This window comes from Melanostigma gelatinosum, assembly GCF_949748355.1.
Source record: "Melanostigma gelatinosum genome assembly, chromosome: 17".
Lineage (NCBI taxonomy): Eukaryota > Metazoa > Chordata > Actinopteri > Perciformes > Zoarcidae > Melanostigma > Melanostigma gelatinosum.
This window is the reverse complement of record NC_136650.1, coordinates 8,123,974-8,196,062: the sequence shown is the minus strand read 5'-3', so window position 1 is coordinate 8,196,062 and position 72,089 is coordinate 8,123,974. Positions and strand designations below refer to the sequence as shown.

General features: G+C 44.1%; 2 protein-coding genes across 2 annotated transcripts in view; both read left to right on the top strand.

The window, feature by feature from the left end:
- ppp1r36 (protein phosphatase 1 regulatory subunit 36) overlaps nt 1-11,590 on the top strand; it is a gene marked incomplete at both ends in the record, with an annotated part of 53,845 nt that extends 42,255 nt beyond the window's left edge. The window contains 8 exon segments of the mRNA XM_079287758.1: nt 3,948-4,046; nt 5,663-5,752; nt 5,754-5,848; nt 7,173-7,258; nt 7,881-7,907; nt 7,909-8,102; nt 10,493-10,681; nt 11,326-11,590. Of these exon segments, the coding sequence (XP_079143884.1) occupies nt 3,948-4,046; nt 5,663-5,752; nt 5,754-5,848; nt 7,173-7,258; nt 7,881-7,907; nt 7,909-8,102; nt 10,493-10,681; nt 11,326-11,590 (1,045 nt within the window).
- A 3,480-nt stretch (nt 11,591-15,070) lies between these two features.
- On the top strand, nt 15,071-56,266 carry sdc2 (syndecan 2). Its single transcript, XM_079288610.1, has 5 exons — nt 15,071-15,514; nt 48,432-48,546; nt 49,236-49,408; nt 51,677-51,806; nt 53,818-56,266. The coding sequence occupies exons 1-5, from the start codon at nt 15,455-15,457 to the stop codon at nt 53,979-53,981; spliced, it is 642 nt and encodes a 213-aa protein (XP_079144736.1). The 5' UTR covers nt 15,071-15,454; the 3' UTR covers nt 53,982-56,266.
- Nucleotides 56,267-72,089: the final 15,823 nt, after the last annotated feature.

Here is a 72,089-nt window from a genome sequence, read left to right as displayed (position 1 = left end):
TGAAAGCGCTTTGAGTGGTCGTGAAGACTAGAAAAACGCTTTACAGTACAGTCCATTTACCATTTACCTCGATGGGGCAGGAGTTGAGCTCTGCCCCACAGAGGTCAACAGTGTGACAGCTAGAAGGCTTGAGCCTTTGTGAGTCTGAGGGACTTCTACTGTGATGGTAGTTAAGGGTTTTCTCCGGTGTGCTCCGGTTCCCCCAGTTTACATGTCAAAATGATTTCAATAACATCGGAAAAAAACAAAAAATGTAATTCTGATGATTAATTTCTATAAAATACAATAAGAAGTACTAAAAAAACTCCGTTGCCGGTCAACAGCACCGAGGACGACGTACCTTCAGCAACTCCTGGCTCAGTATGTGAGGAAGCACCTGCCAAACCTGCGCCAGGTGCAACAGCACAGGATGAAATAAAGAAAACATCAGTTAAGATATTCTTAGAGGCGCTGGTCTCGCAGATATGCAGGAAAGCCAAAATGAACTGGACCACTGCAGACTACAAGGCCATCATTATGCGTCTGTTTGAAAGAACGTGGATCGAAGTCCAGGGTGTCGATTTTGATCCAACCTCAAAAACGTTCAAAGAACTTGACAAAGCCATTATCCAGGACCTGTGTAAGAAGTGGGGCAGTGTAGAAATGGTGTTGGTGTCCATGCTTTCAGAGGAACCAGAACTTGGGAACTGCATTGCCTCCTCTGTCAAAGATCACCTGATGACACCACCCAAAAAGCGCAGCACCATTTGCAAGTTATTCTCGTCTGTGGGAAAAGCCATCTCCAACATCTGCAGGCGTAGAAATAGGGTTGGTGTTATATAGGTGAAGGTAAGGTGAGGTTTACCCTACATTTAGTGAATATCAACTTCATTCACCAAATCAAAACAACAAACATCTCTTTAATGCGGTATTCATCTTGAGGGGGAAAAAAATGCTTGAGTTTTTTTTTCTTCTTCAAAATGAAAGCAGTCTCCTGCTGTGTCCTCTGTCCTTCATCATAGAGGGACCAAGACCAGCGGAGCAGCAGGTCACCTGTGGCGACTGTGGCTTAGTAGAGAGCAGGATCGGTGCTTTGATCCCCGGCTCCGCTAGTCGCATGTCGATGTGTCCTTGGGCAAGACACTGGACCCCAAAATTGCTCCCGTAGCTGTGCGTACGGTGTGTGAATGTTAGTTAGGCCTGATGGTGGGCATGGCCTCTACCGTCAGCGTATGAATGGGTGTGAATGGGTGAATGATGACAAGTGTGAAAGCGCTTTGAGTGGTCGTGAAGACTAGAAAAGCGCTTTACAGTACAGTCCATTTACCATTTACCTCGATGGGGCAGGAGTTGAGCTCTGCCCCACAGAGGTCAACAGTGTGACAGCTAGAAGGCTTGAGCCTTTGTGAGTCTGAGGGACTTCTACTGTGATGGTAGTTAAGGGTTTTCTCCGGTGTGCTCCGGTTCCCCCAGTTTACATGTCAAAATGATTTCAATAACATCGAAAAAAAACAAAAAATGTAATTCTGATGATTAATTTCTATAAAATACAATAAGAAGTACTAAAAAAACTTTGTCATGACTAAATTCATTTCTACAAAATAACCAAAAATAACTTTCTAGAAGAACAATAACATCAAATCAAAAATCATGATCAATGTCTCAAAGTTTCAACATATAAAACCTACATTCACAGATTCATATCATCTCTGTACATTGCACATATTCTCCGTGATGTGAACTTTAGCACATTCCCTGATAAATTGTTTTGCAACGAGGCATTATCTTGATAAATATGTGCTATTTGGCAGAACACAAATCTGAATCCGGGTTAAAAATTCTGGTTTCATTTTACTGACATCTCAAGACATATGTCAACAACACAGACGTATTGAGTCAAAGGCAGGTGCTGCCGTTGCGTTCGTTGTTGATCATATTCTATAATCAGCTAAAGATGTGAGACAAATGTAGTGAAGTAGAAAGCACGATATTACTCCCTGAAATGTAGTCAGTAATGGAAAGTAACAAAGTAGTTTTACTGTAGTACTGTATTTCTGCACACTCAAAACAGATGGGTTTAAAAATATCACATTGTGTGTTCATTTTTAACACACCTGCCTGTCTAGTTAAGGACAACACATTTTGTGTTGCTTTCAACACAGTCAGTGTGTTAGCACATTTAACACATGCTGTGTGTTACATATTTCAACATAAAGACGTGTTTAAATAACACAAAGACGATATCAACAGGTTGTGGCTCCTATGGTGTGTTTGTTGGTCTGGATAAAGGAGCTGATTATTAGCGGGGATGGGAAGGGAGGAGATAAAGGCGGGACAATTAATGAAGTAATCACTATGTGGGAAATGTACATACACAAATAATTGGATTTTCTTGATTAAAGACCCCCATGCTGCCTGGAGACCCCGGTATTGGAAGCTGTAGTCATCTGATCCTCTTTTTGTAATGAAGGATTTGTAGCAGAACCCTATGTGACAATGTGACATTGTTATCTCTGGAGATCTCTAAGAGCGTTGCCTGACTGTTTGATGGAGGAAAGAGACCAAATCAAGTGACTCAACACAAAGTTCTCATCTCATCAAAATATCTGTTCTCATCTCATCTAGACCTGATCAGATCTGATGTGCTATTGTACTTGGGGGAAGCAATCACGATTGATGAGACAATTTCTACCACTCTGTTCTTCAGTCTTTCTCTTTCCACCCTGAACTTCCTCCACTCTATCAGCACATGTTCAACAGTTTCTTTCCAGTTGCATATCTCACATTTATCCCACTCTGTCTTTTTCATGTGTATAATGTTTCATTGAGTCCTGTATGTCCAAACCTTAATCTGCAAGTAACATCTTACAAAACATCCAGAAAAAAAGGTGAACAGATAAAAGTCCATTCAGACAGGTTCTACGAGGAACATCCGGTTCCGCTGCAACTTGGTGGGTAACAAAAGCCCTTAAACGAATAAAATAGTATATCATTACTCCTATCTTCAGTTACCTTCCATCTGGTCCATATGTAACAGTTGTGGGTCGTGGAACGAGACGACTCAAGTGATTGTTTTCCAACATTTATGTATTGAAGACAAAATATCAGCAATGAATTGCCTTCTGATCGTTTTCTGCCCCCTCAGCAACGTGTGATTTAATTCATTTTCTTCAAATACACACTGACCAATCAGAGCTCGTACGTGGACCGTCAATGAATATTACATAATCACAGTTTAAACAAATGCAAAAAAAGACAGCTGGCAATAAATCTCAGACTGTGTGAATTTGTAAATGAACAGATTCATGACATCACTGCTTCATTTAGAGCACGATAGATCTGACAATAAGTACATGTGTGTATTACGGTAAATGAATGTGTTGCAGATGTGTTCTTATGGTGTGTATGGCAATATTTTAGCCTTATGCTTTCAGCTGTAGCCTTAGTGGTGCGAAACAGACTTGGGAGTAAATAGAAAAGAAATGTGTAAATATTCTCTCATCACACATTCACTGACGCGTGTCGGCTTCTTGAGTCGTGTCTTACAGTCTCCGGCTACTTTAATGTTTGGTGTGGGTGATTTTAAGTTGTGGAAGGAAACTTCCTTACTGCTTAGAACTATATTTATATATATTTTTATTGATTTGCCAAAAAGTCCGTTTCACATCGCTGGTCTCAGCTGAAAGAATAAGAATACATCAAAGTAAAACATTAACGTGAATACACGTGTTATCAAATCTATCGCGTTATAGATGAAGCAGTGATATTATAAATCGGTTAATTTACAGAATGACTCAGTTTGTGATTTCTTGCCAGCTGTCCTTCCTGCATTTGTCAGTTTAAACCGCGTTACTTTCAGCCTGAATTATACAAAGACATGATTTGTATACATGCACACAGTTCCAATTGTTGTGCATTGTATGAGAAGATGAGACATAAGCTGATACTAATTACCTGTCGGTGTCCAGGAGTAAAGAGCTGGACGTAGTCTTGACCGCCCTCCTCCTTTACCTGTGTTGTTTTTTTGACCACAAGTCTCTGGAGAACACACCCAAGTCTTTCATGACGTAAGTATGCAAAGAATGGAAGAGTGTAGTCTATCGTCGTATGTATTGCCATCATAATGTTGTAGTATTAATGTTGTCAGTTACTATATGTGTTTTCTTCCCCTTTCTTTATCCACCAATGCTTGTGTCCTCTTTTACTTTCTTTATTTTTTTCTTACAATCCTCTTCTTTTCCTCTGTCCTCTATTTCTACACCCTCACCCCCGTCCTAACTAAATTAGTTCGTTAAAATAATGCAAAACGGTGAAAAAACTACCAACAAGTATTCCACTGACAGGAACACTCTGATGACTGCAAGCAGTTTTAATCCAAGACCACTGAAAGAAAGTCTTCCATCAAGACAACTACAGATTGTGAATAATTGCAAGAGACTTTGATATAAAATCAGTGGATCTTAAAAATAAAAACAAGTTCCAAACAAACGAGTTTCCTCCTCGACAGACTGATTGTTCTTACAACAAGACCAGCGAAAGATTCAGAATCTTTACTGAAACCAGCCAGAAAAAAGGTGACAAGTTAATGCAGGTGATACATGTGATGCCTTGATGAACAGTAATGAGGTTATCCCATAGGACGCCTTGTTATAAGGCTTTATAGGTACATTATGATGTGCTTATAAAGCATTGAAGACATGACTTTCATAAGACATGATGATGATGAAAGACATGATGATTTATTCTTTTTCAGTGATAAACATATATGTATCAGTACTATAGAAAACTATAGTTTTATGTTCCCTTTTTATAACCCTTAAAAAGAGTTTTATGAAGCCTCATGAATTTCAAACAAAGAAACAACTCAACCTCATCAAACGTGTGCTGCTGCTGGAACTCTTGTCTGTCTGAAGGAGGAGGACAGCACACACACCTGTTCACTTCATCAATCTCTATTTATTTCAACAATATTGTGCTGAATCAAAAGCCCAACATTTCCCCATGCGTCTTCTTCAGGGGCCGAGCAAGAAGCCTAAGTTACAAACAACTTTTTATACATTTCCAAAAACATGTTGACAACAAGGCATCCTATAATAGAATCACATCACTGGTGATCAAACCATAGCATGTATCACCTGCATTAACTCGTCACCTGTGTGTGTGCTCTAAATATAATGGCACCATCTTGTGGTTGAAATAAGAAATACACAAAGTTGTATCCAAACTGTAACAGTTGAACTGAACATAAGGATTCATCTCAAGTCTCAAATCTTTGTGGACTCACACATGAAGAAGCTGGTGAACGCTTTGCCCTCCTACATACAAGACACACTGACATGCTACTGAAGAGCAGAGCTCTCATTGTTGATGAGAAGGATTTACTAGTCACCACACATGTGAATTCATTCTGCTCCTCATGAGGACGATGTGAATGCTTTGAGATACTTTCTGTCCATTGATGTGAACCAAATGGTGTCGGTAGATTTTGTGGTCAAGAGAGCTGAGATGATTTTCACCGAGAGTTACTTTCATTTTGATGAGTCCTTTTTTCAAATGGATTGTATTTAACACAACGACCACTGTGGTCAGTACATCACAGCTTGGGGCTGATCTGTAATGATATTTGTCTTGAGTTCAGTGGTGAGTTGGAAAAGCTGGAAGAATTTAAAATGTATTTGAACAGTTTGACTCCAACTCTCCCTTTTGACACAAATTTCAAATCAATGACAACTGCTCCGCTCTGTGACATCATCACAGAGCAGAAGATGACGGCAGGCTTTGGCCAAAAAGGAGATAGCACAAAAGAAGCTGTCTGTCTGCGACTTCAGCCTGATCATGGACCTAGAGGTAGAACAGCATCATGTCACAAGTGAGTATTTGTGGATGAAGAGCACATTTATGCGGGAAGTCACATATAAGATGAGGATTTATATTAATTGTATTAAGTTTATTTGGGTAATTCGGGGAAATCTTTGTGACAGAAATGCTGTGAAGGGTCGTGATCATCTGAATGGCATCAGAAGCACCCAGCTGTCATTCTAGCCAACTAAGATCTGCAAGGGATTATCTCATACTCTACATTTAACCTTAATAACTGAACAAATAGTTCATCTTTGCTCTCTGCTATGCAAAGTTGTGTGGACTCTCTTATCAACAAGAAAGGATCAACATCCGATATTCATATAATAAGCCGCCATACATTTAGTTTAATAAACTTAGTTCAGGAACCAAGAGGGTATCTTACAAAGGAACCGTCTTTTTAGGACCAAATTTCTGCTTTGTGCTTCCCTGGAAAGGGTTTTCTTTCATTAATACACTTAAGGGACAGTAAGAAAAACAAAAAGAGACCTTAAAGGTGCGAAAATGCGAAATTGAGAGCATATCTTTTGCCTCTCAACAGCTCTCAGCATGGTGACGGCTGAGACAGCGGCTCGCAGCTAACGTTGCTAACAGTGCAAACAAAGGTAACAGTGCTGAAAGAACTCAGTGTTTACCTGAGAGGGAGCTGGACTGAGGGCGCTACGCTTACGCGATAGCACCCTCGGTCAGGACGGCGTTATCAGCTGTGAGAGCTGTGACAGCCGTACAAGCGCTGTGCAGAGCCCAGGCCATGAGCTAACCTGTGGGACACGCTAACTTGCACTAAAAGGCCCGGCTATGTCAACAAAGCAGAAGCTCAGATTATAACACACGCACACACAGAGGGAGAGTGACTTCATTCTCTGCTCCGGTAGACATTACTCCACTATACCGTTACATAACAAATAGTTGTTTGCCGTTATGTTAATGCTCTGAATATCATATGGAGAACCATTAACCGTTGATACCCATTTGTAAGCACTATCGGACACGATGCAGCTTATAAAATGAACAGCAAACAAGGTCTCACGCTAGATTCTTTCATTAGTTTAGAGCTTTATTATTATTATATGTTTTTAAGACTTGCAATTCTTATGTTTTTTTGTAATTTGCGTGCTCATATTTGAAGCGTGGGCATGGTTTCTTCTACTATGGCTGCGCAGTTGTGTCTCAGGTCTGACTTTAAGTGTGTTTTGTGCTCAGGTCTCATAAAAACCTTTTGCTTTCAATAAAGTTCCGTCCTGTTGAAATGTATAAATACAGTCAAGCATCGAACAGCTTCTGAACATAAATGTTGGACCCAGTGCTAAAATGATCCCGTCGTCCACAAATAGAAGTCAACCAATCACAGTTTGCCACAACATGCCGAGCTCTGCTGTGCCGGACGTCGTCAAACAGCACAGAGTGGCTGCTGCACGCGGGAGATGCGATGAGAACCCTACAATGTGCTACAAATGTACTCATCTCTTTAAATGCAAAAAGGGGCTGCTTCAATGAATCCTCTGACCAATCCTCTCGTTTTTTTAATAACTTGATACATTTGAAATGTCTTCCCTGTATGGCCTCATCTGCACAGAAAAACAAAAGGTGAAGCCTTCAGCTGGTCAGAGTGAACACCGGTTCACATCTGTGAATACAGACGGCAGTGAGCGGAACAGAACGACATTGAGTGCTGGTTATGCCTGGTGGCCTGAATGAATTACTTAGTGGGAGGAGATGTTGACTCAACACACGTGCTTTGCTTTGACAGGCTCTCTCCAGTATTTAGCCAGGTGGGTGGAGAGGGAGAGAAATATCAGGCCAACAACAGCAGCAGGTCATTGCCTGCTCTGTATGTGACCTTTTTGACGACAGAGATAGCTGTTGTGACCTTCTACAAACACGGAAGAATAAGTAGCTGTGAGAAAGAAAGCATGTTGAACCTTCATTCAATGGATCCTTAAACAAAAAGGATGAATTATGGAATTATGGAAATAAGAGATTTGAGTACACAGAGAACCCCCAGGTGACGCTCTTCTCTCCCCCTCGCCCTGTGTTTCTAGTGCTTGTACAGCTTCTTCTGTTCCGTGGACCTGGGTGACGCTTGGCAGGAAAGACCTGAAGGACATCCAAGAGGAGGTTTTGTACTCCGACACCTTCAACACAGCCGTGAGGGAAAGGAGCGACGGGGACTCAGGAATGACCTTTGCTGCCGTTAACGGTTCAGTGAAGACGGGTGCAGCTGACCCCAAGGAAGCGCGATGTGAAAGCACATTGAAGCGCAGGTTTGTCAAAGAGAAGTAACGGTTGTGTTGAGGATAGGGAGCACACAGTGGGGTTTTAGAGCTGTTTTTTGTTGTTGCTGAAAACAGCTGCCTGCTGCTGCCCAAAACATTTCTGATTAGAGTGAAGAACAAATGGTAAAGTTGCAGGCCTGGAAAAACAAAACAATAAGCTGAACGAAGCTTTATAGCTTCGTTCAGCTTATTGTTGGAGAGCTTATTGTTGGAGAGCTGAGGGTAGCTGCAGGGTCAGGTAATAATTCTCCGTAGGTGCATCACTGCCAGCAACAACTCTCAAATACACTGAAGAAAAATATAAAACGCAACACTCTTGTCTTCACGAGTTGAAATATAAGCTCTAGGACTTTTTCTATCCACACAAAAGGCTGATTTCTCTTATTGTTTTCACAAACATTGTTCCACAAATCCGTGTTAGTGAGCAGTTCTCCTTCACCAAGATGATCCATCCGCCTGAGAGGTGTTGCATTTCAAGACGCTGATTAAATCAGCATGATTGTAGCACAGCTGGGCCTTGGTCTGGTCCCGATAACGGGCCACTCTGAAATGTGCACATGAACACACAACACAGATGTCTGCAGTTGTGAGGGAGCTAGCCATCGGAATGCTCACTGCAGGAATGTCCACCAGAGCTGTGAATAGGCCCTTTTCACAGCTCTTATTTTGACGTGTCGTTACAGGTGTAATTAATCACGCTAACTATGGCCCTGCTCCATTTAGGTGAGCCAGGGGCCTGGCATTTGTGCATGCTGGCAGAATTGGGCAGTACATCCAACCGGCCCCATAACCGTAGATCACATGTTACCCCGTCGGGCCAAGGACCTCCACATCCGGCTTCTTCACCCGCAAGATCATCTGAGAACAGCCACCTGGACAGCTGATGCAGCAGGTGGTTTGCGCAACCAAATCCTTTCCGCACAGACTGTCAGAAACCATCTCAGCGAACCCCGTGTCCTAGTCCTCCTCAACAGGGTCTTGATCTGACAGTTGTAGGCAAATGCTCAACTTCGATGGCGTCTGGCATTTTGGAGAAGTGTTCTCCTCACCGATTAATCTCATGTCACCAAGAAAATGCAGATCTGTGGCCCTAGTCATGTGAAATGCACAGTTCAGTGGCCTGTTATTGGGACCAGCGATAACCATTGTTTAGTCAACATCTTGATATGCAACACCTGTCAGGTGGATGGATTATCATGATGACGGAGAAACGCTCAACAACAGAGATTTTAACAAATTTGTCAACACAATTTAAGAGGAATCAGCCTTTTGTCTGCATAGATAAACTCAACTTTTTATTTCAACTCGTGGAAAATGCGAGCGAGAACAAAAGGTTCTATTTTTCTTCAGTGTATCTGGGAGCTGTCGCTGGCAGTGATGAACCCACAGAGAAATATTACCCGACTCTGCAGCTACCCTCGGCTCTCCGGAGCTTTTATGGCTTTGTTCAGATTCTTGTTTTGTTTTTCAGACCTGCAACTTTACTGTTTTGGTTCTTCACTCTCATCAGAAATGTTTGGGCAGTGATCATGGGATCCATAGTTCATATAGAAATATTGATCAGCTTTAACTAATATTATAATACATCAATATTGTCTATGTTCAACCACTCTGACCCTGATTCGCCGTTTTACATTGTAGAGAAGTCAACAGGTCTGGCCGTATAGTTGTCTGTGTTTTGACGGATGTCATATCACACCTCTAACTGGTCATATGATGATGGATGTAGACAGATTCATAGCTTTTTGTCCGAAAGCTTTTTCTGTGTCTGACACGAGATTGGCAGTTGTGTGAGTCTGTCGGAGGCCCAGTGCTTGTTTCCTGCTGTCAGGTTGAGACCAAACGATCAAAAGCCAGACTGGAAACGTGCTCTCCTCCTGAGGCGTGGATGCACACACAACGTGATTTTGAAATAGCCTCCAGCTGTCTTGCAGACATTGAAAAGATGATACGAAAACAGCATTGCACTCTATATTTATTTTGTATTTGCACCTGGATATTGAGAATTTGGCTACCAGAGCAGCTTTTCCTGATGAATTAGTTCTGGATATTTAACTTTCCGCCATGAGGACGTTGGGTATGTATGACAGTATGGAATATGTGACAGATGCTTTCTTTTGCTTATACAGCTGGTTGTCGATGCGTGAATGAACTACTGTAGAAACAGATCTTTAGTGTGACATTTTTGGGTTCAAGTAACGGTTTAAAAGATGCACAATGAACATCCATAAGGTTATTCAGGCTCTTATTTTATACGAGTAGCGAACAATGTGTTTCCTACAGTACATCTTTGCATGTTTCCCTTGGGTGTCTACATACAGTAAATTAATTTAAATCTTTTGGCCCCTGCTCCTCCATCTGACTTTGTTCCCCCCCAGAACGTCCCAGAGGCGTCCAGCCCTCAGCAGTGTAGTTAATCAGCGATCCCCACTGATGGTATCTCTGCTGCCATCGCCCCATCTGTTCCCCGGCAGCCGGGCCAGGAGGCGGAGTCCGCCGCTGCAGTCCGAGCGCTGCGACACCGAGGCACTGACGGAGGAGCTCAACCAGCAGCTGGCCAGTGTCAGGTGGTGTGAAACATCGCAGAATATGTCACGTCTAACACTGGATGTGATGTCGTTTTGATCAAGCGTGTGAAGTATTTGCTTCACCACTCCCATACCCAAAATACCAGTTACTGCTCTGTGTACAATGGTGTCAGAGACATAAAGTGACTTGTGACCCAGAAATATTCCAAAATAAACCTCACAGAAACACACCACTGATAAACTATAGGCTTCTCAAGTGGGTTTTCACATTACTAGGTGCTCGACTTCTTCACCAGCCACTTGATGCCGAGAAGTTGATTGCTGGAAAGGGCTGCCTGTGATTTTATTATATATTAAGTATGGAGGTGATGAAAGCCATAATAATCTGCCGGAAAAAAATATAGTGAAGCTTATAATATGTATTTGAATGATGCTAATAAATACCTGTGATTTCATTTGTGGGTTTTTTTTTCCTGCTTGTTTTGTTTCAACTCCTTAGAAATTGGTAACTAATATGAGAAACGGAACACTATTGTGATTATGCAGTAACACTCACTCTATTCGCACTGTTAGCAGTGTTCCTCTGGGGTCATATTGGGTTAAAGAACGCTCTGTCTGGTTTTCGCCACATAATCTCAGATTTCACAATCTTTATTGCCATCTAACCACATCAACTGAACGAGTAAAATGATTTCCACATCTGTGATTGTTTTTATTTCACGTGTGTTTTTGTGTCTTTCTTGTTTTGAAATCCGCTTTGGGATTCTGGGTCAGCCATTGAGACAGTTCAGCCGCAGTACCCCGATACCCTACGGAGAAGAAGAGAAGCACAACAGCGTTGAGGATGACGACCATGAACGCCACAGTGACGTTAACGACGGTGAGGACCGTCCCGGCATCCACGTCCGAGGTGGCGGGTCCTCCGTGGGACCCCGAGTCGAGATATGACAGCACCACCTGCACATGAACACCACAAACTGCAGCTTCCAGCGAGGCAGCGACCTCAGATACTGAATGATGGTACGAGGGAAAGGTGCAGAATTTGTTGTGTGTGTGTGTGCATTTTCATTGGCATAGCACAGACATTGCATGTGCTCAGTCTTACAAATGCATTCCCCCAACTCAGCCCAGGGTCAGAAGCCGAGAGAAAGACTCGGGTATATAGGAGCTAGAGCTTTGCTCATGTGTGGCTCATTTTCAGAGGCACCTCCCTGGACACACACACACACACGCACACACACACACACACACACACACACACACACACACACACACACACACACACACACACACACACACACACACACACACATACACACACACACACACACACACACACACACACACACCATATTTGTTGTGATTTGCTTCTGAATTTCAATCACTTTATTATTTGCCAGCTGGTGGTGCTGTTGAATAAAATATAATGAAAACCATAACAACTTTGAAGGTCTGCACTTTCTATAGAGTCTACAATATACAATTCACAGAAGAAAATGAAGGAAGTCCAGCACATGGCATGAATACTTCACATTGGATGGCATGTATTTGGGAAATCGAATTATTATTCACGCAGTTTATCACCCCAATCAGTGGTCACCTTTCTTTTTTTTCTTCTAAATTTAGATTGTTGAAGGTCTCCCTTTGGACGGAGTCATTCTGTGTCCTTGAGCTGCTTCGCAACAGGCTGATAGTAACATCTCACACACACACACACACACACACACACACACACACACACACACACACACACACACACACACACACACACACACACACACACACACACACACACACACACACACCACCCTCTGGCGGGGCTTGGCAGCAGAAGGGGCTTTGCCTTCGCCCTAATTGGCTGCGTAATCTGGGACACCAGGAGTAGAGTTAAGCCTTCTGAGGCGGAGAAGGAGGAGGCCTGGGAATCTTGTGCAGCAGAGTGGGGGATGGGTCACAAGATATATACTCTAAATTGGTTTATAAAAATTCAAAGTGCTCTTGGTTTGATCTTGCTCTGTTTCGCACCCCAAACTGTAAGCTCTCCCGTTTTGTCCGAGTCTTTCTGGTATCAGTAACTTACTACCTCAAGGAAACATGCTCATTTGTTTTCCTTGCAGAGAGCGAGGTTAAGAAAGCTGATGCACTCATAAGTTTGTGTGGTAAATATGTATGTTTGTTAGCTTAGGTTAGCATAAAGACTGGAAAGATCTAGCTTGGCTCTGTCCAACGGTATCAAAATCTGCATATCAGCACTTCTAAAGCTCAATACTTATCACATTATACCTCATTAGCTTAATTCATACAAAAACGGAAGTGTAAATACGACAATCTGCAGTTTTTGGGGGGCCTTTGTGTCAGACCATGGACATGGACCACTTGGAAGGCAACCAGCGGGGACTCCAAAGAAGAGGTCCTGCAAGCGGTCCCTCGTGAATCGTGAATCGGTGCTTTTTCATTGACAGTTTTTGTACAGATTTAATTACCAAAGAAGATATAACGCTTAAATGATGCTGGTCAGTGGATTTAGTGAGCTTTGGACAGACCGAGACTAGCTCTCTCACCCTCTTTATTCAAGTTTCCCAGAAAGTCAAACCATATCTTTTTAACTAAATTGTTGCCTTTTGGATAGCTCTGTATTTAAAAAGACTTCTAGTTGGATTGTCAATCATCCGTGGTGTAGATCTCTTAAAAGGAAAATGTACCACTCTTCTCTTCATCAGCAAATACAGATTTAATTCCAGTAAACTCTCAATAGACCATTCCAGAAGCTGCACAGCGGTGAGTCGCTGCATGCATAATATTCCAGTTAATCAGTCGCAAAGATTGAAGTGTTCCAGCAGTGACAGTCATTAGTAAAGCTGTGATTCACACCTCTTTCCACCTGAGTGGCAAAGGTTAATGAGTTAAACCAAGTCAAGGATGAGGTGCCGTGTGGTTGAACTCAGCAGTTCAGCTGAGCGTGACGTTGGTCGAGCACCAAGGCACACAGAGCACATACCAAACTCTCGTGGACACGTGTGAGATTATGTCTCCTACATTCTGTGTTCCACACGTAGAGCTCTCTGGCCCGTGCGTTTGAAGGAAGTCACCTTGCGTCTGCTGAACTGACTTGCAGAATGTGTGGCCAAGGAATTTAGTCTGGCAGTACTTGTGATCAGGGGAGTTGTAGGGTTCACTGTGCACAAAGGCCAGACTGTTATTGAGTGGGATTAGCAGTTCTGGGGGGGAAAACGCTGTTTGCACTGTTCTGAATGGATTTTAGTGATGTGGAAATTCACTGCGAGGCGGAAGATACATTTGGGCCAGCGGGATAGTTGTTAGTAGAGCATTTAAAGGCTGATGCGTGGGGGGGAAAATTAATTGAATAATTACTAAATTCCCTCTCGAATCAGGCACTAGTTGCACATGCTTTAAACTGTGAAGCATCATGCGAGTGCACGCTTACAGACTTTGGAGACAGAGCTTCATACAGCAAACAGGATTCTTCAGAGAGAGGACATTTAACTTCTGACCTGTCGGTTCCTTTGAAGCGATTCAGTGAGACTGCTAGTGAAAGGTTTTATAGAACCAGTTAATCATTTACTGAAAAAAACCCTTCAACATCAAGCCCATGATTCTGTACAGTCATCAGGGTAAAAACTAATCCTGCATGCTCACAGTATGCTCAGAGTATGAAGCTTGAAGCAAGTTTGCAGAAACAAATAGATTTTTTTTGCAATAAAATGAAAACACATGTGATATTTTGTAGATTATTGGGTGGGGAAGGTATTGATCTACACCAGCAGGGGGAGACTTTGTCCACAAATAGCTGAACTCAGTGGGACTAGTCATAAAACTGATGTAACTCTTTTCAGTGTTAAACTCCATCTCGCTCGTGTAGTGTATCGTTAACAGGATGTCGTATGCTTTTTTTTTTTTTTTTTTTAATTCATCGCACGCATAAAGACCGGCGCATTGATTTCACGACGTGCCGCGATACAGCAGCAATGCACGACTATTCAGATGCGTTCACAACACCGTCGCTGCATAATAAACACGTGATTGATTGTAATTTAGTGCGCTGACTTTGTGGAAGTGTGGAGTCCTCATTAGAAGGGGTGCAATTAATGATCGTTATCTAAACGTGGAGATAAACGTCCCAATTAGTCTGTTATCCGACCTCTCCCAGTAGCAACTAAATACAATAATTAATATCTATGAGGACTTACACGCAACATAATTGGTTGTTTGTGATTCCTGTTTAATTATTGACTTCCTTTTTTGGGGGGGGGGCTACTTTGTCGCAAGTTCTCTCTCTGTCTCGCGGTGACATGGCCGAAAAGAGCGCACGCACGCACTCGCCAGAGCGTCAGTCGTGCTCGTGCGTTATAGCGCTTTGTCCTCGTTATTTCAAAGTGAGCGCAGAGGGAGAGAGAGCTAGAGGAGAGCGAGCTAGGTGTCTCGTGCGGGTTTTCGCTGACACAATAAGGTGCGCGCGGGTGGGGGAACCGTGCTTTATTTGTATACAATTTTTTTGTGTGTCAGATTTACACAGGAAAAAAAGAAGTGCCTGGAGAGAGAGAGCGCGAGAGAGAGAGAGAGAGAGAGAGAGAGAGAGAGAGACAGAGAGAGAGAGAGAGAGAGAAGGGGGGAGGAATAACTAGAACGCAACACGTATCCGGTGGGATCCCACTCCTGAGAGAGAGAGAAGGGGCAGGAGTTGGAGCGAAGGGTGCAAGGAAAGCGAGAGAGGGAGAGAGAAGCAGACGAAGAGGAGGGGGAACGTTAACCTTTTGCTCGCAACAACGCGTCTTTAACTAACAAAGAGGAATAATGAGGAACATTTGGATAATTTTGACCCTCGGGGTGACCGTCTTCCTCTCCAGGGAAAGGGTAAGTTTTTTGGAAAGCGAACTTATAAAACGGGGGTAAATAGCTGTGTGTGTGTGTGTGTGTGTGTGTGTGTGTGTGTGTGTGTGTGTGTGTGTGTGTGGTGTTGGGGGGTGGAAGGCAACCTAGGTCCCCGTACGGACCACTCGCTGCTTTTTTGTTTGTTGTTGTTTTGTTTAAGTAAAAAACAACTCTGAGCATTTGCCGTGTCCCCCCCCCCCCCCACCCCTCCGTGTTGTTCGGAACACAATATGATGTGATAAATAAATGAGAAACGTTGCGCTTTTTAGTGAGCCGAGAAGTCGGGCGGTTTGCCCGGTGAGTCTGCTCAGGCGAGCTAGCAGACTTATTGCTGCCACTTTGCACGAGACGTATAGCCACTTTTCTGGAAATCACGTTAGATACTCACGAGCTGGAGTGGAGCGCGTGGAGGTCAACGTGCTCTCTCTCTCACGGCTCGGCTGTCGGTGTTGAGCATGGAAGCAACGCTTTAAAGGGACCGTTTGTGGGTGAAGTTTATTCAACGAGCTAGTTAAACATGTCTTTCGAAGCAGTGACGTAGCCAGTAAAGACACATTTGAGGACATAATGGAAATATTTTAAATTTAAAGAATCTATGACATCCGGCATGAAAGTTAATCATCAGGAAACACGGGGCGCCTCTATATGAGCATTACAGCTGTAATGCAGTGATTTGTTGTTATGATTCCTATGACAGCTGTGAACAGGGTCCATGCTCACTGAAATACATGCATCGTTGAGGAGATGTCAACAATATTGAATCCATCCAGCTTAAAACTTTAGGTTTCTTCTTTTGTGACATTTAAAATGAACATGGCAATCCCTCAACTTTTATTCTCAATTTTCCTTTCCCCCCTTTTTATCCTTAGCCTAGGTTTAAACAAACATATTGATGGTTTTTTCCTTGATTCAGTTTCAAGTCCTTGTCAGCGGTGTGCCTCCTAGCCGTGTGTGCATCACCCTGCAAAATTGGCCCGGGGCTGTTGGAATGACAGATTTTGGCACTTCGGTGCTTTGGCCCCTGTCATTATTGTCCCCTCCTGTTGGCTCTCTGTGGGCTGTGACTTGTCAGCTTGGCGCGGTGCCTCCTCCTCCTCTCCCCTGATTAGCTGATTCAGACACTGTTGTTTGTTAATGACTCATTGTTTTGCACGAGGTCACCATCATGTTGTCTGTGATCTTTTTTTTTTTTTTTTCACACCAGGGGCTGTGATTGCATGCGCAACAATTCAGTTCTTCATTGAACTGTCGCCTAATTGTGTGCATGCAGTGGCCCGAGGATACAGGGTGACTGTAAAATGGGATGGGTACATTACTTCTTACGTCACAGTATCAACAAGTGAAAGAGGTAGCAGTTATTGCAATACATTGGATTGCAGCACAATGTACAGGGTGATGTTTTCCTGGTCACACAGAGTTCAATATCCCACAGAATTCTGGCAAAATATGAGATAATCCATGACAAGAATATGGCATGATTGACCATCATCATCTAGATTCTAGATGATTTACACACACACACACACTTTAACCTGATCAATATCTACCTCTCCTTGTTATCGGTGTCCCCTGAAGGCCTCACTGGAACCTGACGCGGCACATTGATTATCAATATTGGCACTGGTGTTGACAAGTGGTTGATAACCTGCTTCAGGCACATGTGTCTGTGTTGTTAATTACGCCGTCCATATCACAGGGGTATAGAACAACCCTCGGATAAAGACCCCGCTGCTGCTGGCTTTGGAGAACTAATAATTCATTATCGAGATAGCGATTATTTTTTTTATGTCACCTAACCCCATATGGTCGTATGAAACAGTTGTGCTTTTGTCTGGAAACCGTCTGGAAACCGTCTGGAAACCGCGAAAAGAAATCGCTTCAAGTGGAGGACTTGGTTGTTTGGGAAAGTGTGGCGGAAGAGGGGAGGGGGGGGATGGAGGAGAAACAGACTCCAAATTACACGAAAGCTCAAGGGATTCTGGAGGCAACAGCCAACGAAAGATTTCACACGTCTGTTTATTTCTTTTCCTCCTGGCCGTCTGTTATGGACCGACCCCATCCGTGAGGATGATGCGGGGCGAAAGCTGTCTCCGTCTTTTCTCAAAAGGGCGAGTGAGGTCGGACCGCTCTGATAAACCAACCTCAAATGGACAAAAAGGAACGGACACGCCAAGCCTGAGAAAATCGCGTATAATGTTTCAAGGGTGAAAAGGCCACGGCAGCAACAAGACTTCAACTTGAAGCCTTTTGAGGGAGGGGAGTGGGGGGGGGGGGGGTGCACGAGGCCTTGTGTTGTGAAAGATGCATTATCTCGGTCCCACGGCAGTATTCCAGGTTCATTTTCTGGCTTGAATGGTAGTTTTCTGCTGGTTTGGTGGTAATGAAATGAACAGCACAGGCTGACCTTCCTCTCAACTTCAGGCTCATTCGAGTACATCTACACCCGTCATTCACTCCGACATTCAACAAGAACAAATAACTCGCACTGCTATTTCATTTTGCATTGATTGATGATCTGAAGGCTATATGAATCCTAAAAGCATGTTTTTTTTTTTCCCTCTTACAAAACAAATGCTCCTGGGCCTCTTTAAGGCTACCGAGCTGAATGCAACCCCTCACTGTTTGTTTCACAGCACAAGGCTCTTGAATGAGGTGTTCATTGCAAATGTCCTCTTCATTCCACCGGCGATAAAGGCTCACTTCATCGCCGATGTACTTCACGATGAATAAGTAAAAAATGTCTGTCCGCAGTGGGCGGACAAAAAAAATATTTACCCTCTTCACCGCCGTTCTGTGTTTGAGAGGAGGAAATATGCAAGGGAGACGTGTGGCGAGGAATAACACGCAAGGATACCAACGACCGAATAGAGAAAGTAATGCAAGTCGAGGGTGACGACGGAGCGGAGGAACGAGAGGACGCGAGGCCACACGGAGGAGGCCAGATGCCGTGCCGCGACTGCTGCTTCGCCTGCTGTATTTTTAATGACGCTCTTTGCTTTTGCATTAACCTAGAATTCCTCAAACCGGAGACGGACTGTTTTTTGTCCGGCTGCGAGTGAAAAAGCTTTCTTTTTTTATTTTTCGCACATACACAGGAACCCTGAGCAACCTATGCCTCCTTGCTGGTGTCCGACCCTTCGGGTGGGGGGTGCATTCACCCGATCCCTGGCTGCCAAGCATTATGTAATCGCTAATGGACTCTACAGAAGGCAGAGAGGCTGCTGGACCGCTGAAAGCACAACAGCAACCACCACCAACCCTCCTCCCTGAATCCATCTGTGTCCACTCATTAACTCCTGTTTTGTGTCACCGTGCACACACACACACACACACAATTGGATAAACACTCTCCCGTGTTGTCCTTCCTCTGCTCCTCTCTGCCAGCGTTGTCATGATGCCGGCCTGTCATTACCACAGTGTCTTGGATCTGACTGAGAACAGTTGCATTATATTTCCCTCTCAGGCATCTGGAATAAATGAAGGGGAAAAAGTATATTTTTCTTCTTTTTTTTTTCCACCCGCACAAGATACACCCCCCCCTTTTTTTTACCCTTTCCCCTCCGTTAGGATGTGCATCGGATGCGTCTGTTTTCTTCCTTTCTTCCTCTCTCTTTTTTTTAATGGCCTGGGGGGGGGGGGGATGTGTGAACCTGGCCTCCCATATGGTGTTCAGACAGGACCTGTCTGGAGCTTTGCTGCGTGAGGTGTGAGAAGTGTCTAACTTGGCAGCGAGATGAAATGAAACAAGCCCATGTGGTAAAAAGAGTGCCAGTGGCATGTGACTGCGAGTCTGCTTCGGCAACAGTGTGTAACAGTTATTGGAGTCTGCCTAATTTGATTTAGAAAGAAAAGAAGCTGGGATATTTTGGATTTCTTGTTTTAGCCTGACCAAAGTTTGAGACGCAAATGTTTCACTTTTAGAAAACCTGGTCTGACCGTCTGCTCAGCGAAAGTCCTGGTTCTGGTTCTCCCCGTGCCCCCCCCCTCCCTCCAACGGGCCCAGTAATGTGGCCTGGGCCTCCAGCAGCGTGGTGTCAGCGTGTTGACCCCCAGTGGGGACCGGTGGTAGCGACGACAAGCATTAAGAATAACGATGAACGGCCAGCATTCTCGCTCATGGTCTGGTTTTACTTATGGAGGTCATATTGAGGCATCGGTATTATAATTGAGACTGTTTCATAACCAGAGTTTCCTCTCTAACTTTCACCGTACAGCTGGAATTCTGACATGACACAGCTTGCCCTTTTGCTCCAATTGAGAAAAGTCTATTAAAGCTATCGTTAGCATGAGTTGTCTCAGGTTTTGTTCGTCAAAGAAGTGAGGTGAAATTTAAAAGCTGCATGTGGAACTTTTTCTGGGTTGACTTTGTTCTGCTGAGAAGACATCGATCTTGAGACCAAATGTGTTCCATCTGTATGCCGTCGCCCCAAACAAACGGCAGACATTTGAAGCCATGGCGTCTTCGTTTTTTTCCCCCATCCGACTCCCAAGATTGCTGTGGAAAAAAAAAAAACCCGGCACGGCACATTTAACACATCTGCGCTCTCAACCCCCGTATTTACGAGCGCACTTTATCGTCTCTAAAAAGGCGCCAAATTGATATCTGCACTGGCGAATGTACTTCTGACGTCTGGTGTTTCCATTATTTCACTCCCCCATCTCCAATCAAAAAACGGCGCCAAATGAGCTTTGAGCGTGTAAATCATGCTCTCTGTGCGGGGTGTATCGCCAACCCGCAAATTACACTGCGTGCACTCACTTAATCCAGAGCTGTTTTCATGGGGAAACTCTGGGACTCCAGAGGGTATTTGGGGAAGCTGATGAGCTGGAGAGGAGAATTCATTAGTGAGCTCCCCACACTTAGGGAAAAGCAGCGCCTTTAAAGGCTACAACGGAGCGCTCATGAATATTCATTATCGCGATGTGTTCGTCATTGTAATGCATCACAAAAGAAGAGGAGGTAGATGTGTTTCCGTCCCTGTCTCCACGTGGGTAGTCTCGGGAGACTTCCAGCTTTTAATCATTTCCTTTTGAGCAGCACATAACCATTAAGTCATAAGTCATTTTCATAACAAGCCGGTTCATCCAATGCTTAGGAAAAAAAATGTGCATCCGTCTCCAACACTCTTTGGCAAAAACAAACATTTGAGTTAGGGCTGGGCGATAAATCGATTTAATCGATTAATTCGAATGTGTGCTTTAAGGCGATGTGTTTTATTGAAAATCGAGAAAATCGCCCCCACCCCTCCCCCCCGTTGCGTTCCCGTAGTAGAGTGCGCGCGCATTGTTTACAAACTAAAACAATGGCGGCCAGCAGCTTCACTGCTGGCCGCCGCCGCCGCCACCTCACAACAACAACCCAGCATTTTGGAGACATTCACCAACTGTACTCCGCATGAGAAGAAGAGTGCCCGGTGGAAAGCCATCACGGATGCAGTCGCGATGTATATCGCAAAAGATATGGTGCCCATATACACCGTGGAAAAGCCGGGGTTTATTCACCGTCTCAAAGCTTTGGACCCCAGGTACGTGCTACCAAGCCGTAAACATTTTTCTGACGTTGCCTTGCCTCGGCTGTACAATAGTACACGCCAAAGGATCTCTGCGGAGCTGGAGGGGATGTCATTCTACTCCGCAACAACTGACCTGTGGTCCAGCAGGTTGACCCAGACACCGATCCACTTGACTGGTGGAAGCGTCACCAACTTAACTTTCCAAGGCTAAGTACTTTAGCAAAGAAATACCTCTCTGTGCCAGCTACAAGTGCCCCCTCTGAGAGGCTTTTCAGTGTGTGGGGGGGGCATTGTTACATGCCACCGTGCATGCCTGAAGCCAGAGGTAGTAGACAGGCTTGTCTTCCTGGCAAAAAATATTTAGAAAAAACATGCACTACTGTTTAATACTGTTGGTTATGTTGTGAATGCACTTGATTTTGTTTACATGCACTTATTTACTGTGCAAAATATGTTATGTTGATGTTAGATCAGATGTTGCACTTTTGAAAATGTGAATGTTAAAGGGTCATATACATTTTATTTCATGCTGTGTTTGTATCAGTGTATTCAGTTAGAAAAGCTTACTGTAAAAAGTTACATTTGCACAGTTGTTTACAATGGAAGGCTACTATTTAATGCCATTTAATGTTATGTTTAATTTAATTTTATATTTAAATGATTCAGGCAAACAAAAGAGTGACCAAATACTTTTTGTATACTACAGGCACCTTTCTACAATGTTCAGGTTTTGTTTGCACTTTATTTTTATCAACCTACTTGGGAAAATCATCACAAAATAAAAGAAAAAATTGTTTTCAACAGCTTCTGTCATCTGCAAAAAATTTTGGGGGAAAAAAATCGATTTAAATCGTGAATCGGATTTTTTGTAAAAAAATCGGAGATTTTTTTTTTAGGCCATATCGCCCAGCCCTAATTTGAGTCTTCAGCGGTACTTCTGTTTGTCCTAGTTTTTGAATCCCAGATTAATTTCAAAGGCGACGGTTTGCTTCATTTCCCTGTTTTGATTTGGAGGAACCGAGATGTCGAGAACCGCTGGATCCGTGCAGATGTTCCAAAGTGCTGCAGTGGCAGACGTCCGATGTTTGAAAGTCTAAACTGTGACCACATCAGCAGAACCGGTCCAGACAGTGACTCACTCTGTTAGACTGAATGAGCTAAGTGGTGAAAGAGGGGGCAAATACATATATAAAGGGACATTGCTCGGCACTAAATTAAAGAAAATACTTGGAGGGGAGTTTCATTAGCGACTGAGGATCAGACTGAGGGCCTTTTCACGCCGAGTCTGAGACTAATTTACAGTCTCTAATCTGAAAAACAAACAGGTGTGATTTCTCATGTCGATGAATCTTTAAATTTTTTTCTCCAAAATGATCTGCAGTTGGATTGTGAACATAGCTTCTTTCAAAAGTCTTGCTTGCCTAACCAACAGTCCAAAACTCCAAAATGTTCCGTTAACTATCCTATAAAAAGACACAAAACAGAAAATATTCAAATTTGACAAGTTGAAAACGTCACATATTTGGTATTTTTGCACAAAAAAGGGGGAAAAAGTTGCCAATTAATTGTCTATCCATTGGTTAGTTCGTTAATTCTTCCAGCCCCAGTTGTCCTAAGGGAATGGGAAATGAATAATGTACAACATGTGTGACTTAATGGTATAAAACATCATTATACCCCTTTTTAAAGGGACAGTGTGTGTGATTTGGTGCATATTGCAACCAACTCAATACCCCTTCGCTCACTTCATAGTTACAATGATAAAATGAAATGATGAGAGCTAAAACTAAGATTCTACACTCATGAAAACATATTGATAAATATTTTATTCTATTTCTGCTAATAGAAAATACACTACCAAAATACTACGCGCCGGCCCTTTAAGAGTAACATTACTTCTCTGCGCAGTTGGCATCTTTCCAGCATCTGGACAGCTGTTTGCAACTCCGTTGGATATTCTATATTTTATGACATTTTGATATTTCTTGCAGTAGATTTGACACACGCACACACTTAACTGTGCAGCCCCGGGGTCAAACTGCATGGCCTACCGTACCGCTCACAGTCTCTCTGCCGTGGTTGTTAACGTGATCAGAGGCACTAATGTGACTCTACCAGGCGAGTTAATCTTTACTAATGCACTCTGTTAACAGCCATCTGTGATCTCCACTGCGGCCGTATAAACCCTTTCAGCGGGAGCACGATGCTGTATTCGGCTGCCGGGGCAGTCGGCCCTCCATTACGCCGAGGGATTGGGTTTATTATTCAGCCCAGAGAGGCTTTAGACCCGAGAAAGCGTGTCAGATGGAATCCATGTTGATTTTAAATGCAAATACCGCTGACACGCTCGCTGCCGGCTCCCCTCCTTACGGGGCGGGTCCCGCCAGACGGGGTGGAAAATTACAGGGAGGGGTCTCCAAACAAGAGAGAACGGGTCATGGTACATGCTTGACCCTTTAACTGTCTTTGCGTGTGCAGGCTTTATTGTGCTCGGGGTTTGGACATTTGAAACAGAATACACCCCAAAGTTTTGAACCCAGTATGGAAATGCGAGGACATTAACCATTTTTCTCTCTCTCTCGCTCTCGCTCTCGCTCTCTCTCTCTCTCTCTCCCCCTCTCCCTACTTTCACCCTTTTCTGGTTATAACTGTCTTATTTCCCCCTCGAAAAATAGTCGAAGCCCTTTTGACAGCGACATCAGCCAAGGTCATAGCTTCACTCATCATCCGTTTTCCATGCTATGCGTAAACCGGTTTTCACGGTATAATGGAAGCAGGCAGGCCGGGTGCCGAGCTTGATTACTGCGGTGATGATCATTTGTTTAACCAAGTGATTGGGTGGAGTGGCCGCTGTCCTCCGGGCTCCGAAAGGATATCCTTCTCTGGCCAGGAGTCTCCTCACACAGACTGAGAGCACGAGCAGACGAGCAGACGAGCACACAGGCAGAGAGGACGAGCAGGAAAAGCATATATTTTACGCAGATATCATATTTTACACACATTACTGGGTACATTCCATAGTTCAAAAACACAAATATTGACAATTTGTATAATTTATGATTATTGTAATTATTATTATTATTATTATTTTTGTGTGGCTCATGGTGGGGCCATGCCCCATGGCCCTCTATTGACCAGCCGCCACTGCCGGTAGTGCTGCTCGGTTAACATCGTGGAAAGCTTCAAGGCACTCTTTTAAGTTTATCATGAACAAACCGTAATGGGTCTTTTGCATTCCCGGTTTAGGCACGCCGAGTTGTGTCACACCCGAGAGAAAGACGTAGTGTGTTCCGCTCTCAGTACTTTTGTAGATTCTAGATTCTAGTCTGCTTTATTCCACCGTCTCGCTTCCAGATGTGTTGGGAGTTAAATTGTCGCTGAAGGAAACCCAACATTTCCTGATTAGGCTGCTTCACAATAAAAGTTTTTAAATAACTAAATCCCGGGGGGCTTTTGTTGTGGAGCTTTGTTAACGTCCATACATTAATAATAACGTCTACTGATACTGCAGGGAAGAAGAGCAGGCAGCAAAAATAACGGGGGGCTTTTATTGTGAAAGATATAGGAAATTAAATGTGTTTATCCAACCGTTTTAAGACTTTTCGTTGTTGTAAATCGTTGTTTTACGAGTCCTCCCGACATTTTGGAAGTAGACTCTTAAATTGCTGTTCCGATATTTACAGGTATTCTGTAACTGGTTACGTCAGCTCTCTCCCGCTTTAGAGACTCAAACTTTTTTTTACAGTGACATCGTGGCATCCTGCTTTTACAGTGAGCATCTAATGAACCCCACCCACCTCGCCACATGTGCGTTGCGGCAGACGGAGCTAGCGGCGCGTTTTCTGCGTCGACACACAGTCTGTTGAAGACGCCTTTTTGTTTTTGAAGATGACTTCTTACTGTTGCAGCCTCTGCTTCTTGTTTCGTGTGGTCACGCTTCGCTACGTGTCACTCGGTGACTACAAGAGACACGTTTTGTTAGACCTGTAGTGCAAAGAGCTTCTGCAAACATCTGTTGCCTGGTGGGGTTTTTTTTTGACAGCGTCTCCTCTTTAGTGTGGGATGAGCCACCGCAACCTCTTTAGCTTCTTAGCTTTCACAGCACACATCTCTGTCTGTTCTCACTGGAGAGATCAGCTTCACGCGCACACCATCGAGTGCAGCTCGTCGCGTCGTCTTTCCTTTTGTTTTAAAAAGAAAAAAGCTGTCTCATAACATATGTTCAGATTAGTTTTTTCTTTTCTAACCACCACTCACGATGTCTCTCCTGAGACCCCGGCATGCTCAGCCTATTAGTTAAGGAGGTTGTAAAGTATAAAAAAAAAACCTTGAGCACAGGGTGGAGCGCCAGTCGGGCAGCACCGTCTGTTGTTTCAGGACCTTTTCAGGAAAGCCAGACTGTACTCTGCAGAAACCACACATTCTTTCAGAATTACAGCACGGGGGAAAGAATTGGGGAAAGGCGATGTAGTGAGCAAAGGGAGCATGGGGTTTGGCAGACGCATTAAAAGCCACTTTGAGCAGCAGGAGTTTTAGTTCGGGATATCTGTCCTGCATCGGAGCGCAAAAAGAAAAGTCTCTTCTGTGAGAGATTGGCTCGTGCTAATTACCTGTGATCTCAGTTGAATGTGTTGTTTTCTGTCTGGACTAATTGGCGCTCTTTCAGAGTCACGGCTTATTCTTCCACAAAGTCATTAAAGATTGAAAACGCAGCCTCGCTGTGGTTGAAGCGCTGGGCCTATTTTGGTTGCCAGAAGTCAATTATTTACATTGGGTGGAACATAAATAAGAATTTCGCCCCATCAAGTATGAGCCAGAGGCTAAAACACACACACAAAAAAAGAAGTCACACAAAATATCCCCAAGAAGATGGTTTTTGCAGTGCGACATTACATTTCATCCTTAAAGTAGGGAGAGGGTGAACGTGAGCTGTTCACTCATATTTCTGAGCGGTACTTGTGGGCTCTCTGTTATTTGGATGATATGCAGAAGAATGCATTCAGCACCAAGCAGCTGGCCTGCATATGTGAAACATGGTAGCCCCTTTCTTTTTCTTTTTCTTCGTTTTCAACAAGCACAGGACCCGAGCGGACGTGGGCTGTGGTGTTTCTGTCAAACATCACCAGCACACAGACTGCAGCGGCTCCCTCTTTGTGTGATCAGCGTCTCCTCTTTACAGCAAATCGGGCGTCGCGGCGGAAAAAAAATGCCAATAACACGACGGTGGCGTAAACTGGTGATCCAAAGCGGAACAACCCAGCCGTGAGAGAACAAACAACGCGAGTCGTTGTGCAGTCGCTTGGTGTTAATGGGCCATGAAGTGACATTTGGTGTGACTGTCGGCCTGTTGTGGCAGCGCAAACTGCGTCTTGTGTGAGAGGCCCTTAAGGCCAGCTTGTATCCTCCAAACACAATCACATTTGTTATTTCACACTGATGACATGGCGGCTTAATGAGCTAAAGGAAGTGCCAAAGTTTTGCCTCGATTTCTGCAGTTTGTGCGTTTGAAGAATTACACCGTAATCTGTAACTGGTCAACATTGGAGTTGTACTTTTTGAGTGAACTGAAACTCACAACTATTTATTTTTTGGGATCAATCTGCCAATTATATTTTTCTGACTAGCTGAGAAATGTGATGTGTATTTCAAACAATTAATTAGAGTGACGGCTTCCGATTTCTTGTTGTTTCTTTTTCTTTCTGGTCAAAAGTCCAATTTTCATGATGTATGTTGCAATTAATTTTTCCCGTGGAACGACAAATGGATTAATCAGCTAATCGTTTGGGCTCTACTTGAAAGCCGCGTCTGCTCCCACCGCAACCAGCGAGTCAAACTGCTATTGACTGCATTAAAGGAACAGTGTGTGTGTGTGTGTGTGTTTGCATCTGCCAGCTGAACGCCAGGTGACTCTTTTCAACGCCGTGTTAATCCACACAGGTAACGGTGTTGCTGTCGAAAAGTGGTGTGTGTGAGTGTGTGCGTGTGTGTGGATTGTTGCTTTTCCCACTCTGTGCCTGAAATCTGAAGTTCTTCTCCGAACATTAGTGTGACTGCACCATTAGTGCTTTAGCTAAAAGTCAGTGACTACATATTTGTGAAGCTCATCATGGTTTTACAAGGTTCAACAGATGTGTGGCTGCACATTATTTCTGCAATAGTCGGCTGCAGTGTTTGGCTCCTAAGTTCTACGTTGGTGGGCCCGACGCTACTTAAAACTCGCTGCAGGAATGTAACCTACACTCCGATAATATTGCCAAGAAAACATTGCGTTGACATGAATTCCTTTGTCTGCTTTTGAAGATATTTTAGGTTGGAGTCCAGAGTTAAAGAACCTGTGTGGTTGAGTGGACCCTACACTGAGTCTGGCAGTCAGCTACACTCATGCACACATAATTAGACGTCATTAATGTGCAATTACATGAGTCATGCTGAGCCCACGTTGTATCTAGTCACTGTTCACACTGGAGCACACTGAGAGCTTTTTTCTTTTCATGATTTTCAACTTGCCCATCTTTGTAGAGAGATGTCCTGCCTTGGAAACGCTCAATTATATGCCCCCTTGCTCTCATGTTAAAGCTGTCGGAGGCTACATTTCTAAAGGCTAAAATGTTTGAGGAGACCCTGAAATAAGTTAAACATCGCTCGAGTCATAAGGTCTGCATGCGTGTAGTTTTCAGAATCATAGAGGGAACTATTTTGGGGCCATAGCAACGTTTGGCACCTCTAGCATGTGTCGAGGCATTACAACCCCCCCCCCAACAGCAGCACTCGGAGCCTGTTTCTCCTCTGCACCGGCAGCTTTGATAAAGAATCTGTTGTCTGTCGTGCCCACTTGAAAATGAACTCAAGGCAGCTCCTGGCTTTTAATGATAGCACTGTACACAACACCAAAAAGTCCTTCTACCCATGCTGCCACGAAGGTCGTTTGTTTCTCACTCTCTAATACAACCCACGGGAGACCCCTACCGGTGGCCAGAGATCAACACATCCTCGGTGGCGGTTTTAAACACGTGGTTAAACGGTAGCACTTTGGTAATGTTTAGGCGACAAAAGGACTTTGTTAGGTTCAGGAAAAGATGTTGGTTGCGGTTTATACACGACGTCAACGGACTCCTTCCTTTGCTCCTGTCATTACTACTACTGCCACTAGAGATCAGCGCCTCTAACATGGTCGTAAATATGGGATGTAATCAGGCTGCCACCTCCGGTTCTGCCGAGTGAAGCCGATGCGGAAGTGTCTTAAAACTTGCATTCTCTCTCCTGACCAGCAGGGGGCGACTCCTCCGGTTGCCAAAAGAAGTCTATGAGAAAATGACTCTACTTCTCTCTTGATTTATTACCTCAGTAAACATTGTAAACACGAGTTTATGGTCTCAATCTCTAGTTTCAAGTCTTCTTCATCGCAACGTGATGTTCATTTATTACAACATGGTTCAGTTTAGAGAAAAATAGACCATTAGCTGCTTGTACAAAAGACCTCTGGGGTCATTTCTTTGCGGTCTGGACAGCCTCCAGAATACCAGTGATGTTTTTATGTTTTGTAAATTTGTGTCTCTAATTCAGCTGTCAGTGGTTGACATTTTGTCTCTGGTTTTAATAAATGGGAATTACAGTGTTTTGGGACATTTTTGAGTCTTAACATGCATGACACGTATAACGACCTGCACTTCTCCGTCTGTAACTGCAGTCATCTAACATTATCATGGGACATGGTGGCCCAGACTGGATTAGAGCCAGATGATGAAGCCCTCTTCAAACTAAATGCCCCGATGGCAGGAAGTAACTCATTAATACACACATTGCTATGCTCGGGTTATGTTATTTACATTATTACAAAGGTCAATATGATTTGGTTTGAGGTGTTTTTACTTCTGTAACAGAACCGGCAAGTTCCGGTTTCACTCAGCAGTGTTTGTTTTGTCGTAATCATAGTATAACAGGAAAAAATATACATCATTTAAATATTTTGACTGATAAATATGAACAGAACAGTGTGGCCACTCACATGTCACCAGTGTGCTTCTGAATCAGTCTCAGTACTCTATTTTGTGACACCACCACATTGTGGTCCAGACAAACTGGCTAGCTGACTATTAATACCTCGGTGCATACTGGGCTGAAGGTGACGGCACTCTGGACTCGTACCGAGGGCTGCCAAGTCTCTCGCTCGCTCTCGACTCGCCCCAGTCGCACTGAATCTGCTGCTTCTCAAAGACAAAGTTTACACCCGAGGTTTTTCTTATTTTGCGGACGAAAAGCCGAGACGTACTTCGTTTCATCTGACAAGCTGTCAGAAGTCTGTTGCTCTGTGAGTGAGGGAGGGAGGGGGGTGAGAGATGGAGAGCCGACAGACACAGCAGGAGGGGAAATAAAGTAGCACGAAGTGACAAATGGCTTGTTATAACGTAATAAATAATGTATACTGTACAAGAAGAACCGCCAAACTTTTGTCAAGTTTCACAGTATTAGGAGAGCTGAATTGCCAATTTGTCTCACAGAGGTATCGTGAAGGATGTTCAACCTTCCGGATGCTTTCTGCAGGCATGTGATTTCATGTACTTTTTAAAGGAGCCATATCGTGCTCATTTTCAGGTTCGAACTTGAAGTTCAGGTTTTTAATGCGTATATGTTCAAAAAACGCTTCGTTTCAGCTCCTGTCTCTTTAAGACCCCCTCCCGAATCTGTGACATAGGACGGGGAGCAAAATCACATGGTTTTTTTTTACCATTAAAAAATAATAACTGGGTTGTCATATTTCCCAGTTTTTGGCTTGGTGGGCACTCCGGACACCAAAATGTACGTGCACAATATATGTCCCCTTTTTAAATGAACCCAGAACAGCGTTCACACAGATGTCACCCTCACCTTTTCCCTCAAATCTGGCTGCAGGTTGTCTTGACAGACCTGATGCGTCAGTGATTGTCAAGCCAACAACGAAAACAACAACACACGTGTGCATTGTGCACCGCCACACATGCTAACTGCTGGTCAGGATTAGCCCTGGATGATGGGATCAGAGATCACCACCTGCCGCTGCTCTCCTGTCATCTCCTTCTTCCAATGCCCCCCCCCCCCACCGTTCCTTCTGTTTATCCCTTCCTTAAGTCGTCACTCTCCCCTCTCTTTCACGGTCCGTCTCTTTCTGACAGTTATGTGTGTGACTTCTAACATCAACCTTTCTCGCCGCTCTCTAAATAGAAAACACATTATCCCTGCTCTAGAGGTGATGCCATGTTTGCCTCGACTGAGAGCAGGATTTACCCTTGACCATTTGCTTCTTTTTTATTTTTACCATTATGGTTCTTATTTATTCTTTTTCAATTCCTCTATCTTGCACTTTCTTTCTGCACCTATCCTTTCTCCTCCCTCCTCCCCTCACACTCTAGTCCTGTGGCCTGCTGACTCCCTTGAGTCCGAATCAATCCTCTTAAGGAAAAGGCTTGGATGGCAATTCAATCGCTGCACCGCAAGGATTGAACCAGATCAGCCAACAAAGCGGCACCATCGCTCTCCTCCCTCTTACTCCCCCCCACGCCTTGCATGCCTCTGCCCCATGTGCTTCTCTCTCTCCCTCTCTCCCTCCCATCTGGCTTTCATCCCAGGTGATAAAGGCCTATTTGTCAGAGCTGGCAGCAGTGAGAGATTGTCGTCCTGGATGGAACCTGGAGGAATGTGGCACATCATCTTTTTTTATTTATTTTTTCCTGTACGCCGATAAGGGCATAAATAGCTACACGTATTAACAGGCATGGAAATACGGTTTGGTTATCCGTGTTTCCACTCTTCCAGTTACGCGTTCATAATCCAACCATCTATTCATGTCATCTGAAATACATGAGGTACATTTTAAAACGGGCAAAGAGTTTTTGGTTAAAGGGTGACTACGGTGTTTTTCATCCTTATTTTCTCATGTCTTTGTACCTTAGTGAGTAATGGGGACAGATTTTTAAAAATATTGGTCCAGTATTAAGGGAGAACGCTGCAGACGGTTACAGCTAAACAGGGTGCGACGTAATCGTCAACGTCCATCCATTAAAAGTGCTTGTTTGAACCATTGACTTACAATAAGTGTCTGGTAACATTATAGAAAGGACCCTACAGGGAAATACTGTGACGTTTCACGTCTGTTCGTTATTGTGTTTTCCATCTCCGAGAAGTCTCGTTCTGGAATCTGGCGTCACATCTACGTCTTTGATTTATCTAAATATTCAGATGACACGAAGCTACGCGTTCTGTGCTCCGACACAACAAACTGTGACAACTCCGGCTCCCCTCTACAACTCTCACTTAAGTTTCCACCGTTGTCTCCCGGAAACAAGTTTCCATTGCAGAAAATACGGCCTTACCCTTACCCTTTAAATTGAAATAAACCACAACAGGCTATATTAAGTTTGAAACCGGTGATGTAGTTCATCCATCGAACACACACACACACTGTATATGAGAGGAGCGCAAATGCAGTCACATGATACTGACCACATACACACACACACACACACCTTGCCCTGGGGATTTTTATAACACCAGTGGAACACACACTTTAAAAAGGGCAGAGCTGATGGAAACCATGCCCTTGCATTGACAAAGTGACAGAGAAAACCAGACTGTGTGAGGTGTGACTGACAAGGAACCGCTGACATCCACACCAAAAACTAATTTCATTGAAGGTTATCTTTATTGAACTGAAAAGAAGACAAGTGATTGACTAATTGGCCTATTTTGTGTGGAACAAAGTGCAATTTAATTTACACTCTGCTAAAAGTGAATTGAACTCGGCACCTTGATTGTTCTAAGACAAGTTGATTAGCTTAGCTCTTAGTCTGGAGCGCATGATCAGTGATTAATGACTATGACCTCCTCTGGAGCCTTAAACTATGTGCATGCCGTTGTTTCAAAGATTAAGGGCACCGAGTTCAAAACACTCTAAAAGTCCCCCTTCATGTTAGACGTGCACGCCAGAGGTAGAGCAGCTAATGGGAGACTGGGTACGAGGCACCACGCTGTATTTTATACTTTATTTCTTCAGCATGTCATTTTTACACCTCCAGCATTTGAACAACTGTTCTGTTCAAGAACAAAGTGTTCAAGTACAAAGCATCCACACACAGGCATCATGGAACAAATGCACACACGTACACAAAGCCTAATTATGATGTGATAGGGTTCAAACAAACACACATTCCAGTAGAGTGTGTGTGTGTGTGTGTGCTTTGTTGACAAAAGTCAGCGGTGCAGAACACAGGACTCACTGACCCCACCGTGTCTCAGGTGATTATGATATACTTGTACTGTGTGTGTGCGTGTGTGTGTGTGTGTGTGTATATGTATATATTATGTATCTACCATATTTGCATGTTCACACAACTATTCATTTCAATTGACCCGTCCAGCAGCAGCACCTGTGTCAGTGCAGGAATGAGTTGATATTGAAGGCCTGCTGAGGCCTGAAAGACTGCATTCATCCCTTTCCAGAGCACTGACTGACACACTGACAGCCTCATGGAGCAACTGTGCGTGTGTGTGTGTGTGTGTACTTTTACGGCTATCTTTGTGGTCACCAATGAGTTCTAGACCTTCAGAGCGAGGACATTTTGGTTGGTCCTCACTTTGAGACGGACCTTCAGAGGCCTGTTTGAGGGTTCAGGCTTTGGTTTTAAGGTTCAGGTTAGGGTTAGGTTTAGGTCAGGGTTTAGGGTTGGGGTCAGGCTTTTAGGTGTGATGGTTAAGGTAAGGGGCTAGGGAATGCGTCATGTCAAAGAGTGTCCTCACAAAGATAGAAGTACAAGGTGTGTGTGTTTGAGGGGGGCGTGGCTTGTTGTGTTTGTGCACACTGTATGACGTTGGGGTCAGTGCACAGGACAAAGCAACCCGGTCTGTAGTTTGTGTGTTCAGGAACATGTGGCAGCTCATATGTATGAATGAATGAATGAATGAATTTTATTTATATAGCGCTTTTCACAGACAGTACTATCACAAAGTGCTTAACAGAGCAGACATTTAAAAGCATAAAAAACACAATGTGACCCTAGGGTCAATAAATTACATACACAGAGTGAATAAAAAATGTTAAAGAATAAAATAAAAATAAAATAAAAATGTAAAACAAATGTTAAGAGCAGGTCTAGGACATGGGTTTACTTTTACACAAACGCCAGCCTAAACAGGTGGGTTTTTAGCTGGCTTTTAAAAGTATCCACAGTATCTGCGAGGCGTAGAGTTGCAGGCAGAGCATTCCAGAGCCTCGGGGCCACTGCCTCAAAGGCTCGGTCACCACGGGTCTTAAATCGTGTGCGTGGGACTGACAGAAGACCTAGAGCATTTGACCTGAGAGTGCGGGCGGGTGAATAGGGGCGAAGTAGATCAGCTACATAAGTCGGAGCCTGACCGTGAAGTGCTCTGTAAGTGATGGTGAGAATTTTGAAGTGTATCCGAGATGCTACAGGGAGCCAGTGGAGAGATCGGAGTACGGGGGTGATGTGAGACCGTCGGTTTGTCCTGGTGAGTAATCTGGCGGCAGCATTTTGGATGACCTGCAGACGGTTAAGAGCAGATACACTGAGTGATGTGAAAAGTGAGTTGCAGTAGTCAATGCGTGAAGAGATAAATGTGTGTATGATCATTTCTAATTCAGGCGTTGATAATACAGATCTCAGTTTACTGATATTTCTTAGATGGAAGAAACATGACCTGGACAGCTGCTTAACATGAGGGTCAAATGACATGGAGCGATCAAAGAAAATCCCAAGATTGCGCAGGTTGCAATGGGAAGCAGAGGAGAGAGGACCAATAATCTGCCTGATCATGGGGACAAACTCCTCTGGAGCAATAACTAGGACCTCTGTCTTAGAGTCGTTGAGTTGCAGGCAGTTTTCTGCCTTCCAGTCTCTGATGGCATTGACACAGTCCAGGAGCCTAGTTAATGTGAATGCCTCGCTGGGTTTGAATGACAGATGAAGTTGGATGTCGTCTGCATATAAGTGATAGGACACATTATAGCTTTTTATGATCGGTCCCAAAGGTAACAGATAAAGGGAAAATAACAGAGGCCCCAGAACCGAGCCCTGCGGTACACCACAAGACAGTGGAGAGGTAACAGACACAAAAGCACCCACAGAGACATTGAAACTTCTGTCACTGAGGTAAGATGTAAACCAGTCTAACGCTATGCCAGTTATGCCCACCCAATCACGTAGCCTCTTAATCAGGATGTCATGGTCTACAGTGTCAAATGCAGAACTTAGGTCCAGAAGAACTAACACAGAGCAGTCACCTGCATCAGCACACATGAGAATGTCATTTGAAACCCTCAGGAGAGCGGTTTCAGTAGAATGTTGCTTACGAAACCCAGACTGGAACTTGTCGTACATGTTGTGCCTCTCCAGTGCAGCAGTAAGTTGTTTGGCCACCACTTTCTCTAAAAGTTTGGACAGGAAAGGCAGTTTTGATATGGGCCTGTAGTTCATGGGCAGAGCTGGATCTAAGTTAGGTTTCTTTAATGTGGGCTGGATAGTGGCATGTTTGAAATAGGAAGGGACAATTCCTGTAGACAATGAGGAATTGACAATAGATGTTACTGCAGGGCCAATAGTTAACAGAACGTTCTTAAATAGAGAGGATGGAATTATATCCAGAGGGCAAGATGATGGCTTTGTTTTGTTAATTAAGTCCATCAGGTCTTGAAGGCTGATAGGCTGGAAAGAGCCCATAACAGCAGGAGATTGCGAGGAGCTACAAGTAGCCGAACAGATCCCAGGCCGAATGCCAGACCTAATACCTGTTACCTTATCATTAAAATAGATCAGGAATTTGTTGCAATCGTCAACAGAATAGCATGGTACAGTGGAGACAGGTGGTGAAACAATTCCTCTAATTGTGTCAAACAGAATCTTGGGATTTTTCTTTGAAGAAGAGATTAGGTTGGCAAAATAAGCAGTTCTAGCTTCCTTTACTGTGGTATTAAAAGAAACTCTGAGGTCTTTGAGATATAAACGATGCACTTCTATGTACATGCATATCTGAGATGTGTGTGTGTTTATTTACTGACTGCACCGTGCTGAAAATGTGTGTGTTGCCCCGTGGCACGGGTGTGTGTGTGCACAGCCGAGGTTTATATAACACACAGCGTGATAGATCTCAGGTGGGAGCTGTATTTATTCAGGAATGTGTTTTCTAATGCAAATGATATAGAATTTGCCTAGTCTGTAAAAATTAAGAAATAACTTCCGGATTTGTAAAAGCATCCAAACCCCGTATTAATAACACTGAACCTGATGTTATACAGGAGCCGATATATACAGGAGCTCTTTTAATTCCCACATTTGAATGGACATACATCAGTCATTCAGGTTGTTTGTTGGCAAAACAGTCTGGTGGCAAATATTCCGACCACAAATCCAAAAATAAAAAAGCGCGAATTATATTTGGTGTTCATGGTTCTGGTGTTTGACCTTAAAAGGATCATTTTGGCAGCACGTTACTGCAGCTAATGCTGCCAGCTTGTGAGAGCGGAACATTTCCAGAAATGTGGAGGAAGTGGTCCGATATGAAAGTCAAAATGCCAAGAAGGGCAGATGTGTCCACCACCATGTGGGGGGTCAGAGGACACGAGCGTCTGCCGTCGATAATTGGGGACTTCCTCATCAGCTGGGAGTCACTAAAGCAGTGCATTATTTCCCTTTTTCCACCCGTTTCATTGGTGATTTGTCATTGTTAATGCCGCGCGTCTGAAAAACCAAACCAGTTTGGGCTGAGATATTTGTATTCATAATTGTATTCACGTTTACTTGTCAACTTTGTTCAAACACATCCAATTGTGCAAACGCAACGTATGTAAACGACGCTCTTGGCACTTTCTGGAACATTTACTGTTGGGTGTTGAACTGATGAATAACAGCAATAAGATCATCTTATTCTGACAGTAAACTGTACCATAAGGTTGAGGCTAAGCTGCCACTAATAATCCCCCCACCCCCCCCACCCCGTCTTCTTAGCAGGCCCGGTCCAAGGACACGAGATAAAGAGAGACCTGTTTTCGCTCTCTCACTCCCTTACAGATGGTCTTGGCACCCTCACTTAAGTATTCCTCCTTCCCCCGGCTTTTCAAACCAGGAGAAGTGTGTGTGTGTGTGTGTGTGTGTGTGTGTGTGTGTGTGTGTGTGTGTGTGTGTGTGTGTGTGTGTGTGTGTGTGTGTGTGTGTGTGTGTGTGTGTGTCGGCCCGCTGACAGCAGCTGAGCACAGCGGAGCTTCAGTTCTTGGCCACATGCTACTCAACCAAAGCCCCCCCCCCCCCACACACACCCCCCCACCCCCGCCTGTCGGCGCAGAGAGGTAGATAACAGTCACACGGGCGTTTAACTAGAGGAGGATGTACATGCGCGCATTCCTTCCCCGCTGAGTATTACATAGCGGGCCTGAACGATGAGAAGGTCTCGTGCAGGCGGCGTCGGCGTCGCTGCATTGCTGTACAGCCTCTTTTATTCCGCTCTCTACCAATGTACACTGCAGCTCCTCCCCGGGAGAATACCTGCTCAGTGAGCAGCAAAAGTATTCATTTGCTGCTCTTGCACAAGACGAAAGGCTAAGGTCTCGTATAATGTGCACCTGTGGGCTTAAAAGTAAAGCTAAGTGAGTGCTGATGGGATGCAGGCGACGGGCTGGAAATCGGCTGTTTTTCATGCCATGGGAGCCAGAGGCGGTTCATCGACGAAAGCGATGATGTCCATGACTATTCCGTCTCCAAGTGTGTTTGCGTTGGTTCCGTTTGTGTCCGCCGTGATTGTTGCCTTCACCTCTGGCTGTTTTAAACATCCGATCCTTGTGAAATTAAAGGGGACATATTATGAAGAAATCGATTCCAACCCTGTCAGACATGGCTTTTTTTGGTAGGTGGGCTTAAAGAGACCGGTGCTAAAACAGAGCATTTCAGACAGAAGGTGAAATACATACGTATACGCAGACAGACGGTATGAGAGAAATAATGAAGTATGTAGACACGTTGTAGTGGAAAACCCAAAATACAAGTATGAACCTGAAAATGAGAGCCATATTTCCCCTTTGAATGGATGGCAGGATATAGTTAATAGAGCTAAAACTGTTTCCCCCGAAAAAATAATTAGCCAATATTTTGTTAGTCGAATATGTCATTTTTCAGGAAATGATTACCTTGTTATGGCTTTTCATTTGTCTTAAGTGAAGGTAAACTGAATTGGAGCTGAACTAGTCACTTAATGGATTAGTTGGTTGAATGTGACAATCATTTCAGTCATTTTATAAGAAAATAAAACGGGTAAAATCAGGTCTGTATCATCAGGTTTCTGTTTTTCTCTTTCTTTCATATCATTGTAACACAATATCTTTGGGCCTTTTGGGCAAATAGAAATCAGCTGTTGCAGGTTTAACGAGGCCGAGGCCTAAAGGTGTCATTAAGAGGCTTGATATCGACATGATTTCTTCAGCTTTTCTGACAAAAACAATGTCAGAACAGACTAAAATCTTGAGGGAAGATCATCTACACTTTGTGGATAACCCAGAATGTGAAGAAGGCATAGTTCAAACCTCTTTAAAGGAAGAACAAGAGTTATTTTCTGGATAATAAGACAGTGGGGGCATTTCAGATTCAACCGGTGATGGTTCACTTTGGGTCCAGAGAGGGATCTTCTCCGCTTCTGGCAGGAGGGTTAAACTGTTGGCAAAACTTCTCTCCGTTTATCAGCTCTTGTTCAACAAGCGCAGCGTTCTTATTCACAGAGCTGCTTTCACATTCGCGTGTACATGACTCGACTCCATTTTGAGTCCCTGCGAGTGGTTTGAGCCTCTGATATCTGGTTTATTCATGATATGGGCTGTGCTGTCACTTCCAGCTAAATGGAGAAACTCCAGATTGTTCCCAAAGCTGCGCCTTGGTGCTTTCGGGTTATTGGACTCTTTTGAGATACGGAATATGAAACCTGTTTCATAGAACACACTGAAATATCTCTCTCTCTCTCGCTCTTTTCCTGCATTTCCTCTTCCCTTCTCTCCTGTCTGGAAGGGAAGAAAGCTGCCGTGCTGCAGCAAATCTTTCTGCCCCCCCCCCCTCCCTCCCTCCCCTCTTCAGCACCAGAGATGACTGGAAGGTGAAGCCCATTTCCCAGTGTCTAGAGTTTCACGGCTGACAAAGAATCTGAGCTTTCCTGTGCGTATCGGAGGCCGTTTTTTAACGGAGCTGAGGAATTTCCCCCCAAGTCCCAACCGGACAGGCGAGCAGAGAGGCGGTACAGGAGGGTGGGGGGGAGGGGGGGAGAGAGAGAAAGAGGGAGGGATTTTTCATCCGCAGCAGAGCTCTCCCGGGCCCTGGGAATCCACAGAGCTCCTTCTTGCTCAGAGGGCCAGAAAAAGAGAGCCAGTTACGGTTCATGAGGCTGGATACCACAGCACTGAGGTATTCTCTAAGTAGGGCCATGTTGAAGCCACATGAGCTACACATTGTCTCCCCCCCCCCCCCCCCCCCCTCTCTCTCTCTTCATGAGTTCTGGCAGCGCTGAGGGAGAAATTTCACAGCGAGAAGGTTTACATTAACTTTGCATTAAATCCGATCGGGGCCTCCAGAGACCCACTTGACAGAATCAGACAGCCTTTAATTAGAGTGGTGAAACATACGGCCGTCTGAGATCAGCTGCAATGTGTTGCTGCGGCATGTGAGACGGGGGGGGGGGGGGGGGGGGGGGGAGCACCATTGTTCACCTCTCCAGCCAGTGGTCGGTCAGCGTGTGTCTGTTTTTCTTGGAAACCGTGGGATTGACTCTTCATCCTGTTGGGAAGCAATACCGCATGGCAGGAAGTCATAGCCTCTCCGTGTTGTGTCTCCCTGGCCGGTGGGGAGGAAGGAACGTTTTCTTTCTCTGTTTGTTTGCTTTGAAGTCGCAGTGAAACTCCCGGTCCACCCCTTACGGCCAGGAAGCGTAGATTTTAGTTTTAATTTGGCTTGTGCTGACAAGAGTCTACATGAAACAAGAGTCTACTTGTATACTAGCAGATCTGTGAGGCCGCACTGAGGCAGACGGGTCTGCTTTGAGATAAATGCTAACGTTAGGCTAACATGCTTATGATGACGATGTCACTATGTTGATGTTCAGTGGGTGTGATATCTAGTTATCAGAATCAGAATCAGAAACCGTTTATTGCCATTGTATGTCGAACATACAAGGAATTTGACATGACGGGAGGTGCGTAACATTTAACAACAATCAACAACGATCAACAATGCAAAGTAGAAACAAATTAAATTTACAGAAAATATAAGATAAAGTAAAATATAATGAAGTGAAATATAAGATAAAGTGAAATATAAAATAAAGTGAAGTCGAGTGCACAAGTGGTGTAGTGTGAAAGTGTCGAGTGTGATGGAAGGGATGTGCGGGGGAGTGACCGGTGGGAATTTGTCCTGGGGATGACAGAGTCAGTGGGGGTCCCGGGCTCTGTTAATGAGCCCGACTGCCGATGGGAAGAAACTGTTCATGTGTCGTGAGGTCTTGGTCCTGATGGACCTCAGCCTCCTACCAGGTGGAAGGGGCACAAACAGTTTATGTCCAGGGTGGGAGGGGTCAGCTACAATCCTTCTTGCTCGCTTCAGGGTTCTTAAAGAGAACAAGTCCTGGAGGGACGGCAGATTGCAGCCAATCACCCTCTCAGCAGAGCGAATGATGCGCTGCAGTCTGCCCTTGTCCTTGGCAGTGGCTGCAGCGTACCAGACCGTGATGGAGGAGCAGAGGATGGACTCGATGATGGCTCTGTAGAAATGCACCAACATTGTCTTTGGCAGGTTCAGCTGCCTCAGGAAGTACATCCTCTGCTGAGCCTTCTTTGTGATGGAGCTGATGTTCAGCTCCCACTTGAGGTCCTGGGTTATGATGGAGCCCAGGAAGCGGAAGGACTCCACCACGTCGACGGGGGAGCCACACAGGGTGATAGGGGCTGGTGGGGCTACGTTCTTCCTGAAATCCACAACCATCTCCACTGTCTTTAGAGCGTTGAGCTCTAGGTTGTTCAGACCACACCAGGTCACCAGATGGTCAGTCTCCCACCTGTAGGCGGACTCATCCCCACCAGAGATGAGTCCAATGAGGGTGGTGTCATCCGTGAACTTCAGGAGCTTGACGGACTGGTGACTGGAGGTGCAGCTGTTGGTGTACAGGGAGAAGAGAAGAGGGGAAAGAACGCAGCCTTGGGGGAAGCCGGTGCTGATGGTCCTGGAGGATGAGACGTGCTTTCCCAGCTTCACGTGCTGCTTCCTGTCAGACAGGAAGTCTGTGATCCACTTGCAGGTGGAGTCGGGCACCTGCAGCTGGGAGAGCTTATCATGCAGCAGAGACATTAGCATGCTCGTGTTGGCAAATTAGCTGGAATTTGGTCATGAACTTAAATATTGGACTTTTTTTGATCTGATGATGGCATTATATGGAAGCTTAAACGATACCGAATTACATCATAATTGCTCAAAAGGTTGTGCTAATGCACCAGTAAGAAGCTGCTCTCATCCTCTTTACAATGATGTGCAGGGCAGAACAAAAGGGGGTAACTCGTCTTTCCACCTTTCACCCATGTCAAACGTTTTATATTCTGGATTTATCTAAAAGAGCACTAAATGATATTTGGGAAAAGAGAAGTGTCATCATGTCTAATAATTCTTCTGTTTTTGCTCAGTGTGAAACACCATAGGAGCCCAAGTAACTTAGTACATTGGTACATGCAAGACATTGAAACAAGACAAGAGACCCAGATGTCTTTCCTCGGGATCTGGCAGACCAAACTAGGGCTCAGTTATTATTGGACGTGCGTTTGACAGGAAGTAAAAGAGGATTCCTGCAGGAAGCCCACGTTGCTCTGTGTCTGATGGCTGTCACTGAGCAAGTGTTTTGGGAACATTTCAGCCAAAATAAGTTCACAAGTCGATCTAAGACTGAAAGTTTTCTGACCAAAACCAACAATGTGTTTGCCTGTCTCTCAATACTTCCTGAGCTCCCCGTGTGGTTGTCAGCCCTGTGCCCATTAAAACTGGTCAGGAATAAATACTTTTCCTCAAACAGCTGGGCACTGTAGTCTGCAGGAGACGCTATTTTCAACTGCGGATAAAAACACACATTTAGTGCTCTGGTGTGAGTATTTACGGCAGCAGGGATGGTGTGTGTGTGGGATTGACTCAAAATAAACTACAGAGCCCACGTGTATTGCAGTGTGTGGTTCATTGGTGCGTCTCTCATGGTTCTTGGTCCTCAATGGAGCTCCGTGGTACAGAGGAACAAGCTAAATCAGCCACTTTGTGCTCGTAAGATCAAGTCGCTTGTTTGTCCACCTTCAGTTTGTGCAGACACCCCTGGAAGGTTTTTTTTTTTTTAGCTGGAAACCCCTCTGGCTCCTGCCAGCCCTGTGGAATGTGGCGTATGCCTTTCCATGTCAGACGGCCGTTTGTTTTGGAACGGGAGACGATACGAATCTGAGCCGAATGCACCCACACGCTCAGCTGGGGAGGTGCAGAAGGCCACGTGAGCTCACCCTTTAGGAGCATTGAGAAAATGAACAAGAGTCAGGGCGGGGGTGGGATCAAATGTCCATAGGATGTGTCTGAGAGACTTCGTCAGATTTACGTGAAGCTGTTGTTTTGTGTTGACTTTATGTGTTTTCTCAGTTTTTGTAAATCTGCGACTTTAGAGGAATAGCCCAAATCTGTTTCTATTTCCGGCATGTCTCGTGCATTCTGAAATGCACTCTTTGAACTTGGCTGAGTTATTAGGTGAACAGCGGAAACTCTTTGGTCGAGTGAGGAGGCGGTGTCCGCAGAAGTAGGTGTTTAAAACCGTAAATGTCAACTCCAGACGGTGGCTCTTTATCTCAGTCGCGCTCTCTTTCGTACTTCCTCTCCCTTCTCTCTCAGTGTCTGTCTCTCACACACACACACACACAGACACACACACACACTGGTGCACACAGCGGCCGTTACCCGCCAAACAGCTCAGCTGGAGTTGCTCCAGACCTTACGGGCTCCGAGAGAGTTTGATTTGTGTTGACTTCCTGCAGGAACTCCCCCCTTTCTTCAGCCCGCGGCTCAAAGACTATCAATTAGTTCCTTATTATGATCCCTGGGAGGGCAATACAAGTTAGAGTGGGTTCAAAGAGCACAAAGGCACACTCACTCGCTCACTCACTCACTCACTCACCTTTTTTGGCCTGTGAGAGTTCCAGTTTGGACATCCTCTCCTGCAGGCCTGTAGTTGGCTCTTACTGCCTGCTGTGCTCTTGTTTACATTCTCCAAACAATGCTCACCACCCACATGCATGACTCACAGAGACCCTTTTTTTTCTGTCTGTCTTGCTTGTTTTTTTCAGTCATCAGCATCGTGTCGTGGGACACATTTCATAATCCTCATCCTCCTGTCCTGTTTTTCGTTCTCTAATAACAACACCATCCTGTTTCCAGCTGTTATTCACACTTCTTCCGTCTGCTCTGATGCTGCATGAATACAGGGAAGCCAATGTGCTGCCCTACATAGACACCCAATCTCTCCTGGACTCGTCTTGTCTAGTCACTCCTCTCCTACCGGCAACTTCTCCAAACATAAGGGAGGCATGATAGTTATTATGAGGTTTTTTTGGGGGTTTTTTTACATACAAATTTGAAGATTTTCTCCAGATGATATCCTCAGTGTTCCTCAACATACAAACACAGGAGTCTCCGGGATAATTTACTGACACTTTATGTGCCCGTTAGTTTCAATTATTTCAACTTTGTTTTTTGAGAAAATGTGTCTTTTGTCACTTTGGTGTGGTGGACCGCTCTGAATGTCGTTCTAACGAGCCTCAGCCCGTGCTGCCCCACAGCTATAACCTATAGGATCAGTGAATTGTTTCTATGTTGAGGAATCAATATTATTAAAAGAATAAAGTAAAAGCAGTAGCTCAGCCCACATGTCCACTGTGCTCCACTGTGCCTCTCTGTCTCCGTTCGCCTTCTTGTCCCTCCAGCTGGAGTAGGGGGGGACATCTCTGATGCCCCTCTCAGCCTCCTCTCCTCTGCTGTTTTTTGATGGCCCCGTCTGTTGTGCAGTAATAAAGTCCAAAGGAGGCCTTGGGCAGGGCGGGGGCGGGGGGCAGAGTCAGACGGAGCAGAGCACAGTTGCTGCCTGCTGGACTGTGTTGCTGCATCGACCTTGCGTATGGATCTGTGGCAGGCCGAGTAGAACAGATAGAGTGAGAGACTGCAGGATAAACGGCCACCTTTGCTTTGTTAATGAGGGATTAACAGGCTCTGTCTCGCTCACGCACACACACACACACACACACACACACACACACACACACACACACACACAGCCTTCCTCTTCACATATTATTGAGTTCTCTCATAGTTGCAGATATTTGTTTGCCTGGTTGTGATCATGAGAAGTGATTTCTTTCACGGGACAGAGACGCGCTCTACAGACTACTGCTTTTACAGCATGCAAATGAAGAACCGGGATGCCGTGAAAGTTAATGCGCCTGAACAAGTGGAGAGGCAAAGGGCCTTTAGCATGCTGCTGGAAATGTAGTGAACGAGGACAACTAGAGAAACCAATCGTTGATTATCAATTAATCGTTTTTGTCAAAGCAGCATTTTCAAGTTGCTTGTTTTGTCCAAAGTCCAGCACGTAACCCTCCGTAAAACTGCCACAAACGTTGTTTCCTCCCCGCTTTCAGTCTTCATGCTAAGCTAAGCTAAGCGTCTCCCGGGATGCAGCTTCATGCTTACTTACCTGCTTTATACAGATGCGAGGGTGGGTCAATCATCCCATCCCCGGCAGTTATTCCCCAAAAAGGAAGGAGATTTTTTTTCTACTAGGGTCGCCGTATAAATTCCTTTTTTTATTTAACATTTACATCTGCAGTACACCTGTGAGCCACACCTGGGAGCCTGAATGTTCATACTCTTCTGATAATTGTAGCCTACTTCTAACATTAAACCTAACATGAAAGGCTAGCGTACAATCTGTTTGTTGGACCGACGAGAGGAAATGAAACGAATGACGTACGTCTTTTCTAAATGGCTGATTTGCCTATTCAACATAGCACAAGGTGATGCGGAAATGGCAGTAAAACTGGATTAGGATCCTTTTGTGGATTGTTTGATAAATGAGTCCAATCATAAATCAATTAGAATTTTTGTTGAATTCCTGTCCTATCTCGTCAATAAGAGTGAAATGCACACAGCTTTTACTGTAGATAAAGAAACAGAGAGAAGAGGCACAATGCCTTATGGACAGGAAGTATCGATGCCTGGAAAGCGTAGTGGCTTGTTGTTTTCCTCTCACGTGGTCCTTCCTAAGCTCATTGCGGTCCTGAGGTAGACTTAAGGAAACAGTCGAGAACCAGAAACGGCAGCGGACCGACGAAGGAGGATCTGAGACACTGTCTGCCTGCCAGCCTCCGTGCACTTATTTTCCCCTTTTTCGTCTCTCTGAAGTCCGTGTTATGATGATGTGTGTGTGTCTGTGTACTCCTCTCACGCCTTTGAGATGTGTTTGCTGAATAAGGGTGTGTGTGTGCGTGTGTGTGTGCATGCATTCCTCTGAGGAACACCATTTCCCCTGGCCTGACATGGAGTTGAGCTGATATTTGTTAGGAGCCCACGGTTAGTTCAGATGACTCTATATGTATCATCACCACCCATCACCCATCATATATATATATATATATATAGCCATGAACATGGTGATTTTGACAGGCTTTTAGCAGAGCAACCTCCAGGCTACAGGATTGTCTGCAGCAGCGGGTTATCTCCCCCCCCCTCCTCCCTCTCTCTCTTTTCTCATCCCCCACTCTCTCTTTTATCTCCCACTCTCCTCTCCCAGCCTCTTCTCTATCATCTACGTTTTGTCCAGACTTGGTCTGCAGCTCTTCATGTCAAACAGAGAGAGTGACGGGGAGACACAGACACACAGACAGTGTGGAAGCTGCCCTCCCGCTGGCTTATTACTTCATTAGCGTACTTTTACTTCTTTTTACGTACGCTGCACTGCACACAAACTGATGTGTCCTCCTCCCTCTGCTTCAGTGCTCCCAGGCCTCTTCTCTCTGAAGCGTGAGCCTTTTCTTTTCTGAGCTCGAGCTCGGAGAGTGACACTTGTCAAAGCGGGACGAGTGGAGAGTTAACCCTCATTTCTGCACAGATCTGCACTGATGTGGTGTTGTTTGCACTTTGCACAAAAGTGTTGAAACACGGAGACGAGACAGTGGAGTCAGCGGCCTTTTGTACGTGCACGTCTGGAATGAAGCGGGCCTGTGGACACTTTGTGTACCTCAGTGCTGAAACTTCAAAGGTTTCTCTCTGTTGGATTTGGCCTTATTGTCAACGTTTAAGCAAAAGTTTAAAGAGAGTTTGACGAGAGCATCGATCCCACTCTCACGTCTCTATGGTAATCAGAAGGAGCCAGCTAGCTTAGCTTAGCACAAAGACTGAAGGCAGGCGGAAACAGCTAGCCTGACTCTTTCCAAGGGAGCTCACGAATTAAAACCGCAAAGTTGTTGTTTTTGTATGGATTAAACAGAACGGGCGCTGGTAGCTGGATTTTGTTAGCTTTGTAATTAGCTGTCTTTGTAATCTATAATTATAAACCGGACGTGTTTGGGTTTCGAACTATCGGTCGAACAAAACAAGATATTTTCACTATTTGATTAATCGAGAGAATTATTCGGTAATGAATCGAGGCATTAGCTGCATCCCTTAAATAGTATCTTAAGGGATTCCTGGTTAAATATAGAATACATAAAACAGCATATCATCCATTTATTCATTTCACAAATCAGGTGAGCGCTAATTCATTAGAGTTAAAATGTCTTTGAAATCTTTTGTTTAATCGGCTCGAGGGTATTCATTGTTAATACTTTTAGCTCTTCATGCATTTCTTCACACATTTCCCCGTGTGTGTGTGTGTGTGTATCCATTTATATGCTCAATTGCTCACTCTAATGTATGTATAATCAGTGAATGAGTGAAAGCTTGCATACATTTGTAAAGCGTGTCCACCCATGCGTCTGTGTGTGTGTGTGTGTGTGTGTGTGTGGGGCCACTATCTCATTAGTGCCCTTGGTCACCATTTGATCTGTGGCCTGCCCTCCTCGTGGTCCATTGTGCTCATATCGCCAATGCATAAAGACCTGTGGACCTGCAGGGCTGGAGCGGGGGGGGGGGGGAAGGAGAACGAAGGCAAGAAAGGTTAAGATAAAGTTGCTTTGAACAAATTCCCCCTTTGATCAGGCGGCTCAGCGGTGAAAAGGCCTTTTCGAACAGAAGTCAGAGCCAGTTGGGAGAGAGGAGATGGAGATCCGTATTGTTCCGTTTCATCTCTCCTCTGTCTTTCTTTTCTTTTTTTGCTCTTTCACACCGTTGTTGGCTGTGTGTACTCCCTGCCTCTTTGTTATGGAGAGCACCAGGCCTCTCTCTCTCTCTCTGTCTCTCTCATTACTCCACACATACACACACACATGTGCACATACAATGACTTAAAAGCGTGAGTGAACACGCTCACATAAGAATAGCGGGTGTAATTGGAAATGCTGAGACGTACCTGAAAGAAGGCATTGTTCTCTGTTCTCCGTTCCTTCACCGAGTGATTGGACAGAATCTAATCTGCAGCCAGGGATTCACCGATCCCACTTTTTCACTCCTGATAACGGTGCCTTGGGCTTGTGGGTATCGGGTCGGTACAGAATACCGATTCGATACCGGAGTTTGCCGTTTGAGTTTGAGTTTACCGGAGGATTGACTGTCGTTGAATTCTTCGTCGTGATTCTTCATATCGGTATCGGATCGTAGCATCCCTATCTGCAATAACCTGTATAATCAATTCATTATTGTCATTCATCAAGCATTTAATGTGTTTTTATATCTTTTAAAAATATAAATAAATCTACTATTTGTTTTTTGGACTGCTGCGGAAACAAAACAAGCTATCGGAAGATGCTACTTGATCTCTAGGAAATTCTTTCAGACTTTTTTAAAAATGTATTTGCTTTTTAAATTGCAGCCATGGGAAATAGGAAGACTGAAACCCAGAGACGTCTAGATCATTTATAGACTAGAAAACATGAATTCACGCAGACTATTCGATGAAAACAGCCCTACTTGCTTTCCCCCCCTGTCCAAACAAAGGATGTCGGAAAACATGATTTAGTGTAACTGTAGCAACCCCCCCCCCACACACACACACACACTCAAACACAGATGATATACTATTGTGTCTGTCTTTTGTTCTCTTTTTTCTCTAAAGCGGGGCTATCAGTATAGAAGGGGCTGTACAGCTGACCACAGATTGTTGAATAGGTGTTGCCATGGATGCTTTTATAGCTATTCCAGTCACACACACTCAACGGCAACATATAAATAGTCCCATGCACCACACAAAGACTTTGTACAAACAGTTTTTATATTTGTTATACTTAAGTGTCCAACATACATCGGGCTCTGCGAGCCACTTTGAGTGAAAACTCCATTTTCTTGTTTTATTTCCTGTTAAAATCTCGACTTACACTCCCCGTGAGGAGGTGCTTTTTAAACAAACAGGCACTGTTAGAACTGTGGTGTTTTCAGCCAATCACTCCATTAAGCTGAAGCACAAACATTCCCACCACTTGGGCTTGTTGTCTAGACAACAGCGGTGCCGTGGGAGGGGCTACACGTTGTGATTGGACGGTCACCTGTTCTTCATTAACGCCCTAAAATGTGTTTTAAACCACTTCAGCAGTGTGGCTCTGGGGGTGGCAATGCTGGTCTGTTCAGAGCTTTGGTACGGACTGCAAATACAACTAAAGGATGAATTGCCACGGGATATCGTCATTCATGGTCACCAGAGGATAAATCCCCATGACTTTGGTGAACCCCTGATTTTTCCTCTATCGCCACAATCGCGTCAAAGTTCACATTCATCCAGTGAAGCATCTCAACGTCTGCTGGATGGATTGACACTTAATTTCATAGTCATTCATGGTCCCCAGTGGAGGAATCCTAATTAATTTGGTGAACCCTTGACTTATATTCCTCAGATTTCTTTATTGCCACATTAACTGCGAAACTAAATCCTTATTTAAAAGGAGGCTCTTAGAGCTCCGATAGCAAACACAGAGTGATGTTTGATACACTCTGCTGATCATTTGTGTCGGCACTTAAAAGACCAAATTAAAAAACGTAGCCACTAGACTGGCCGATTCACATTTAGCTGTCAGTGGTGGAAACACTGAAAAAGTGAGCGTGTGCTTTGTGGAAATAGTCGGGGGTCTTCACTCTGTTGGTGCGATGCGCTGTGGAATTAAAACCTTGACACAGATGAGTAATAAAGCCGACGCACGTCCTCAAAATCTTTCCATCTTGTGGTTTTCGCAGATAGCAGACGCAGCCAAGACCTCCTCTCAGGCGGATGACTTGTACCTGGACGACACAGGCTCAGGAGGTTACTACCCTGAAGACGATGACGACTTTTCCTCAGGGTCTGGTTCAGGTAAGACCCGCATGCTCTCACCGCATTACTCACTTGCAAGCTCAGCAGGTAATTACCCAGAGGTGTGACGACGACGACGACATCAATTTTCTGCGGTTAAGTTTTTGCGAGCAGTTATTTTCAGAGTTCCTCCCTCCTCTCTCGCTTTACCTCTCTCTCCTTTCTCCCATTGTCTTTGTCTGTTCTTCCTTTCACCACCTCTCTCTTCCTCTGAGATTGCTTTGTCACCCAGACATGCCGTGGGCAAGTGTGCAAATTTTACATGTCTTTTTTTTACGAGCTCCTCTCCACTTGCTTTCAGCACCTTTACAGCCCTCATTCATTTGTCAAAAGTAACTCTTCTATCCGAGAGAGTTGTCGAGATGCAGTGACAGAGTATCGTTTTAGGTCAAAGGAGAAAGGACTGCGATCAATAGCTCTTCCAATACTGTATATACACCCTATCAATCTGCCACTCTATTCTATTGGAGATACAAACTGTAAATAATGCATTGAAATGAACGAAGTTAAGACGAACTATACGACAGTGGGTGTGAAATATTGATAACATGTACGTCCATGTTTTACCTATTTGCAAATACACACGACATAATCTTTTACATCATCTCTACAGAGCAAACATGTCTGCCATTCTTTTTACACTCTCGCCTTTTTAATTGAAAGACATCACTTCCCTGTTTGTCTCCAAGGTGGAGGTGAAGTAGTGGTGGAGGAGACGGTGACTGTCAGTATGGTTTATATCGAGCCCAATGCAGCAGAACCCACCCAGGACGCCACCAAAGAGTTCACGCCCAGGGTGGAGATGGCCACGGTCAGAGAAAAGGCCAAGGACAGCCCGCCCAAGAAACCATTTAGAACAGAGGTAAGTGGTACAGCCCGACCCACGCTCAATCATTTAGTGATACAGCTTCTCTAAATTCTGATAATGATATATCGGTCCTACAACGAACGTTTTTGATCACGTACCATTAAATTACTCTTTTCCTTTTTATAATTGTGACCAGGAAATGTACGGGGCAGGACATTTTACAGTTCAAAAATACAACTTACTACTACTCTCTGCTGGACAAACTACGTAATAGTGACGGCCCTAAAAAATCCTAAAAAAACTACAATGATTTTGTAGATATGATACCAAAGGAAAGCTTGTTTGTTGTTTTCAACCAGTGTGGTCAATCAGATATTTGGAGATGGCAGAAAGTTTTGACTGTTGGAAATCAAGCAATGGTTTTGACATTTTGGAAAATACACTAATTCACTCTCTTACTGAGATTGAGAAGATCGACACCACTCTCACGTTTGTCTGTGTCATATACTAAGCTGGAGCTAGGAGACAGTTAGCTTAGCTTAGCATTAAAGCTTTCGGTCTTTGTGTCAAGCTACACTAAACAATGCTCGGCTGTAGTTTCGTATCACGATATGACGGTTGTATCGATCATCTTCCTGACTCTCGGGCAAGAAAGCAGAGAAGCATATTTTCTACTGTTTTGAACCGTTTATTTAAGTAGAAATTCTGTATTTGACAACGTATGTGAACCTGCTGATATTCCCACATGTGTTTATGCTCCACCTTGAGCACATGGAGCTCTGAGCATCTTAGAGTTCCACAATCACACTTTTTAAAGTACATTTCAATACAGTATATGAAACTATTCCGCTGTCACATCCACAAACATTTCCACTCTTGCTTTATGATTAGGTGTGTAGGACATAATACCACTTAAAGTCATTTGTAACTATGTACTCAACAGAGAGCGACACAGTAGCTCGGTGTGTCTTCAGCTGACCCAGTATGTCATCAAATCCTCTGTAATACCATGAGGTTGCATTCCGGATAAAGATCAAGTGCTCACGTCAATTCTCAATGTTTTCGCTCCATTGCAAATTATGGAGGATTACATCTCTCGGACATAATCACATATTCTGGAACCATCCTAGATCTCACTTGTGTGTGGGACTCTTACTGTACTGTACTGGATACTACATCTGTTGGGGATTAGTCGTCAAGGTCTCAACCCTCAAAGCCAAGCCTACCTGGCCCAGTTCCATTGTTTTTTTCCTTCTCCTGCCTCTGTTACTACTCCCTAAGGCAAATGCACTGGCCCAGTTCCATTTTGGGCCTTTGCAACCTTCTCTAGTGTTATTAGGAAAGTAAAAACATGAGATGCATGGGCCCATATCCATTCCAGGTACTTTGCTTTTTTTCCTAGACTCCCAGAAAAACCTCCGGTCCACTGGTTCTGTTTTCTTTAACTACTTTTTGTTTTTGTTTTGCCTTGCACTAATCTTTTCGGGCAATCTGGATTTGTTCCATTATTTTTTTTCCTCTGGCAAGCCTCTATAGGTTTCATTTAGGTCCCCATTCTCCTCCTTTGCCTGGACCGCCATGCTAAGCGGACCAGTGAAACCCTCCCTTTATTTCTTAAAGGAACATTTTTAGAAGTCCTTGTTTGGCACTCATCACTCACACAGCTGGAGCCAGCAGTCAGTTAGCTTAGCTTAGTGTAACCATTTTAAACAAGGGGACATCTAGCCTGCCTCTGTCAAAAGGTTTTAAAATCCTTGTCAACGAATAAAAGCTCACTAATAAACATGTTATATCTTGGTTGTTTATATCTTTGTTTGTTTGTTGGCGCAATGAAATCCCACAAATAGCCCCACTGTAAAACCGCAAATTGTTATTTATAGACATCAGTTTTTGACCAGATTAAACCGACAAGACATAATGTGTTTACAAGAGAGTTTAAGAGGTGCTGGTAGATGGGCAGATTTTCTTACTTTTAGACAGATTTAGGCTAGCGGTTTCCCTTTTTCCCCTCTTTATGCTAAGCTAAGCTATCCGGCTGCTGGCTGTAACTTCCTATTAAACTAACAGATATGGATATGAGAGTGGTATTAATCTTCTCATCTTGCTCAGAGCAAGAAAGCGACTAGGCGTATTTCCCAAAATATCAAGCTATATCTCAAATATTATGACAGTAGTGAGGAATTCTGGGATTATGCCACGACGCCTGAATGAACACAAGTCATTTAAACACACAGACGAGGACTATCAGAATGTCAAAGTTGACAAGCGTTAATCAAGCTGAATCTTCCTTCTATCCGTCCTGTTTGTCTTCTCCTCATTCAGGCACCAGTGCCAGTTACAGAGGACTTGCAGAGGAACCAGATGACTAGTACGACTAGTGCCCCCGGCTCCCCCCAGGATCCCATTGAGGTCCGCACTGAAAACCTCTTCCAGAGGACAGAGGTGTTGGCAGGTATGTGTCACAATGAACAACACACTGCTATAGGTGGGTTTTGTGACTTTTGGACTGTTTCCTACTGATTTTAGCCTTTAATGCTAAGCTAAGCTCACCGCATCTTGCCATTAGCTTCATATTCGTACGACAGTAAGTTCTCGTCTCTCAACAAGACGGCGTAATTGACCAAAATGTCAAACAATGTTTCAGCACATAATGAAAGTAGCCTTTCAGTTTGACATTCCACCAATGAATTATTCGATGCATTCTGGGAGTGTTTATTTAATTTTCCTTCTAATGTTACGACATGTCAGCATATTCCTGGTAAACGGCTAAATCTAGAAAAATCCAGGAAATATTTTCCCTAATGTCTCGTACCTAATCCACTTTTGAAAAATAATTATTTTGAATGAACTCTGTCTGCATCCCTCTGTGGGACCTTGTAGAGTTCACAGCATTGTGGGTGTTTCAAGTGTATCACTTTGAATACATGAAAGAGTGTGGAATCATCTGACTGGAAATCTCTTTGCTCTCTGATGCCGATTCTCTCTCCCGACGTATCTGAGGCGAACACTGATTGGCACCTCACTTTTACTTTGTTGTGATATCCATCTGGTGCTGGCAATATGCAGAAACAACATCAACAGGGACAAATCAGGACGGCTTCAGTTCGACGAAAGCTCGGCTCCATTCTCTCTCCTACTGAAAGTCTCATTTCATCTTTTGTCACTTTGACAGTAAAAGAAGAGTAGTGCCAGTAGAAAGTCTTTGGATAAGGCCTGTAAATATACTGTGTATGTATGTATGTATGTATGTATATATGTATATAAATATATTATACATGGGTCACCGCTCATCTCTTCCTTCTAGCCTCGTCTACCTCGTTCTCTTTACCCTTCAAGATTATAACCATAACCCTTCATGTCCCGTAGGACTTTTAAACATGACCCATAACCAAATTTGTATTTATTTGCGCAGCATTGCGTTACTGCTTCTTTGAGGTCAGCAGCTCGTTTGTGTGCCAGGATCCTTGCCCATGGGGCCAGTCGACATGTGGCAACCTAAAGTGGAGCAGAGGGCAGATTGTAGCACCAGGAGAGACCCTGAACAGCAACCTATGAAGTCCCTCACACGGGCATAATTGGGAGGGAGGTTGAAATAAGCCCATGTGGCGAGTTAGGAGCATTAGCGAGGAGAGTAAGGGTCAAAGCTGGGGGTGGGGGTGCGTTTCTTAATGGAGCCTGGGCTGATTTTTTTTTTCCACATTTCTCTTGATGTTGCACTACTGTGGGCGCTTCTGGTTTACAACGTGTCGTTATTAAGACAAATGGAAAACTTCTACAGATGCTGTATAGAAAAACGTCAGAGAAAAGTTTCACAGAGCAAAGTTTCCATGGAATGTAGACCTCGACCCGCCTTCATCCTGATCCAGCGTTGTTCCAGTCATGCAGCACTGGTTCTTGTTTGTCTGTCCTCATTGGATTTATCTGCCCGACTGTTAGAGCAACGGAACCAATATCATCGGCTTCTTCCTCTTGAGCCCCAGTCGGCAGTCGCTGATTGGAATGCAGACCGTGTCGAATCAACCGCCATCGGGACGGCGCGGCTCTGTGTACCAATCAAGGACCGGAGGCTTAATATCCCCCAAGTGGGACAATAACTCTCAAACTCGCCAACAGGACACGCATTAGAAGAAGTGAAACGGACCGATGGCAAATGATCGACTTTGTATCTCTCGAGACAAATTGAGGGTTTCACCATTGAGGTGAAGTCACCGCATCGATTTCAGCTTTCAGCTGAGACGGTTAGCCACTCGGTTTCACCACATTTAAGCCCTCAATTCTTAGTAGTTTGCTCGGGAATTGAATTAGTATTGAAATGGATTTCCCAAGACACGGTTCACCTCGGATTAATTCTGCGCATGAGAAGTGCTTTCTTTAGGACAAATTGAAGGTCTCGTTCTCCATGAGGACACGCGGTAGTCTTTGATTTGACCGTTTCCTTCCCTTCCTGTCCCCCCCCCCCTCAGCTGTTATCGCAGGCGGCGTGATCGGCTTCCTGTTCGCCATCTTCCTCATCCTCCTCCTGGTCTACCGCATGAGGAAGAAGGACGAGGGCAGCTACGACCTGGGAGAGAGGAAACCCTCCGGCGCCGCCTACCAGAAGGCCCCGACCAAGGAGTTTTATGCATAAAACCATCCCCGCCGTCGGATCGGCCAATCGCGAGTGACTGTCAAAATCGCACAGTCCACGACAACGGAGAAGTTGATTTAAGGAAAAATATATTTGCATAAAGGAAAGCTTTTGCATAAATTCATAATTTTCTTTCTTCTTTCAAAAAAAAAAGAAAAATTATGGAAACCAAGCATTTCTCATTTTATGGCAAATCTCAGTGTATTTAAACATGCTGTGTATTATTTGAAAAGGCTGAAAAAATAGTAAACAGGCGAGGGAACTAATCGCATCTGTCTTCTGAGCGGTTTCCAGTCGCTGACTGTAGCAGTATGTTATTTGTAAAGAAAAAAACAATTTAAATTGAATAGAATTATTCTGTATCAATCCTACTTTCATTTTATTTTTTTTAATTTTGTCCTAGCATGTCTGTTGTTGATCTCTAAAGGTGTATTACATTAATTTATCTTTTCTCTGATGTTTAAAAAAAGAAAAAAATGCCTTTGTAGTTTTGATGAAGCTCTCCGGTCTTCATATTAACGCTGTTAACGGTCAATGTAAATGTTCTCCCTTCAGGTTACAAACATTATTTGCTCTCGCAGCAGTTTTTTTTCAGTGAGCGTTACATTATGTCCTGTTTATTTGTTTGTTCTCTTCTCATTGTAGCCTTTTTTTTCCCTCTCCTTTTCGACAGCGTTTTCATTTACATACCAGGAATAGGTCTTTAAAGGATTCTTTTTTTAAAAAGATAAGCGCGTCAGGGCTCGAGAAAAACCACAAATCTCGCTTCTGTTTGATGTCTAGCCGAACTTCTTTTCTATTTAAACGCGCTCTTTTTTTTCACGTTGCACATCCGCTGCTTTCTGCCCCCCCCGACGTGCAGCTTGGAGTGTACGCGCGGCGTGTTTTTTTCCGGGGGCGACGTTTCTTTTCTCCGCGGATTGCGGTGCTTTTGGCCCACAGCCACCTCCCTCCCCATATGTGTTCCCATTGAGTTTAGTGACCCAAACTCTGCTCTCACCCAAAAACATCCCCCTCTCTCTGTTTGCCCTGACCTCCCTCGGCCCCACCTTTTTAATCAAATTGGAGCACGGTCAGTCGAGTTGTCAACTCGCTCTCTTTTTACTCTACATGGAGCCAAAAGCGTAGCCCGGCTTTTATAGTCCCCGTCCCAGTGTTGATGCTCCGGGCCCTAAGATCTGCTCACCGAAGGCCTGCTACTGCTTGGACGCAAACCCACCAGGCCAAGGCCCCCGATCTCCACATGCAGAGCACATACCTCTGCAGCAAACATCACCCGAAAAACAAAAGTAATCCTCCCCTGTAGAAACCTATCTTCTCTCAGAGGGATTGATGAATAAGGCTGCACAGTAAATGTAAGACTCCAGTGTTGTGTCTGAATAGTCTTTGACGACACACTGGCGTTGAGGGCTACTCGTACTGTTTTTGGTTGGTGGAGGCATTTCAGAAGAGCTTCTGTTGAGAGATGAGGCTGTTCGCCAGGTTTAAAACCTGAGGTTAGCCGAATACAAGGCCATGTAGCTACATCAAATGAAAACACAGCTAACGGCCACATGACTTTTTTTATTCTTACGTTACGCCTACACGAACTTGCTCTGAAGGGGACGCAGGAGTTTTGTCCGGCAGGTTATGTGAAGTTGCCTTTTTTTTTCTTTTAGCTGTACAGTAATGTGAAGTAGTTCCAGTAGATGCTGTCACATGGTCCTAACTCCTAACACCACCCACCTGAAGCTGTACATCTCCATCCTTCGCGATTCTTTCAGTCCGTGATCCCCTATGTTGTCCACTAACCATCCCCGTCTCCCTATACCCGTTGACCGCTCTCGTCACATGGCACCTACGGTACTGAACTATACTGAAAAACCCAAAGACTCACAGTATTTCTACTCTCAGACCCCCCCCCCCCAACCATGGCCACATCATGTTGTTTCCTCATTCTCTTTATCGTCACTCTTTTAGTTTCTTTTTTTCTTCTTCTTCTTCTCTCTATTAGAGACCTGACCTTTGAGTCCAATTGCTTATTAGTATATGAAAAGATATATAAATATATATAAATGTATATTCACAAATGTTTTAAACCTTCAAAGTGCCTACCATTTGGAAATGTAGTTGCTCGAGGTGAGCACGAGGCGGGTGTGTACGCGACGGAGGGGTGTAAACGACTTGACTGGCATTCTGTGAGCATGGATGACTGTAATGGTAACTTTTTTTTAGTCTTACAAAAGCTGACAGTATTGTACCTGTAAGTTGAAACAACACTACTGAATAAACATTGTGGCCTAATATCCAACCGCTTGTGCCATCTTACTTTTATTTTTTTTCTTCATGAACCGTTGATTGCTGATTTGCTAACATATCTAATTGATTCTTCACATCTAGGCTAACTCTTGGCCAGAAAGCCAACTGGCATTTTGTTTCCCCAACATGTCTTTAACACTATTACACTGTAGTATGACTATCAACATTTCTGTTGAAGTTGAGATAGGTTCAGTTTATTTATATATATATATATATATATATATTATACATATTATATATATATATATATATTATTCATATATATATATTATATATATATATAATATATATTTTATATATGTATACTAATGTAGGTATATATATGTATATACATAGATATATGTATATACATGTATATGTATATATATGTATGTATGTATATATATATGTATATATATGAATGTATATATATATGTATATATATGAATGTGTATATATATATATGTATGTGTATATATATATATATATATGTATATATGTATGTATATATATATACAAACGGCATTTGAATGAAGCTTTAGAGAAGCTGGTATGGGCAAATTTCTTATTTTTTTTTCAAACTTTGGACAGCTGGCATCTCTCCCCTTGCCTCCAGCCTGTATGCTAAACTGAGCGAATCGCCTCCTGGCTCCAGACTTAAGGACAGACACTGGAGAGTGGAATCAAGCTTCTCATCTTAAAATCTCTGCAAATAAAACAAAGGGAATAAGCGCATTTCATAAAATGTTGAACTATTCCTCTGCAAATCCCACAGTCTCATACTGTCAATTAGTGCGTCATGCTCTTCTGTTGTAATTACGGGGCGTTTGTATATGATTTTTTTCCAATTCCATTATAAATACATTTGAGCAAACATTCCTCCCGGGATCTATTACCGAGTGTTTTGTCTAAGAATTTGAAAACAGGCGCCTTGCTTCACGGCTCATGAAACTCTTTTTTTTTTTTTATCTCCAACAAAGTGCTCATTTGGTTAATTATTCAAAGGTATTCAAAGCAAAGCTGCCCTCGAACAGAACAAAAAAAAAAGGGGGTTTCTTCAATCGACAAAAATGTAGGACTGGCTTTAATACTCTGCAGCACATTCGCTTCCTTAAAGTCTAAGGGGATTATCAATGTGCAGATGAGTAATCTGCATGTGGGTTATGTGCTCCACCATATCATTTTAGTGACCTAATCTCCCCTTGTTGCAGACAGAGATTAGAGTAACGGTGGGGATTAATCTCGCGCAGGACTCCACATCTTGAGTGAAACGAGAAACCAGTGGGGCTGACGTGACGCTCCGACAGAACTCTCAAGGGGGGGGGGGGTTTACTCTCAATAACAGCGTTGCTTATTTAGAGCTATCCCATAAAACACTTCGGGGGCTTGTGCCCTCACTCGCTGATGATGCTCGTCAAGAACGTGCATGAAATATCTGCTTTCTTGAGATTTGATCCATGCTGACTCGGTGGTTACACAGGCCGCTTCATCACAATGGGGTTATTCATACTCCAAAACAAAAAGCCTTCACGAGTGCAATCCCCCCCACCTTGTGATGTTCTCTTTGATGAGGAGAAAGGAGACGAGGAAGCGAACGTGCATGCATCATTGCGTATTCCGAAAGTGTGTGTGTGTGTATATCTGCACGATTTTGTTCTTGTGTGTCTTCTCCTCTTGTATCTAACCTGAGGGGAGGCCGGTCAATAGGGACGGGATGAAGCCATATGGTTCTTGATATGTTGTTTTAAGAGAATACTTATCTTTCTGCCCTTTTCTAAGGAATCGGGTCACTGTGTTCCAATATGGCACGTGATGTTTGCCCAGAGGCAGTTTGTACAAGGCATCCCACCAGTATAGGACCCATTCAAAGGGGGGGGGGGGGGGGGGGTGGTGCAGCAGGTAACCAATAGGAGAAGCCATTTATATTGAAGCAGAAGCAGCAGCCAGCATTTCCCAATCTGGCTGTTCCACTCTGTGCTGCATGTGTTTGCCCTTTTAGTCTCCAGTTTGTGTCAAAGTGCAACCGGGATTCATGTGCTGTTTGTGTTTTGTCTGGTTACTGCACCGGGGTCTGTGTGTGTTCATGCCGAGGAGAGAGAATAAATGCAAACCGCACTTAGTGAAAGGTAAAGGTGGGCGGCTTTTTAACCTTCTCTTCTTTCCTTCTTTCACTCTGTTGCTCAGTTTCTATCTTTCCCTTTGTCGCTCTCTTTTTCTTTCTCCTGCCTTTGTAGCTGCAGAGCTAATTCCATAAAGCTGTCGACTGCCAACTGGTAGTCAGCGCCAAACCATGCAGAAACATCAGAGAAATGGCATCCAAGGTAAACAGGCTGTCAGGCCTCATGAGATCTCATGGCTGGAGACTAAGCCTGGGCCCGACTAGGGTGGACACGTTGCACCTCGCTGACCCAGACGCGCAAGCCTACTGTGATGATCATAGTATGCTGAAGTTCAAGTCTATATTCTTGCCCGCCGTTGGTCGTAGTCTCCGTTGGCACAAGCCTCAGTCTGAACTCTACCAGCTGCAGCCACTTCTGCACGGTGCTGTGAAGCACTTGCTCTGACTCTCTTTGCATAGAAGTGCATCACACTGGAAGCGAGGTATCGATAGGTAACGAGAGAGACAGCATTTAAACGTTATTCTCACGACTAAGCACACCCAGACAGTTGGTTGCATAATGGTGCAATGCAAATTGCAGTACGAGTTGTGGTCGGGTGTTACCATCATCTACACAGGTGTTCGCAAACAGTTCCAATAACTCCAGAGCATTGTTGAGTCCAAAAGTCCAAATATTTTGCGAAAAAAAACATGTAATTGTTTCCAAAATTCTTGTCTTAATCAAACAGAATATTCTGCCTCAATCCACAATGTCACTGCAGGAAACCGCTCGCTTCTCTAATTTGCCAGCACACGAGTCTTTTAAAAGGATTGAAATGGTTCAATTCATTTCACGCCCGAAACACAGCTGTGATCAATTAAGAGATTACATACAACTCCTTTGCCACTTGCGCCTTACTTTGCGCCCAGATTATGTGCCAATGAACTAACTAAAGTGGGGATGGACACGCCATAAATGCATAAGTGCATTGCATCTATAGGGCCCGAAGAGTGTGATGCCATGCCAGCAGCTCGGCGGGGCTGTACTTGCTAAATGCTCACATCTGCATGCTAACATGCTGATGTTTAGCAGATATGATATTTACTATGTTCATCATTTTAGTGTACTGTGTTAGCATGCTAACGTTTGCCAATTAGCCCTAAACACATCGCTGAAAAAGACGGGAATGAGTTCTGCAGGTATTTTGTCTGAAGTATTGGACAAATTCGATTTTCGACTTGATGGCAACACTATATAGTCGTGAAGGGATCACCAAAGTTAACATAATTCCTCTTGAGGAGAGTAGGAATGTCCACACCAACTATCTTGACAATCCATTCAGTGGTCGTGGAAGTATTTCACTCTGAACCTCGTGCTGGAGCTATAGAGGAACAGTCAGGGGATCAACAAGGTAAGGTCTAATTACCACGTTAACGTGTCAAAGCGAGCAAATATATGTAAAAATGAACGGTATTTTTGGATAGACGGCCAGCTAGGCCCATTCATCATAGAAAATAATAACAGATGGGATCAGAGATAAGTGAAGAAATCCACGTGGGACTGGACAAAATTGGCGAGGGTAATCAGTGATATTTTATTTGACATGAATCGAATTATTATTTGGTCGTCTCTGCTGTAAAGACACTGGGCGTTGGCAACTCCTGTCTCTTGTTGAGTACTCTTCACTGGAGTTAAGGTTTGACTGGTCAGAGGAGATATAACGGCATGAGCAGTGTTTCCCGGCCTTTCCTGAAAGTACCGCCGTCTCAGAGCGACAGTGTAACTCACGCCTGTGAGCGAGGTGAGCTCAGCTGAGTACTTCTTAGGATCACAGGCTTTGGTGCCCAAAGATGCTCAGGAGGTAAATCATGTCTGAATGCTGAAGAAATGAAGGAAGTGCAACAATGTGTTGAATTTGTGCCAATCTTGTGTGGGCTCAGTCTCCATCTCCTTTATTATCGTCCCACTCTTTAAAAGCTCATGAGTCATGTATAAAAAAAAAAAGGTAATTTAGTTCTTGAGGTTTTAAAGCTTAATGATGCTTTTTACATTAGGCAGGGAGGCATAAAGTAATTATGCAACAATTTTGCTTAGTTTGGATGATCCACCGGGGAATTTGAACAATTTGAATTCCTCGGTTGGAAGTAAAAACAGAGCCGGTCCAGGTTGGGAGTGCAACGCTTGGCTGCTCCTGTAAATTGGTTGTTGCGGTTGTTTCAAACATTAAGCAATTAAGTCATCACTGCTGCATAAAGAACTGCACATTTGGGATGGAAGAAGAATGTAATGACTGCTGCTAAGTAACACGTTCAAAGAATGAGAAAAGAGATTTTCCAGCACTCTGTTCCAGCAAAACAAAAGCTGACATGACGTAGAAATCAGTGTTTGAGACTACCTTTAAACATGCTTCCTTTGTTCATGTGGTGATCTGAGTAGCTGTGGGTGGGCCTATATAGGCCTGGCTCCACCCACTATCATGTGACTAACATTTTGATGAGTAACCGTGATTTGATTCCATATTTTTTTCTCAATTACTGATTATAGTCTCATACATGTAGGCTAGCTCGTGGTCATTCCCCAACAGCACAGCGATGAAAGTCACCAGATAACATGGTCACTTGATAAGCCGGAGCATCTGCAGCGTCTGGGTCACCGTATGGAGTCCACTTCAAATAAATGTTTTTCCCAAAGATGGTCTCCATTATTTTAGCTGACTGTTATCACTCTCATGTATGTTCTAGTGTTCATTTTTCTTTTCAACGTTTGGTTTTAATGAGTCATTTGATGCCGTAAAAAGGGGTGTGACGTCATCATTGACAGCTGTGATTGACAGCTGCTCTGATTGAAGTAACTTGGTCGTGAAAGCCGAGTCCCGGGAAGTGTACGTGAGAGAAAATGTTACTTTAAATGTCCATAAAACGCCAAGAATCTGTATAATACAACCCAATGTGTCCGTTTGATAGTAAATGTAGTTATAGGGATAATATGGTTAGTTGTTGTGTCTTTCTAGCCAAACAGCCGCACTTAGATAGGTGTAGATGTGTATCGACACACAAGTATATATATATATATATATATATGAAAAGAACAGGGTTGTCATATTTGGTTTGATTGTAAAAATACTGTACAGTGAAGAACCGGATTTAACTAATTACCAAGACCAGCTGAGGTGGTGAGGTCATCAAGTACGCTGCTGTTCCCAAGTACACAAGTCTGTACTTGGCACACTTGGTATTGAGGAAGTATACTTCTAGCCATACCCCGGATCAATGCTGCTCATACGGCTGTCACGCAAGTGTGCGCGTAAATATGTGGCCGTGCGTGCGTAAATATGTGGCCGTGCGTGTGTAAATATGTAGCCGTGCGTGCGTAAATATGTGGTCGTGCGTGCGTAAATATGTGGTCGTGCGTGCGTAAATATGTGGCCGTGCGTGCGTAAATATGTGGCCGTGCGTGTGTAAATATGTAGCCGTGCGTGCGTAAATATGTGGTCGTGCGTGCGTAAATATGTGGCCGTGCGTGCGTAAATATGTGGCCGTGCGTGTGTAAATATGTAGCCGTGCGTGCGTAAATATGTGGCCGTGCGTGGGTAAATATGTGGCCGTGCGTGCGTAAATATGTGGTCGTGCGTGCGTAAATATGTGGCCGTGCGTGGGTAAATATGTGGCCGTGCGTGCGTAAATATGTGGTCGTGCGTGCGTAAATATGTGGCCGTGCGTGCGTAAATATGTGGCCGCTCTTCCAGGCAATGTGTGATGCAGTTAAATTGAATGTATTTCTTGTTGCTGCCTGTGACATTACCTCTGATGATGATGTAGACTATATGGATTGTATCAATTAAACTGTGGCGCATTCAGGCAAGTCCAGTTGTAATGGCCCACATTGGTTGGTTGGACCGGCCTTGGATGGGCTCGGCCCACCTGAGTGTCTCTGTTTTTGAGCTTATCCGTTATCTTTAAACAGATTTCTCCCGCATGCCACTCAATTATATTTCATGATTGCACTGATTTATGTGAGTAACCTCCACATTCTGTTGAGTGTAGACACTGAACCAGCCTTTTGTTGAGGACTAATCAAATGATTAAGATCCATTTATCAAAGTAAAAGTTGTAGTTTTACAGCTTTGTGAGCACACAAATCATATAATGGTATGTTTCAGCCCGAAGGACGACCGCGCCCTAACTGACGACGCATGTTCAGCCCGGTTATTCAAACAAGCAGAAGTATAATTTTCAACGATGTTCGTAAAATTGAGAGCCCCCCAAAAAAATCTAAACATTCTGCTCCAAAACCTCCAGCTGTCCCACTTTTTCCTGATATGATTTGGAGTTTTTGGCCCCGAGTCAGAGGCACAGCACAGCACAAGCTATGTTCATGAATGTGGAAAAGCTCCCGACAACATTAACCACAAACTTCCCGAACATACAAATGAGGACATATTAAACCCTCTAATCATAAGCATCTCCGTGAGGCTGAGCTAAATGTCGGCATGCTAATGTTTGCTAATTGGCTCCAAACCCAAAGTACAGGGTAACGGCATTCGCTTTACGGGTATTTGATCATAAACCAAAGTGTTGGCCAAAGTAAACTCCTCACCTGATGGTGGCGCTGGATGACAAGTTCATGGATCATTCAACAGTTTATCCTGAGGGGGATGTACATGTCTGAACCGACTCTGGCGGCAATCCGTCTGATAGCTTGAGACATTTCTGTCAAAACTACAAACGTCAACCTCATGGGGACGCCGGTGGAAGAGCCGGGTCATGACAAAGATCAGGAAGATAAATGGCCACCATGTCTATACCCATTTAGTGGCAGTAGACACTGGGTAAGTGATCTCTATTAAACAGATTCTGCATTCACATGTAGAGTTTGAAGGCCACGGGACAGGAGTCTGGTATTGGAAGTGGTCTGGTTTCTGTTTTTAGTCCTGGTAGAATTGACCAATCGTGTTCGAGCAGGCTTTGGTCGAACGCAGGCAAACAGTCCGTGTGGAGAGCACAGAGGTTTTGGTTAAACTGCCAAATTGTGAAACAATCCGGTCGTTGCTGGATAAGTGCTATGAAGAGCTATAGATGAAGAGTTAAGGGATCATCAGTGACAGTAGGGTACATCCCCTGGGGACTATGAATGTCTGCGCCAAATGTCATAGCGAGCCATACAATAGTAAAAGAGTTAATAAAAAAAAATAAAAGAAAAGGATCAGAGTTGTTGAGATAGTTCGCGGTGGACCGACCAACAGATCTGCTCTGACAAACCTACCAGAAATAGGTGACTGCTATAAAAGCTGTATAATTGCTGTCTGCATGTTACAAAAGCTCTTGAGAAGATGTGTAATATAACCTTCCGCCGCACGCAAGACAAACTCAATTTAGAGCAACGACAAGCTCCTCACTTTGCCACTTAATCACAGAGTTTCTTGATTAAACAGACTGATAATGAATGCCAATGCGCCACCTTGCTTGCTTCCTCTTGATAGGATTTGGAAATCACACACACACACACACACACACACACACACACACACACACACACACACACACACACACACACACCCAGCTATAGCCTACAACATGATACCGCCATCATTTCATTTAAACGCAGCCTGCTCCTCAGAGGTCCATTGAGGGGGAAATGGAAGTTTTGTTTTTGATTAGAGTGCCCGTGATGGGAACGTTTATAACCATTATATACTAATTAGATCTGAAGCTATGGGGAGGAAAAGTCGTATGGATTTGTGCTCGGAGCCCATGGGAAACGCTCCGCTTTCCGGGACTGGAACACTCACTTTGCCGATGGTTTGAATTACTGTTTTTTTTTTTTGTCGTGTTAATGCCACTTAACAGACTGCGTCTGCACTCAGTCACTTTTCACAGTTGAGTATTCAGTGTGGTAAAATACAAGCAGTACAGGGAGTAGGGAATGAGGTTACTGTAAAGATCAAAGCTGAAGAGGGAAAGAGAAGATTTGATGTTGAAATTGTTAACTTTTGAAGCGATGAACTTCATAACTAAAACACATAGTTATCAGACGGCCTCTGGCTGTGGGTCTTCTATTCCGCAACCCGGGGTGAAGGACTGTCCTCAGTGCGAGGGGTCAGCGGTGATGTCGGCAACCCACCTGACCCGTCTTGAAACTCGAAACCCCGTCTCGTTAACCCTCTGCTGTGGGTGTGACTTTCCTGTCATGTCATCACCATCTATAAGATAAGAGAATCCTTTATTCGTCCCGCAGCGGGGACATTTACAGGATCACAGCAGCAAAGTGGACAGTGCACACACGATGCAGAGTAAAAAAAACAAGAGCAACAAGTAATACAAATATAAATACTTGTACAACCATTGTGTTGATGAATAAATTGTTGACAAGAACACAAAGTTGTTTATCTATCCTCTTGATTTTGCTCTTAAAGTGCACCAGATTGATGCATTTAACTTTAAAAAATGTCAGAATTTAGGGTGAATACTTGCAATATTGCATTTGTATTTCCAATATTGTGCTGCCTTGCATCCACACGAGCCAGATTTGGGCTTCAGTAACTGGATACGCTAAGGCCCAAAAAGAGACTTTTTTTATTGCCTTTGCACCTCACAACTCAAACTATTTGCATATCTGTTATGTCTATTAGCCACGCTAGCGTAGCATTGCAATCCTTATATGCACCACCAGTCCACCACTGGTCTGGACTGAATCATCTCAAAATAGCCATGAACTTAGTCCAGATACCCATGGCTCCGGTGTTCCTTTTTCCTGCCATTTTGCTCTTTTTTAGAGAGTAAGAAGCATTTTCTTTTTTGCAGTGTGAATAGCAGGGGACGTTGTTAAATGGGCTTGTAGATTGCTGAACATTCCCTTTTATATGAACTACCTAATGTTCGAGAAAGGTCAAAGTCATATCCGCTTGTAATACAGGTAGGTCTACTGAAAACATTTGATTAACAATTGTTACCTGAAGCAACTGCAATGCATTCCACCAACAAAGGGCCCAAAGGGCTTTTTCTGTCCTTGTGATTAGTGGAGCTGACGACAGGCGCTGGAACGTACCCAACATGCTACTGATGTGACAGGAGGGCCTGAGCGACGTTCAAGTAGCGGTGCAAAAAAAACAAAGATTGGCTCCCCGCAACACGGCTCTTATCATTCTCTCATCAGGTTTTGCCGACGCTTTTACATCTCTCTCTTGTCAGTGCGTCCATCATCTACTGACGCACGTTCATTATTTGTGACCGACAGGGTCTCCGTCTGCAAAGAAAGCTTTCTCTTTCTGCTCTGATTGGACACGCTAGCGTGACACTTTTGTTTCTCGTGATTCACCGTCTGCAGACAGGTGTGTGTGTGTGTGTGTGTGTGTGGAGTCTTCATCCTGCTAATGATCAGCTGTGCTGCTCACCTGAGTGTATCCTCTGCTTGGTGTGTGTGTTTTCATTATGACTGATTGATTGGACTTGATGTGTTCAGCGCATGTAGGAAAACAGCAATCAAACACACATTTGATTACGGGCTGGTCATGTTTTGCAAAAATCTAATCCAAACAAAACGGTGAGTAGAATTGTAAACACGGCCAATTATTGTTGAGCGCAGCACTTATTTTGGCTCGTTTTTTGTTTTTAAGTTTCACGTCACCTTCTTCCCAAATTCTTAAGTCCCGAGATTGACTTTTTTTGGGAACGCCGCCTTTTCATGTGACAGCTGATAAGTTATGTGACACGTCACCCTGCCGCGGCGGGCTTCAAGCACCGTGAAGCATTCGCCTCCGTTTCTATTCTGATTCTTCACTCAAGCCTGCACATCTTTTCATCCGTCTCCGACTCAACCATTCAAGCCGTAAAAGAAAATAATAAAAACAAAAAAAAAGAAGCAAGACACCATCGCTGATTGGGCTCGAGCAACAACAAAAGAAGATGGATTCTAAGAAAAGACATTGCCCTTTCGGCTCTCTGTTGCCTGCATGGCTGATCTGTTCTCCCCCTTTTGTGTGCTTTTGTCTCCTCCTCGCTCTTCTTCTCTTGCACCCCGCTCCTCTACCTGCTGTTTTAAACAGCCGAGTGAAGACTGAGGGGGGGGGGGCGGAGAAAGTAGAGAGAGTGAGTGAGACGGACGGTGAAGGGAAAGCAGGATGAAGAGGGGAGAGAAGAGGAAGAGGGGAGAAAGGAAGGGGGAGGGCTCCCCGTCTCCAGGCAAGGCTTTAATGAAGAGCCTTTGAAGTTGGCTGTGATTGAGCAGCACCCGTGTCCTCTTCAAACGGGACCAACATCCCTCCGAGAGACATGCCTCACCCTTCCCCGTCTTCCATCTCTCCCTCTTGATTTTCCTTTCTTTTTTGTCTCTGGCAATTCCCTGTGAGATCCTCACCTCCTCCTCGCTCCTCTCTCCTGCAACCAACACACATCGCCTCCAGACTTCAGGAAGAGATAGCGATTCCCCTCCCCCGTCGTCCCCCCTGGTGCTGATATCACTCTGTTATCTCAACAAAGTTGCTTCGTGGGCGATTATCGCCCGCCGCCCACCCATCAACCCTCCCACGCTCTTCCTCCTCGTCTTCCTGCAGGTCATCCTCATCTCTTGCTTTCTCCTTTTACACAGCCTCTCCATTTACCCCTCCCCCAGCTAATTGATCTATATTCCACCGTGGTGGGCCGCTGCCATATACACTATCTGTGACTCCCCGCCCCGAAGCCATCTATTAAGGCCGCGCGTTATCAAAAGGAATATATACGGTGCTGCACATGGTTTGCATTTGAACCGGGGGGAAGTGAACTTTAAGATTGCAGTATACTTTCAGAGTGTGACTGTAAACTGTTAATATATGATGTCACACACTGTTCCACTGATTGACAGCTGGTGGCAGCAATATGCCAAGAAAATGTAGCAATAAGCCCGCAAAGAAACTTGTTAGACCTCAAGGATGTGTTTCGTTGAGAAACACTCCTGAAGTTATTATTTCCTGAAGTAAAAGCAGCAATACCGCACGATAAAAAAAGATTGAATCGCAAGTAAAAAGTCCCGCGTTCAAAATGTCCCATAAAGCTGCTACGAGGAACCTTAGTTTTGTGCTGTGAACATTCCACAGCTTGAAACTCTGAATGCAAATATTAGTTTTGAAGAAAACTCCACAGAGCGCCTTCAAAATTCCGATTCAAAATATGAAATAAAAACTGCAGTTCTCTCGCTACAACATGGCGGCACTGACTTGCAGTCACGTGCTGTTGTGTTTTGTTGGGGCCGAGGCTGGCATGCGTGAATTTAACTCTGGATTTTCGCGTGGCGGACAGGAGGCCCGGGGAACGGTCAGTCAGCCACTGGCGGGCTTAGTCTGTGTGATCACAGCCCCTCTTCTCATCCAGGCCCTGTTTTTTGTTTTTTTTGGCGGCGGGGCCAGCGAGAGATTAATGGGTTGAAAGCAAACATTAGCGCGGCGCTATAGTACACCCATGGCTCTTTGCTCCCCTCTCTTACTCCGTCTCCCTTCTTTACCCTGAGCTCAGAATCCCTGCATGAACCTGTCTTCCAGCGTGAAAGGAGACCTTTTGAAGGATGATGTCTCAATAACAAACCGCTCCGGGACCTGCCACGAGCTAATCCTGCTGTTTGACATGGGATTTTGCAGACCAATAGTCAAATCAAAGCATAAAGAAATCAGTTCTGCGCACCACAGAAAAGATGCATCAAAGTAATAAAGCTCTGGTTTGTGCAACCGGCACCTGAAACGTCTCAGATCTCGAGACACCAGGTCAGCGATACCCTGAACTGTAAAAAACTGTCTTCAGGCTGACTCGAGCAAAAGATTTTTGTCATGCTTCTGTCTTTCATGTTCTCTCTCGTCCGTCTCCGCTGCTCAGCGAGGCGGTTGTCTGAGGTTTTGAGTCCCGCCGTGCTGCTTCATGCCTGCAGAAACAGCTTTGACTGTTAACCCATAAATGATTCACCGAGTCATATTTTTAGGCTGGAGCCATTTTCAACGATGCATTCATCAAGTGAGCCGTGTTCAGCACGTGTCCATAATCGAGTTGGCGCGAATATGTCCATGAGATTTTAAGTTTGTCTCCTCAATTCCAGCTGCCACACAAGGGTCTTGACCAGCTCGCTGTGCTGCGGTCTTATCTGTTATTGAATCTCTCCGTACATTCCTAAAGATACCCCGACACTCACTGCGCTGAGTTTTTAAAACCCACCTCTGTGAGTCTCCTTTCTTCAGGTGCCCCTTTTTTTTAATGCGGTGTCCAGTTCTTCTCTCTGCTTATTGGCAAACAAACACAGTAGATCTTCCCAAATGTTCTCCAACGGTACATAACCAGCACTATTTGGCCTTGTTGGAAAAAAAGTGTGGTAAATGCCCTGTATCAAGGTCTGACCTTACTTGATTTCGACAGGAAGTTTCTCTTGTGAAAACATCAGAGAAAATGGTTGGTTTACGTGACAAACATCTACAAAGGTAAGACCACTTGGGGAAACACCTTTTCTCCAACAGCGCCACACAAAAGGGCCACATGATTGATCCATATCTTGTTTAATGTACCTGTCAGCAGAACCATGGACCACACCGAAGTGAATGAGGGGACTTTCAGCACAAACACAATTACCTGCCTCTCTCACACACACACACACACACACACACACACACACACACACACACACACACACACACACACACACACACACACACACACACACACACACACACACACACACACACACACACACACACGTGTAGACCTGTAAGACAAAGTGAAGCCAGCCAGTCACGTTTTTACGGATGTCTGTGAGGAAACTAAATGTATTCATGATATATATATATATATATATATATATATATATATATATATATATATATATATATATATATATATATATATATGAGAGAGAAGTGGGATTTCTTGTTTCGAGGGGCACTCTGAAAACAGCAGGCGTGACCATTTGTCATCTAAGCAGGGAAATAGTCTTTTGTGTGTCTTGCAGCAGGGTCTCCGTGTCAAAGGCTCGGTGTTGCAGTGAGATTGATGATGAGTGTAAGAGGGGAGGACGAAGAACCGCTCTTGTCCAAACAGAGGCCGTGGCTTCTCAGCTTCTCCGTGTCTCAATTCCTTCTCTCAAATTGATATGTTCCCCGCCCCGCTTCCTGAAAACAGATTTATCTTCTAAAGTTTATGTCGTTTTTTTCAAAATGTTTTACATGTTTTCCCAAAAGCATTACTTAAGACTGATGCTGAATACACTTTAAAATAACGTTCTCTATCTGTGTGTATGTGGGGTTTTCCTTCGTTTAAAATCTTCGCCCTCAGTTTTTGTAAAACTGCCAATATTCCAAATCTCCACAGTTCATTTCTTGCCTCCAAAAATTCTCAGAGTAAAATCTGTAGTTTTCGGCCACTGTTGTTGTTGTTACTATAGTCTGTGCCCAGACTGTGTCGTCCCAGCGCTTTGCATTGTGGGAAACAGTAACGCAAAGGTAGCCTGGTCAAATGCGTTCTGGCAATTTTTTCCAAATCAACATTCCTGGCATACTGTAGCTGTTGATATTCTTTGCTGACTACATGTTGGTCCAATCCGTACGCACTGCTAGTATTGTTTGGGGTTACAAATACAACTACAGAATATTAATTCTGTAATAGAATTTGATGTTTTGGATTTCTACAATAGATGATGATAACTTCATGGGCTGTGGTGCACTCCCCAATGTCAGAAGCATGCAACCCGGCCCTCTCCTCTGCGTTTATGTAAGAAATTTCCGTGCTGTTGTGTCACAAAAAGCCATTCAACGTTGAGATTCCCCCCTGTTGTCACTGCCGTCATTGAATCTGAAATGAAGTAAAAAAATATTTAATATTACTCATATTTTGTTCAGAGACCAAACTCCATTCAGAAAACAAGTAATCTAAAAGTTGTGTGCTTGTCGTCTTGTGGACGGACCTGACAAAGCAGGAATTTAGTCTTTTTTTTTTTTTTACAAATTGGCATCATTGTGTAGTTATTTCGTCAAAATCGGTTTATTTTGGGGTCGAACCATGTTGATGTTATGAACCCAGACAGGATGGTTATGGTTGATGGCGTCTACATATAAGTAAGCCCCCCCCCCCCCCGCTCCTCTCCAGGCATCTCGCATACTAGAAGCAAAATTTAGTTTTGGTGTGAACGCAAAGTGCTTTAATAATAGTTACGGCTCAACAACATAAGCACAATGCTGGTTTGATGATGATATTGGATTTATAAGTAACGTGTGATATGAAGTAATTGACTTAAATGTGCGAGAAGCATCATGTCTCTGGCGGCGGTTTGTAGCTTCGCATCACCGGCTTCCACTGACAATGACCTGCAGCCTCTGGCTGTCGCTCACAGTGAGAACGCGGCGTTAAACTCTTCTGCTTTTAGAAACGCCTCTTAAGCTCAATAAGGTTCGTAAATAGGATTTTCCGAGCGTCTCAGACTTAAGATGCTTTGTGTAACACGGCCCTAATCCAGGGATGATGATGAGGGAGGGGAAAAAGGAAAAAATATGAAGCAAGGAGCTGAACCACACACACACACACACACACGCACACACACACGCACACACACGTACACTGTTACACACACCCCACGCACACTCCCGGCCACGGCTGTTTTCCTGTTTTGACTTATTGCTTTGCGATGCACTTTTCACCTTCAAAACATCATGAAAAATAAATACGTCCACCTCTCGCACAGAACTGAGACTACTGATAATCCAGAGAGCTGAAGATGCGCTCTGCACATTTATCTCCTCTTCAGACTATATTGCACCTCCTTTTTTTTTGTTTTTTTGTGACAATTACTTTGACGAGCGGCAGTAATTGTACGCGATGACACGTTTCATAAAGAAGAGGAATGAGATTTGACTGTGCTCCTGGCTCCTCCATTGCTTGTTATTCAGATATGTCGGAGACTTCACACGCTCTTTAATGGCTCTTTTCTCTGTTTTCAGGTACTGAGCGCTTTTCTATTGACGATAATGCATTTCTGAGCTCCCCCAGTTCTCTTATTACCCGAAGCCAGTGGTAACGACTGACTGTAAATCACATTTGTAGTGTGTGAAAGATTATTCCTCAAATTGTGTGGAAATATGAATATATTTTTCTTCAGACGCTCTTCTAATGCTCTGCCTCCCTTTACTCCACCTCTCTCGTAGGTGTAAAATCAAGGCAGAATGAGCAAGTCTAATACTCATCACATCTATATTAGGACGGCAAATACAAGAAAAGACCAGCGCTTTAGAGACCTCTCAGCCTTTTATTGGTAGTAGATTGCGTGGCATAGTTCAGAACATAAAAGACAAACCAATCCAGATGGGTCTCCGAGAAGTTAAACCACAGCATTAGAGTCGCATATTTCATTTTTTATCAACTCATAAGCCTCCATAGATGGATAAGGAAAGTAATAATGTTGCATTATCTACGTCTGCCGGTGTGTGTGTGTGTGTGTGTGTGTGTGTGTGTATATATATATATATATATATATATATATATATATATATATATATATATATATATATATATATATATATATATATATATATATAGATCGCTAGATAGATAGATATAGAAAGAACACATCTCACAATAAATACAAAACGTTGACTGACTGGTTTACCATAATCCTTCCAACAGCAGACTGAGCTGTTGGGGAAAGGGGAGCTACGGGTGTGATACCACAGCAGTGTGATTAATAATTTAGTGATGGCACTACAGCTGTTTCCTCACCGGCAATGTTCACCCTACCA

Excerpts from the sequence above, each read along its gene's own strand:
- sdc2 (XM_079288610.1), top strand. The coding sequence starts at position 15,455 with ATGAGGAACATTTGGATAATTTTGACCCTCGGGGTGACCGTCTTCCTC. Across the intron at positions 15,515-48,431 it reads TCTTCCTCTCCAGGGAAAGG|ATAGCAGACGCAGCCAAGAC; the intron begins GTAAGTTTTTTG and ends TGGTTTTCGCAG. Across the intron at positions 48,547-49,235 it reads TTCCTCAGGGTCTGGTTCAG|GTGGAGGTGAAGTAGTGGTG; the intron begins GTAAGACCCGCA and ends TTTGTCTCCAAG.